We start from the raw sequence: 64,029 nt of genomic DNA, 5'->3' as shown, positions 1-64,029 counted from the left end.
TTCTTTGTGTGTGTGCTACCGTGGTTGTTTTGACTATTTTGATTATAATAAAACTGTTTATAAGAGTAGATAGTACTTCCTGTCCCCCTACCTCCAACATTCAGAGAATAAAACAATATAGCTTCAATGGAGGTATAAATAGTATCAACAGAAACACTTTACAACCTAGGACTAGATATCTTTCAAATTCATTTTTTATTTTTTTGAGATAGAGTGCCACTCTGTCACCCAGGCTGGAGTCCAGTGGCACAATCTCAGCTCACTGCAACTGCTGCCTTCTGGGCTCAGGTGATCCTCCTGCCCCAGCCTCCCAAGTAGCTGGAATTACAGGTGTCCGCTACCATACCCAGCTAATTTTTTGTATTTTAACAAAAACTTTTGATTTTCGGTATTTTGGTATATTTGGTAGAGATGGAGTTTTACCATCTTGGCTAGGCTGGTCTTGAACTCCTATCCTGAAGTAAGCTGCCCACCTTGGCCTCCCAGAGTGCTGAGATTACAGGCATGAGCCACCTTGCCCAGCTATCTTTTAAACTTTTACAGAACTTATACCAATTCTTCTCAAACTGTTCCGAGAATTGAAGGGAAGGGAATTCTTCCTGATTCTCAGAACCAAGCACTGTCCTGATACCAAAACCAGACAAGGACACACAAAAAAACTACAGGCCAGTATCCCTCATGAACATAGATGCAAAAATCTTTGACAAAATTCTAGCTAACCAAATCTAAGAACACATCAAAAAGATTGTTCCCCATGATCAAGTGGGATTCATCTCAGGGCTGCAAGGATGGTTCATCAGCAGAATGAAGGACAAAAACCACATGATCATCAAGACATGTAGAGAGGCCGGGCACGGTGGCTCAAGCCTGTCATCCCAGCACTTTGGGAGGCCGAGGCGGGCAGATCACGAGGTCAGGAGATCGAGACCATCCTGGCTAACACGGTGAAACCCCATCTCTACTAAAAATACAAAAACTAGCCGGGCGAGGTGGCAGCTCCTGTAGTCCCAGCTACTCAGGAGGCTGAGGCAGGAGAATGGCGTGAACCCGGGAGGCGGAGCTTGCAGTGAGCTAAGATCTGGCCACTGCACTCCAGTCTGGGCGACAGAGCGACACTCCGCCTCAAAAAAAAAAAAAAAAAAAAAAAAGACATGCAGAGAAAGCATTTGATAAAATTCAGTGTTTACAAGAAAAAAAATTTACAAGAAAAAACCCCATCAAAAAGTGAGTGAAGGATATGAACAGACACTTCTCAAAAGAAGACATTTATGCAGCCAACAGGCATGTGAAAAAATGCTCATCATCACTGGCCATCAGAGAAATGCAAATCAAAACCACAATGAGATACCATCTCACGCCAGTTAGAATGGTGATCATTTAAGAAGTCAGGAAACAACAGGTGCTGGAGAGGCTGTGGAGAAATAGAAACACTTTTGCACTGTTGGTGGGACTATAAACTAGGTCAACCATTGTGGAAGACAGTGTGGCGATTCCTCAAGGATCTAGAACTAGAAATACCATTTGAGCTAGCAATCCCGTTACTGGGTATATACCCAAAGGATTATAAATCATTCTACTATAAAGACACGTGCACACGTATGTTTACTGCCGTACTATTCATAATAGCAAAGACTTGGAACCAACCCAAATGTCCATCAATGATAGACTGGATTAAGAAAATGTGGCACATAGACACCATGGAATACTATGCAGCCATAAAAAAAGATGAGTTAATGTCCTTTGTAGGGATATGGATGAAGCTGGAAACCATCATTCTGAGCAAACTATCACAAGGACAGAAAACCAAACACTGCATGTTCTCACTCATAGGTGGGAATTCAACAATGAGAACACTTGGACACAGGAAGGGGAACATCACACACTGGGGCCTATTGTGGGGAGCGGGGAGGCAGGAGGGATAGCATTAGGAGATATACCTAATGTAAATGATGAGTTAATGGGTGCAGCACACCAACATGGCACATGTATACATATGTAACAAACCTGCACGTTGCACACATGTACCCTAGAACTTAAAGTATATATAAAAAAGTGAACAAAGAAAAAAAATTCAACATCCCTTTATGATAAAATGCATAAGAAACATAACTCAGAACAATAAAGGCCATATATGACAAACCTGCAGCTAGCATTATACTGAACGTGGAAAAGAAGAAAGCTTTTTCTCTAAGAACTGGCACACAGGGTGCCTACTTCCACCACTCCTATTTAACACAGTACTGGAAGTGCTAGCCAGAGCAATTAGGGAAGAAAAAGAAAGGGCATCAAAATTGGAGAAGTCGTCAAATTGTTCTTGTTTGCAGGCAATATAATCTTACATTTAGAAAATCCTACAGACTCCACCAAAAGACCGAGAACTGATAAATGAATTCAGTAAAGTTACAGAATCAACATACAAAAAATGTTGATTTTTGGATAATTTTTTCAGTATGATGCAAGTTTTTGCATAATAAATGAAATCAGTATGATGCAAAAAATCAACATAAAAAACTAGCATTTCTACACAGCAATAATGAACTAGCTGGAAAAGAAAGCATTGTCCTTTATAATAGCTGCAAAAAAGTACCTACAAATAAATTTAACTAAGCAGGTAAGCAGTATCTATAGTAAAAACCACAATACTGAAAATAATTGAAGAGTATACATAAAAATGGAGACATCTAATGCTCATGGATTAGAAAAATGTTGTTAAAATGACCCTCCTACCCAAAGCAATCTACAGATTCAACGCAATCCCTATTAAAACATCAATGACATTCTTCACAGAAATAAACAATCCTAAGATTTGTATAGAACCACAAAAGATCCCAAATAGCCCAATTTTGAGCAAAAAGAACAAAGCTGGAGGTGTATTACCTGACTTCAAAGATATACTACACAAAGCTATAGTAACCAAAACATGGCACTGTCATGAAAACAGACATAGACCAACGGAACAGAGAACTCAGAAATCCATATATTTACAGCCAACTCATTTCTTTTTTAATGTATTGTTCAGAACTTGTTAGAATATTTTAATATTTAAAGTTTTTTTTATACTTTAAGTTCTAGGGTCATGTGCACAACATGCAGGTTTGTTACATATGTATACATGTGCCGTGTTGCTTTGCTGCACCCATTAACTCACCATTTGCATTAGGTATTTCTCCTAATACTATCCCTCCCCCATCTCCCTACCCTACGACAGGCCCCAGTGTGTGATGTTCCCCGCCATGTGTCCAAGTGTTGTCGTTGTTCAATTCCCACCTGTGAGTGAGAACATGCGGTGTTTGGTTTTCTGTCCTTGCGATAGTTTGCTCAGAATGATGGTTTCCAGCTTCATCCATGTCCCTACAAAGGACATCAACTTGTCCAACTCATTTTCAAAGGCACCAAGATTAGGGAAAGCACACTCTGTTCATTAAGTGGTACTGGGAAAACTGGATAACTGTATGCAGAATGAAACTAGACCCCTGTCTCTCACCTTATTTGAAAATCAACTCAAGACAGATTAAGCACTTAAACATAAGACTTGAAACAATAAAACTAGCAGGAGAAAACACAGGGAAAGCTCTTCTGAATACTAGTGGAGGGGAATATTTTGTGGCTAAGACTTCAAAAGGACAGGCAACAAAAGCAAAAATAGACCAATGGGACTACACCCAACTAAAGAGCTTCTGTATAGCAAAGGAAATAGTCCAAGAGTCAAGAGACAACCTGGCCGGGCACGGTGGCTCACACCTGTAACCCCAGCACTTTAGGACGCTGAGGCAGGTGGATCATGAGGTCAGGAGATCGAGACCATCTTGGCCAACATGGTGAAACCCCAACTCTACTGAAAATACAAAAATTAGCTGGGTGTGGTGGTGCGTGCCTGAAATTCCAGCTACTGGGGAGGCTGAGGCAAGAGAATCGCTTGAACTAGGGAGTCAGAGGTTGCAGTGGGCCAAGACTGCGCCACTGCCCTACAGCCTGGGTGAGAGCAAGACTCTGTCCACCCCCCACCAAAAAAAGAAAAAACCTGCAGAATGGGAGAAAATATTTGCACAATAATCATCTGGCAAGGGACTAATACCCAGAATATACGAGGAACTCAAACAACTGTATAGCAAAACTCCAAGTAATCCATTAAAAATGTGGGTCAAAACCTGAACAGACATCTCTCAAAAGACCAACAGACGAAAAAAGATTCAGCATTGCTCATCATCACAATCTCACTGTGGTTTTGATTTGTATTTCCCTCTAGTTAGAATGGCTATTATCAAAAAAGACCAAAAATAAATGCTGGCAAGGATGCAGAGAAAGCAACTCCTTTCCACTGTTGGTGGAAATGTCAATTAGCACAGCCTTTATGGAAAACAGTTGTCTCAAAAACCTGAAAATACATTAATACCATATGATCCGGTGATCTGGTGATTTACCCCAAGTGTATCAAAAGCCTCTCTGCACTCCCACGTTTACCACCCCACTATTCACAATAGCTAAGATACGAAATCTACCGTCAACAGACAAATCGATCAAGAGAACGTGGTACACACATAAGGGAACACGATTCAGCCTTCAAAAAATCCCGCCATTTGTGAAAATATGGATGAGTCTATAGTTCATTATGTGAAGCAAAATAAATCAGGCACGGAAAATTAAATACTGCATATATTTTACTCATATGTGGAAGTTAAACTGAGCAAATGGGACCACGGAAGTAGGGGATATATTTGTGTGTATTAAGGCTGGGAAGGGGAAGAGCAGGGGAGGAGCAGGGGAGGAGCAGGGGAGGAGCAGGGGAGGAGCAGGGGAGGAGCAGGGGAGGAGCAGGGGAGGAGCAGGGGAGGAGCAGGGGAGGAGCAGGGGAGGAGCAGGGGAGAGGATGGCTCATGGGTGCTAAGATTACAGGTAGATGGGAGAAATGGGTCCAGGTGTTCTGCAGCACCGCAGGTGAATATGGTGAACCATAACTTATTGTCTATTCTCAAGAAGCTAGAAGGGAGGATTGAGTGTTCACAACACAAATGTTTGGGGTGATGAATATGCTAAGTCCCCTGATTTGATCATGACACATTGTATACAGGTATCAAAATATCACTCTTGGGCCGGGAGTGGTGGCTCATGTGTGTAATCCCAGTACTTTGGGAGGCCGAGGCGGGTGGATCAACTGAGGTCTGGAGTTCGACACTAGCCTGATCAACACGGAGAAACCCCCCCTCTACTAAAAATACAAAATTAGCCAAGCATGGTGGCAGGCACCTGTAATTCCAGTTACTCTGGAGGCTGAGGCAGGAGAATCGCTTGAACCTGGGAGGCAGAAGTTGTGGTGAGCCGAGATTGCGCCGCTGCACTCCAGCCTGGGCAACAAGAGTGAAAATCCATCTCCAAAAAAAAAAAAAAAATTTCCTCCCATAAATATGTACAGCTATATGTCAACTAAAATAAAGGAAAAACTGCAGCAAATATACATATTTTTGACAAAGATCAGGGGTCAGCAAATCTCCCGAAATGAGCCAGGCATCTTAGGCTTTGGGGGCCATTTGCTCTCTGCCACCACTGCTTAGCTGCTCCTGTGGTATGAAAGTAGTTGTAGACAATTTGTCAACAAAGGAGAAAAGCTATGTTGCAATAAATCTATATTGGCAAAGGACTGGATTTGACACACAAGCCCTACAGAGAAACCCATAAGAATGTTAGCTGTCATTATCAAAAAGTCAAAAAACAGATGCTGCTGAGGTGGCGGGAAAAAAGGGAATGCTTACACAGTGTTGATGGGAGTGTCAACCAGTTCAGCCACTGTGGAAAGCAGTGTGGAGATTCCTCAAAGAGCTAAAAGCAGGAGTAGCATTGGACCCAGCAATCCCATTACTGGGTATATATACTAAGAGGAATATAAAACATTCTATCATCAAGACACAGGCGTGCGAATGTTCGCTGCAGCACTGTTCACAATAGCGAAGACATGGAGTCAACCTAAATGCCCATCAAGGGCAGAGTGGATAAAGATAACGTGGTACAGGTACACCATGGAATACTATGCAGCCATAAAAAAGAATGAGATGTCTTTTGCGGGAACATGGAGGAACTGGAGGCCATCATGCAGCGCAAACTAAGACAGGAACAGAAAACCAAATACTGTATGTCCTCACTTACAAGTGGGAGCTCAGTGAGAACATGTGGACACAAAGAGAGGAACAACAGATAATGGAGTCTACTTGAGGGTGGAGGGTGGGAGAAGGGTGAGCAGTAGAAAAAAAATAACTATTGGACCTGAGAGAAACAAGAAATGGGGAAAGGATTCCCTATTTAATAAATGGTGCTGGGAAAATTGGCTAGCCATAAGTAGAAAGCTGAAACTGGATCCTTTCCTTACCCCTTATACGAAAATTAATTCAAGATGGATTAGAGACTTAAATGTTAGACCTAATACCATAAAAACCCTAGAAGAAAATCTAGGTAGTACCATTCAGGACATAGGCATGGGCAAGGACTTCATGTCTAAAACACCAAAAGCAACAGCAGCAAAAGCCAAATTGACACATGGGATCTAATTAAACTAAAGAGCTTTTGCACAGCTAAAGAAACTACCATCAGAGTGAACAGACAACCTACAGAATGGGAGAAAATTTTTGCAACCTACTCATCTGACAAAGGGCTAATATCCAGAATCTACAAAGAACTCAAACAAATATACAAGAAAAAAACAAACAACCCCATCAAAAAGTGGGGAAAGGATATGAACAGACATTTCTCAAAAGAAGACATCCATACAGCCAACAGACACATGAAAAAATGCTCATCATCACTCGCCAGAGAAATGCAAATCAAAACCACAATGAGATACCATCTCACACCAGTTAGAATGGCAATCATTAAGAAGTCAGGAAACAACAGGTGTTGGAGAGGATGTGGAGAAATAGGAACACTTTTACACTGTTGGTGGGATTGTAAACTAGTTCAACCATTATGGAAAACAGTATGGCGATTCCTCAAGGATCTAGAACTAGATGTACCATATGACCCAGCCATCCCACTACTGGGTATATACCCAAAGGATTATAAATTACTCTACTACAAAGACACATGCACACGTATGTTTATTGCGGCACTATTCACAATAGCAAAGACTTGGAATCAACCCAAATGTCCATCTGTGACAGACTGGATTAAGAAAATGTGGCACATATACACCATGGAATACTATGCAGCCATCAAAAAGGATGAGTTTGCGTCCTTTGTAGGGACATGGATGCAGCTGGAAACCATCATTCTTAGCAAACTATCACAAGAAGAGAAAACCAAACACCGCATGTTCTCACTCATAGGTGAGAACTGAACAATGAGATCACTTGGACTCGGGAAGGGGAACATCACACACTGGGGCCTATCATGGGGAGGGGGGAGGAGGGAGGGATTGCTTTGGGGAGTTATACATGATATAAACGTCATGCACATGTACCCTAGAACTTAAAGTATAATAATAAAAAAAATAACTATTGGGTCCTGGGCTTAATACCTGGGTGATCAAACAGTCTACACAACAAACCCCCATTACACAAGTTTACCTGTGTAACAAACAAGTGTACATGTAACAAACCTTCACATGTACCCCCAAAACTAAAAGGTAAAAAAAAAGTTAGCTGTCAGCACTTCTGTTCAGTTTTGTACTCTCCACTATTCTTTATATTTGATATTCCACTATTATTTATATTTACCTAATTTACATTTGCTAGGAAAACAATCTGATAAAGAAGAGGTATAGAAGTGGAACAAAGGTGAAAATTAACATTGGTATGTATGCCTCATAAATTACTTGAACAATTTAAAATTATATGCAGTTATTAAATTGGGCTGGTAACAAATATAACTATAAAAACCTCACACAAAATCTAATAACCAGTTAAGCATGAAGAGATCAAATGAACAGCAACTATAGAGGTAAAAAATGTGCATAATTTAGAAAAGTGGCGTATCTGTTTTGAGGGCTTTAAAATACTGCTGCTAGATGAAAGGCTTGATGTGGTGAGGCAGATTCCCAGCACATCAACGATCCTTCATCAGCATAATATCATCCAAGAAGTCCTGCTATTTTTGTCAGGACAGGAAACTCTGTTGAAACTCTATGAAAAGCCAAAACTAGACAAGAGAACTCTAAAAAGAATGTTATTCACTCTGTTGATGTCCAGGCTGGACTTCAACATCTACGATAGAAGGTCACCGTTTGCTGGGGCTGCACACAGATGTGCTAAAGTTTGAAATATTTGTGTTCATGAATTCCTGCTTTACATTTAGCCCCCAAATAATGAGCAAATGGAATAGGTCTCAATCGAATGGTATAGAAGAGACAAGATGACAGATTAATTCAATACAGTACCCTCCTCACTCCAGAAAAAGAAATCTTTCAAGTCCCCTTGAAAAAACTGCTGCAAATAAATTTGAGACTATGACAAAGAATGCATTATGTAAACAGCTCCTCCAACCCATAATAATGATGAATAGCTCAGTATATTAAAAGAATTTTTCTTTTTTTTTTTTGAGATGGACTTTTGCTTTTGTTGCCCAGGCTAGAGTACAGTGGTGTGATCTCAGCTCACTGCAACCTCCGCCTCCTAGGTTCAAGTGATTCTCCTGCCTCAGCCTCCCCAGTAGCTGGGATTACAGACAGCCACAACCACGCCCAGCTAATTTGTATATTTTTAGTAGATGAGGGGTTTCGCCATGTTGATCAGGTTGGTCTTGAACCCCTGACCTCAGATGATCCACCTGCCTCGGCCTCCCAAAGTGCTGGGATTATAGGCATGAGCCACTGTGCCCAGCCTATTATAAGGATTTTGAAGAGTTAAAAACTCGCATATGACTTTTGCAATCCCAGCCTGACCAACATGGTGAAACCCCGTCTCTACTAAAAATACAAAAATTAGCTGGGTGTGGTGGCACATGCCTGTAATCCTAGCTACTAGGAAGGCTGAGGCAGGAGAATTGCTTGAACCCGGGAGGCAGAGGTTGCAGTGAGCCAAGATTGTGCCACTGCACTCCAGCCTGGACATAGAGTAAGACACTGTCAAAAAAGAGAAAAAAAAAAAGAGAAAGAAAAAACTGCATATGACTCTTAAATGTACTTTAAAAAAACAATGTTATTACTGATAAAATAGCCAAAATGATGTACCACGTTTGACATGTGAGGTTGACAATGTCCACGATGCATGACTGGACCCTTTGTGATGGGTGAAGGAAAACGTGCTCCTACATCAATGGAAGTGTAAATGTGTGCCATCTTTTTGGACGGTACTTTGGCAATCTTTACCCATTTTAAATACAAATATTAGACCCAGCCTTGTGTAAAACAGCAAGACTGAAGACCATTTAGGAGTCGGTTAATAGCAGGTGGATTAATTTAAGCACCAAAGTACCCTGCGTCCTTAAAAATGCACAAGGATCAGCACAGAAAGATGCCCCACCTGTAAAGCTCTCAACACCACACACATGCGCACAACGCCTTTGGGTGAGGAACAGAAAATAGGGAGGAGACACTAAGAGGGGCAGGGAAGGACACACTTCACACTACACCTTCTCGTATTGCTTTCAAATTAATATTGAAAAAGGCTGGGCGCAGTGGCTCACGCTTCTCATCCCAGAACTTTGGGAGCCTGAAGTGGGTGGATCACCTGGGTTAGGAGTTCGAGACCAGCCCAGCCAACGTGGTGATACCCCATCTCTACTAAAAATATAAAAATTAGCCAGGCTTGGTTGCGGGCGCCTGTAATCCCAGCAACTCAGGAGGCTGAGGCAGGAGCATCGCTTGAATCCAGGAGGTGGAGGTTGCAGTGAGCGGAGATTGTGCAACTGTACTCCAGCCTGGGTGACAGATGAGACTCCATCTTAAAACACACACACACACAAAACCCAAATCACCAAATTAATACTAAAAAGTACCTCCCATTAAAAAATCATTTTAGTAGAAGCTAAGTAGACATAAATGAATTTCACCAAAACAATAGAGGTATTCTTACCATGACCCATCCATGGAAGACCAAACACCTAGGTACACGTGAACACTGATAGAACATTGAAGTTTATGTGCTGTGTTGCTCAAAATAGAACCATAGCAAGAAAAAAAGCTTTTCTACACATTCCTATAAATATTTAGGGACAATATTCGTCATTGGTAAATGGAAAAATACTTATTTCTGAGCACCTGTTTAAAAGCTTACATCCTAACCACAGAACAATGAACATTTTCCAGGTTTTTCCTCCCCCTTCGAAGTTAACAAAAAGCACCTGGATACATGGAAATTGAAAGCAAAACACAGAAGACAAAGACTCTCAACGTAGGCAATGAAATTAAGAGGGGAAAGTTATTTAAGAGAATCAATTTCGGATTGTCATATGTAAACACTTCTATATATACATAATTTGAATTAAACATTTGCCTTACTGCACTGCACAATCCTTTGAAGGGGCTGGAGGACCAAGACGTGAACCAGGGCTGTAAAAATCAACAAAAACCTCAGGGGTGGGTAAGGAAATGAGTGTGGTCTAGGGACAGTGATTTTATTTTTAGGATGAGGTGACTGAGCAAGTTCATACATTCAGAGCTGAGAATAAAGGTAGAAGCAGCAAGAAGATGACAAAGACTCTTGTCTATATCTTGCCTTAGGTGACTCAAAGCATTTAAACTTTATGTAGCATAGATATAGTTTTTCTTCTTGACATGGAGTCTTGCTCTGTCGCCCAGGCTGAAGTGCAGTGGCATGATCTCAGCTCACTGCAACCTCCGCCTCCCAGGTTCAAGCAATTCTCCTGCCTCAGCCTCCCGAGAAACTGGGATTACAGGTGTCCACCACACTGGCTAATTTTTTTTTTTTTTTTTTTTTTTTTAAAGTAGAGGCAGGGTTTCACCATGTTGGCCAGGCAGGTCTTAAGTAGAGGCAGGTCCTGACCTCAGGTAATCTGCCCGCCTCTACCTCCCACAGTGCTGGGTCACAGGGGTGAGCCACCGCGCCTGGCCTTACATGGCATATTAATATACAAAGGACATCACCATCCTCACGCCAGAGTTCGAAGCTGAGGTTCTGTGATGTTGACTGGGTTGCTCTGTTTTAGGGGAAAGTGCATTAATGCATATGGGATTATAATGCCCGGTATTTCCCTTGAACTGATTAATCAAGCCCCAGAGACAGATGACTGGATGGTGTAGGGATTAATTTGGGTTAAGCACGGTCACTTTCTCCTGAGTGAAGTCAGGTGGGTGAGGAGTTGGGGAGAAGTTATTCAAGTCCAGGCAAGATTACAGCTGGAGGGAGGTAAAGGAAGGCTGCTGGTTGAGGTTACTTTCTGAGGATGAGTGACTTCCCTAAGCTTGCACTTTGTTGCTATGCTTTTTCTACAGACCGTACCTCTCCCGCCACGCTTTTCTACGCAGGTGTCCTGAATGATTAGAAAGAAGCAGTTAAGATGACAGGGCTCGAAGTCTCCGGCCCAGTTTTGAATATCGATTTGCCGCTTTCTACCCCAGGCAAGCCATTTCACTTCTTTGGGGCTCAGCTTCCCCCCTTGGTAAACAGGACAAACTACACTGTCAGAATTATATGGCACTTCAGTAACTAAGTTACAGTTAACATATTATTAGCACAATTAGCACCGTAACACCCCCCACCCCCCGCCCCAGACTCCTACTAAATGCGCACATTTGCTAACCCTGACATTCAAGTCGCAGTACCCCCCCCGCCCCGTGTTCTATTTTATTTATTTTTGAGATGAAGTCTCACTGTCACCCAGTCTAGAGTGTAGTGGCGTTTCCCTGGCTCACTGCAACCTCTGCCTCCTGGGTTCAAGCAATTCTCCTTCCTCAGCCTCCCTAGAAGGTGGGCTTATAGGCGCCTGCCACCACGCCTGACTCATTTTTGTATTTTTATTAGAGACAAGGATTTCACCATGTTGGCCAAGGTGGTCTTGAACTCCTGACCTCAGATGATCCACCTGCCTCGGCCTCCCTAAGTGCTGGGTTTACAGGCATGAGCCCCTGTGCCCAGCCCTCTGTACTGTATTTTAGACAGAATGTTGGGAAAGGACGAGAGACTTACCTAAATATCCCAAGTAAAGATGAGGTTTTAGAGGAAGATCTTTACAGCAAAATGGGGTAACTGGACTTTGTTCTTTCGAGGAACCCTTTGGTCCCAGGCTTTGAGCAGCCAAAAGGGAGAGGGTGGGGGCCCCTAGTAAGCTCAATATGCAGGTTCTAATCAGCAGTGGAGAACGAAAGCGGGAAGGACAGGGAGCAAGACAGGAGGAATACTCACCAACTTCACACCTCGCCTCCAAGAGCAGGTCCTGCGCTGGGCCAACTAGCAATCACAGAGAAAAGGCGGCCACGCCCAGCTCCGTGCCCACCAGGCGATAATCCTTGGGGAGCGCTGAGCCCGTGATGTTGCTGCTGCCTATTGGCTGCAACCGGCTCTGAACGACCAGCCCAGGGAACAGGCACTTTTCTGCACCTGTGTGCACCATTGACAGGTGCTGCTCCTGCCAAGAGGCTGCCTTGACCCCACACACCTGCGCTCAGGGCGCCCGGATGCTAACAGCCTTCAGCTGGCTGTCCCGGAGCAATTGGTGTATGTGTGTGTGTGGGTGAGAGAGAAACAGATACGTGTGTGTGAGAGAGAGTGTGTGAGAAAGAATGTGCAACACAGAGACAGTGTGTGTGCATGTGAGAGTGTGTGTGAGACAGTGTGTGCATGTGAGAGTGTGAGACAGAGTGTGTGAGAGACTGTGTGAGTGTGTGTGTGAGAGACTGTGTGTGAGAGAGAATGTGTGTGTGAGAAAGAATGTGCAACACAGAGACAGTGTGTGTGCATGTGAGAGTGTGTGAGACAGAGTGTGTGAGAGACTGTGTGAGTGTGTGAGTGTGTGAGAGAGACTGTGTGTGAGAGAGAATGTGTGTGTGAGAAAGAATGTGCAACACAGAGACAGTGTGTGTGCATGTGAGAGTGTGTGAGACAGTGTGTGTGCGTGTGAGAGTGTGAGACAGAGTGTGTGAGAGATTGTGTGAGTGTGTGAGTGTGTGAGAGAGACTGTGTGTGAGAGAGAATGTGTGTGTGAGAAAGAATGTGCAACACAGAGACAGTGTGTGTGCATGTGAGAGTGTGTGTGAGACAGTGTGTGTGCATGTGAGTGTGTGTGAGACAGTGTGTGCACGTGAGAGTGTGAGACAGAGTGTGTGAGAGACTGTGTGAGTGTGTGAGAGAGAATGTGTGTGAGAGAGAATGTGTGTGAGACTGTGTGAGAGAGACAGAGTGTGTGAGAGTGTGTATGAGAGTGTGTGAAAGAGACTGTGTGTGTGTGTGTTGGGTGCCCTTATTTTACATAATCCGGAAGTTGCACTTTGCTTTTTTTATTTTTTGTGTATTGACAACTTATAATTGTATATTCTCGTGGGGTCCAGTGTGATCTTCTGTGTACACAATCATTAAATCAAATGATTAAATCAAGCTAACAAACACATCCGTTGCCTTGAATACTTATTTTTGTGTGTGTGGTGAGAACACTTGAAATGTACTCCCTTAGCCATCTTGAAACAGAAGTTTATACTTTTGATAAAGTCCAGTGTATTCAGTTTTAGTTTGTTTTGATGTGGACTCTTGCTCTGTGACTCAGGCTGGAGTGCTCAGTGCAAACTCCGCCTCCCGGGTTCAAAGGATTCTCCTGCCTCAGCCTCCTGAGTAGCTGGGACTACAGGTGTGCACCACCACGCCCGGCTAATTTTTGAATTTTTAGTAGAGAGGGGGTTTCACTATGTTGGCCAAACTGATCTCGAACTCCTGACGACAGGAGATCCACCAGCCTCGGCCTCCCAAAGCGCTGGGATTACAGGCATGAAATACTGTGCCTGGCCAAATGTGTTTGAAAATTCAATTTGAAGAATTTATGGTGAACACATATTAAATTTATGGTCTCTCCTTAGGTCATGAATGTCTTCTGATTAGTTCACTATTAGAAAGTATAGCATCTTTCCTTTCACATTTAGATTTATACTATACTTGGAATTAATTTTGTATATGGTATGAGGTAGGAATTCAGATTTTTTTCTTCTATGTGTGACCAATCAATTTAGCACCATTTGTTAAAATACTACCCTTTCCCTAGTCTTTTGGAGTGTCGGTTTGTCAGAAGTCATGTGATCATGTTTGTGACCTTCTGTTCTGGACTCTGTTCTGTTTCCCAAGTATATTTCTCCAATCTCTAATTAAATGCATGGAAAATACCATACTGTGCTAGCTATCCTGAACTCTTTGCATTTCTTTTTTTTCTTTTTCTATTTGTTTTTTTAAGACGGAGTCTTGCACTGTTGCCCAGGCTGGAGTGCAATGGCATGATCTCAGCTCACTGCAACCTCCGCTTCCCCTGTTCAAGTGATTCTCCTGCCTAAACCTCCCGAGTAGCTGGGATTACAGGCACCTGCCACAACGTCTGGCTAATTTTTTGTATCTTTAGCAGAGATGGGGTTTTGCCTTGTTGGCCAGGCTGGTCTCGAACTCCTGACCTTGTGATCCACCCACCTGGGCCTCCCAAAGTGCTGGGATTACAGGCATGAGCCACCGTGCTTGGCCACTTTTCTTCATATACTTTAGAATTTGCCTGTACACTTCCACTAGAGTACTTTGGGAATTTTATGGTCACTGCAATAACTTTGTGAATACAGCCGAGGAAAACTGTCATCTTTGAAAGACAGTGTTCCTATTCATGAAGTTTGTATATTTCTCTATTTATTAGGTATTCTTTATTTTTTTCTTTTGAGACAGGGCCTCACTCTGTTGCCCAGGCTGGAGTGCAGTGGTGCAAACATGGTTTACTGCAGCCTCGACCTCCTGGGCTCAAGTGATCCTCCCACTTGGCCTCCCAAAGGGGTGGGATTACAGGCGTGAGCCACTGGGCCTGGTCATGGCACAACTTTTTACTTTTTTTTCTTTTCTTTTTTTTTTGAGACAGAGTTTTGTTCTTATTGCCCAGGCTGGAGTACAATGGCGCGATCTCGGCTCAATGAACCCCCACCTCCTGGGCTTAAGGGATTCTCCTGCCTCAGCCTCAGGAGTAGCTGGGACCACAGGTGTGCACCACCAAGCCCGGCTAATTTTGTATTTTTAGTAGAGATGGGGTTTCTCCAAGTTGGCCAGGCTGGTGTCAAATTCCTGACGTCAGGTGATCCGCCTGCCTCGGCCTCCCAAAGTGCTGGGATTATAAGCGTGAGCCACCGCACCCGGCCACAACTTTTATTAAGTTTATTCCTATTTGAGATTATTGATACCAGTATAAAAGAAATTTTGCTATGCTTTTAAAAACTGCTTAATAGTACATAGGAATACATTTTTATTTTCATATATCAAGTTTTTGTGTGTAGGATCTTATTAAATCACTTTTTGTTATTTTTTTTTTTTTTTTTTTTTGAGACGGAGTCTCGCTCTGTCGCCCAGGCTGGAGTGCTGTGGCTGGATCTCAGCTCACTGCAAGCTCCGCCTCCCGGGTTTACGCCATTCTCCTGCTCAGCCTCCCGAGTAGCTGGGACTACAGGTGCCCGCCACCTCACCGGCTAATTTTTTGTATTTTAGTAGAGACGGGGTTTCACCGTGTTAGCCAGGATGGTCTCGATCTCCTGACCTCGTGATCCGCCCGTCTCGGCCACTTTTTGTTATTTTTTAATCCCCTGGGTTTACCCGGCTTATCAGTTCTTGTTCTACATATGTAATCATGTTGTTTGTGAAAAATGACAGCTTTATTTCCATCTTTATAATGTTGTATTTATTATTCCTCTTATTGCCTTGTTCCACTGACTAGAACGTCCAGTACAAAGTTAAATAAAAGCTGTGACAGTGGCTAGTTCCTTTTCTTTCTGTCTCATTTTTATCTTAGGGAAAGAATTTTCACTACTCTCCAATAAACATGTTAGCAGTAATTTTTTAGAAGCCCTTCCTCAAATTAAATAAGTCACCATCGGTTCCAAGTTTGCTAAGTGTTGTTTAAAAATCATAAGTTGATGTTGAATTTTATCAACTTTTTTTTTTTTTTTGCATCTACTAGGTTGGTCTTCCTGAATCTGAAATAGTTCCTGCCGACTTTGTGTTCTTGTTCTTTCATGTCACTGAGGCCCTGTCATTTTACCTCAGCACGTTCTATCCGCAGGCACATGATATGCATTTGTCTTCTTATTGGTGATGTTAACTTTGAGCACTTGGCTAAGGCACCATCTGCCCTGTTTTCCCACTACTCTTACTTTGTAATTCACATGTAGTTTCTGGGGAGAACCTTAAAGACTCGTGAGTACACTGAGTCTCCATCTACCGGTTTCAGCACCTCCTGATGGTTTCTCTAATGCCACATTTCTTCCCTCCCTTCCTTCCTTCCTTCCTTCCTTCCTTCCTTCCTTCCTTCCTTCCTTCCTTCCTTCCTTCCTCCTTCCTTTCCTTTCTCTCTCTCTCCCTCTCTTTCTCTCTCCCTCTCTCCCTCTCTCTCTCTTTCTTTCTCTTTCTGATGAGGTCTCACTATCTTGCCCAGGCTGGAGTGCAGTGATACAATCCTGGCTCACTGCATCCTCCACCTCCCGGGTTCAAGTGATTCTCCTGCCTCAGCCTCCAGAGTAGCTGGGATTACAGGCATGCGCCACCACGCCCGGCTACTTTTTGTATTTTTAGTGAAGACAGAGTTTCATCGTGTTGGCCAGGCTGGTCTCGAACATCTGACCTCAGGTGATCCACCTGCCTCAGCCTCCCAAAGTGCTGGGATTACAGGCATGAACTGCTGCGCCTGGCCTACTTTCAAAATATTCTTTTTCCTTTGCAATGAATTGCCCTATGCTGCACCTCCTTTGCTGTGTGTCTATTGTTTAAATTCTTTTAAACGAAGACAAGAACCGAGGTCTCATAACTGCCACTCACATTTCTACCATTATTTAGTTTGATGATTAAATTATTCCAGATTTGGGCCGGGCACGGTGGCTCAAGCCTGTAATCCCAGCACTTTGGGAGGCCCTGACGGGCGGATCACGCGGTCAGGAGATCGAGCCCATCCTGGCTAACACGGTGAAACCCCGTCTCTACTAAAAAAAAATACAAAAAACTAGCTGGGCGAGGTGGTGGGCGCCTGTAGTCCCAGCTACTCGGGAGGCTGAGCCAGGAGAATGGCGTAAACCCGGGAGGCGGAGCTTGCAGTGAGCTGAGATCTAGCCACTGCACTCCAGCCTGGGCGACAGAGCGAGACTCCATCTCAAAAAAATAAATAAATGAATAAATAATTCCAGATTTGGCCAGTGAGAACTCGTTCAATCAGGCTCCTTGTCCCTATTGCTATGTCCCCATTATTATTATTATTATTTTTCAGAGACAGGTCTCTCTCCGTTGCCCAGGCTAGAGTGCAGTGATGCATCATGGCCCATTGCAGCCTTGAACCTCTGGGCTCAAGTGATCGTCCCACGTCAGCCTCCCAAATACCTGGGACCACAGGCATGCACCATCATGCCCAGCTGATTTGTAAAACATTTTTAACGTAGATGGGGTCTCCCTATGTTGCCCAGGCTGGTCGCTAACTCTTGGGCTCAAGCAGCTCTTCACCTTAACCTCCTACAGTGCTGAGAACACAGGTGCGAACCACTGGCCTGGCCCCCATTGTTCTCTGAGCATTGTCTTACTTCTGGCACAAGATGTTCCAGACCCATTCTGCACATTCCCAGCACCAACTGTGGAGTCAGCTCTTTCTCTGAAGATTCTTGGTTCCTTCAATGAGGAACGGTACTTAGAAAACAATACCTGAGGACCAATGTGCTGTTTCTATGACACCATTGTTTCTACACTTAGGTTTCTTCTTCATGGCTGAATAGTACTCCATTGTGTACAAGTACCACGTTTTCTTTGTCCATTGATCTGTTGATGGACTCTTAGGTTGCTTTGAAACCTTGGCTATTGTGAACAGGGCTGCAATAAATATGGAACTGCAGATATCTCTCTGATTTACTGATTTATTCGGGGTATACACCTAGCAGTGGGATTGCTAGGGTTGGGGTTGAGGACCCCAACTCCTCTGGCTTTTGAAATAAATTTCTTCAGAATTAAGAAACCAACCTGGGCCTGGCGCAGTGGCTCACGCCTGTAATCCCAGCACTTTGGGAGGCCAAGGAGGGGCGGATCACGAGGTCAAGAAATCAAGACCATTCTGACCAACATGCTGAAACCCCGTCTCTACTAAAAATACAAAAAAATTAGCTAGGTGTGGCAGCGCACGCCTGTAGGCCCAGCTACTCAGGAGGCTGAGGCAGGAGAATCGCTTGAACCCAGGAAATGGAGGTTGCAGTGAGCTGAGATCGTGCCACTGCACTCCAGCCTGGCCACAGAGTGAGACTGTCTCAATAAATAAATAAATAAATAAATAAATAAATAAATAAATAAAAAATAAATAAAATAAAGAAACCACCTGAATGATACCTGATCGTTACATTGTAAAAAGACGGCTGTTTCAGAAGGGGGAAAAAAAAAACACTGTGATTGCTTTCTAGATCTTTGAGTTCTAAATGCTGCCATAACTAATTTAAGAGTGTAGTAGTTAGTTAGGACCTTAAAAAGTTAAGAGTTACACTTCGGCCGGGCGTGGTGGCTCAAGCCTGTAATCCCAGTACTTTGGGAGGCTGAGGCGGGTGGATCACGAGGTCAGGAGATTGAGACCATCCTGGCTAACACGGTGAAACCCCGTCTCTACTAAAAAATACAAAAAGCTACCCGGGCAAGGTGGCGGGCGCCTGTAGTCCCAGCTACTCGGGAGACTGAGGCAGGAGAATGGCGGGAACCTGGGAGGCGGAGCTTGCAGTGAGCTGAAATCCGGCCACTGCACCCCAGCCTGGGCGACAGAGCGAGACTCCGTCTCAAAAAAAAAAAAAGAGTTACACTTCATTTTTAGAGCTCCTTTAACACCAGGTGGTTTCCTGTTTCCAGTACTTGCTACATTTATTATCTTCCTTAGAAGTTCCTTGTGCACACTTTCCCCAGACACATTAAGGAACAGGTTTCTTCCTTACCAGTTGACGGACCAGTCTACCGGTAAATAAATCACACTCTAAAAAATTTCCAGTTGCATTCATGCATATTTTTAATTACATTTTTCTAATACCCTTGAAGATATGAAGACATATCTCCAAGAGGAGATGTTTACATGACATATTCAAAGACGTTTTGGTAGCCAGGAGTAGATGTGGGTGGAACTCGCCTTACCCTGATGCCCCAGTGCAGTGACTAATCTATGTGTTAACACACGACACTCTGTAACATTGATGGGGTTATTTGGAGGTCATGCCCTACACCAGTTCCCAGAACGAATGGAGCCATTCCAGACTCAGGACGGCCCACAAAATAGGCAACTGTTTCCCAATTTCTCATTAGGAAAAAAATACCCAGAGGGCCACAGATCAGTCGCCAGAGGGTCCCGGTTGATTCATCCCTGTTGCTTCACCACAGCGCTAAGAATTCCAGTCGTGTATTATCTTCAGGATGTCTCTTTCCACTGCAGGGCCCTCCAGTCTTGCCAGCATATCTGCTTCATTACTGTCTTTCTTCTCCCTGGGAAGGATAAAAACAAGGTTTTGTTTTCTTACATTTGGTTTTCTTTTGCAGCCCTGAAACAAGGAGGCAAAACCTCTAGACCAGAAATTTACCACCTAGGAGACCACCCTGGCCCCATGCAGTGGGTCAACATGAATAGGGGTGCTCTCGGGAGCTCAGGAATGAATTTGAAGTGCCTTGGGGTTCAACCAAGACATTTTCAACGATCCCTCCTCCTGTAAATCACACCCTTGGATGGCTCCCTGTCTCACTGGACCAGGGCTAGACTGTAAGGCCAACAGAACAAGGCAGATGTGATGGGATGTCCCTTTCAAGATTAAGTAATAAAAGACTGTGGCTCTGTTTTGGGCTGTCAGTCATCTCTCTGTGCCACCGTCTCCCTCTGCCTCTGCCTCTCTCAGCCTCTCGTTCTGGAGGAAGCCAGCTGCAATGTCATGAGCAACTCCCTGGAGAACAACTGAGCCCCCACCCCCCCAGCCCACAGCCACACAAGTGAGCCTGGAAGCAGATTCAACAGCCGTCATCAAACCCCAGCCAGTGGCTCCACTGAGACCTCGGGAGATACCACGAGCTAGAACCACCCAGTCATATCGCTGTCGTATTTCCGACCCTCAGAAATTGTGTAAGACAATATGCCTTTATACTGTTTTAAGTTACTAAGCATTGAGGTAACTCATTGCATAGCAACAGATGACTAATACACCAAAAATTGTATCCTTCACCCGAAACCCACCACGGATTGAAAACATGTGTTAGGCACTGTGCAAAGTGCCATGTGTGTGACTTTTCTTTCAGTCATCATTAAATCTCCATGGGGGAATACACCATCCCAGTTTTATGGATGAGCAAATTAAGGCTCAGAAAGATTGACTTGTTTACTGCTACGTAGCTGGTAAGTGGTAACATCAAACTCAGTTGTTCAGGAAGAAAAGGTGAAGAAATGAAGAAAAGAGAAGACTAAGACAAGATATCAGACAGGTGAATCCCAGTTAACAGTTCCTTTAGGTAAAAGGGGGAGTTGGGGGTTTGAACAGCTACACGGAGGGAACTATAAATCCCCAGAAAACAAAAGCAGAATGGTAGCAACACCAGAAACAATCGCATCCCAGGTCCACCATCTCACTTTCTATTTTTAGAGTCAGGGTCTCACTCTGTTGCCCAGGCTGGAGTGCAGTGGTGTGATCATGGCTCACTGCAGTCTCAACCTCCTGGGCCTAAGTGACCCTCTCACCTCAGCCTCCTGAGTAGCTAGGACTACAGGCATGCACCACCATGCCTAGCTAATTTTTGTATTTTTTAGTAGAAGATAGGGTTTTGCCATGTTGCCCAGGCTGGTCTGAACTCCAGACTCAAGCGATCCGCCTGTCTCAGTCTCCCAGAGTGCTGGGATTAGAGGCATGCACCACCACACCCAGCCCAGCATCTCATTTTTTACAAGGAGCTTCTCTTGGGTGATTGGTTTTGCACAGGGAATCCAGTGGAGACTTACAAAATGACCTCCTTCCTCTTCTTTTGACTTGAGAGGGCCTCACGTAAGGTCAGAATACCATCAACTTCGATCACATTCTTGCTCAAGTCCAGATGTCTCAGATGTTGGTTTTTACAGAGCATGGAAGCCATGGCCTGGCAGCAGATGGAGGTGAACAGGCAGTTTTCCAGCCTGTGACACAGAAACAGACAGCAGAGAAGTCATCATGACTCATCTGAGAGCTCAGCTGGTGTGACAGCTTACAGCCGAGAAATCACACTAACAGGAATGCGTAATGTTGTTTCAACCATGTCTCAAAGAGGTGCCGTGTGTCATCAATACAATGCCGGCCCATGAGAGTCCTTGAACAAAGAGTAAAATTCATGGATTATTAGATTAATGGGTTAATGGGTTATTACGGGAGTGGGATGGGTGGCTTTATAAAGAGGGAAAGAGATCTAAGCCTGCATACAGCATGCCCAGTGACTCACTAGTGACCCTGCAGAGAGTCTGCACCAGCACTAAGGCTCTCACCAGATGCAGCCCCTCCACCTTGGACTTCTCAGCCTCCATATCCCTTTCTTTATAAGTCATGCAGTTTCAGGTATTCTGTTAAAGCAACAGAAAACAGACTAAGACGGATAGGGTCCATGAATTTTATACTGAGCCAAGTTACTGCTCGTGGCCGAAACTAGATTAAAAAAATAATCTCATACAAGCAAAGACTTAGAAAATACTGCATAAACACTTTCAAGTATAGAAAGTTCTTTTCTACCTGAAAATATATTTCACTCAATCTAAGAGATAAATGAACATTTAAAACCCAAACTAGATTCGAGGAGTCAAAGAATCATGACTGGCAGTGAATTCATACTGAATTTAATTTGAGAAGCAAATCATCAACAAAAATGAACACCATTATCCAAACTAATCCTAGAAATGAAAGATGTACTACAAGACAATAATTTAAATGAGCTAGATTAAATACCAAGATTATATTAACGGCGAGCAAAAAATTTGGATCGAAAGAGGCAAAATTAGTTTCATTTTCTGATCATGAGAGATGTTTACAAATCTTTTGCAAATACTAAAGGTAACCAAAGAATTAAAAAGAGAATGAATGCTTTTATATTACTGGCTGGTATACATGTTAGCAAAGAGACCATAAAAAACAGGGAAATATATACATTATATATTTTCATATATAATATATTAATGTAATTAATATAAATATTTTAAATATATAAATATATAATATATATTTATATAATATAAATTATGTATATATAAATATATAACATATAATATATAAGTATATAATACATGAGAGAGGTTCCAAGATGGCTGAATAGGAATAGGTCCAGTCTGCAGCTCCCAGCGTGAGCGATGCAGAAGACGGGTGATTTCAGGATTTCCAACTGAGGTGCCGGGTTCATCTCACTAAGGCTTGTCAGACAGTGGGTGTAGCCCACGGAGCAGGGTGGGGCATTGCCTCACCTGGGAAGCACAAGGGGTCAGGGAATTCCCTTTCCTAGCAAAGGGAAGCCGTAACAGACGGTACCTGGAAAATCAGAACACTCCCACCCTAATACTGCACTTTTCCAGTGGTCTTAGCAAATGGCACACCAGGAGATTATATCCCGTGCCTGGCTTGGAGGGTCCCATGCCCATGGAGCCTCACTCATTCCTAGCACAGCAGTCTGAGATCGAACTGCAAGGCAGCAGTGAGGCTGAGGGAGGGGCGCCCACCATTGCTGAGGCTTGAGTAGGCAAACAAAGCAGCTGGGAAGCTCAAACTGGGTGGAGCCCACTGCAGCTCAAGGAGGCCTGCCTGCCTCTGTAGACTCCACCTCTGGGGGCAGGGCATAGTCGAACAAAAGGCAGCAGAAACTCCTTCAGACTTAAATGTCCCTGTCTGACAGCTCTGAAGAGAGTTGTGGTTCTCCCAGCACGGAGTTTGAGATCTGAGAATGGACAGACTGCCTCTTCAAGTGGGTCCCTGACCCCCAAGTAGCCTAACTGGGAGACACCTCCCAGTAGGGGCCAACTGACACCTCATACAGCCAGGTGCTCCTCTGAGACAAAGCTTCCAGAGGAAGGATCAGGTAGCAACATCTGCTGTTCTGCAATATTTGCTGTTCTGCAGCCTCCGCTGGTGATACCCAGGTAAACAGGGTCTTCAGTGGACCTCCAGCAAACTCCAACAGACCTGCAGCTGAGGGTCCTGATTGTTAGAAGGAAAACTAACAAATGGAAAGGACATCCACACCAAAACCCCATCTGTACATCACCATTATCAAAGACCAAAGGTAGATAAAACCACAAAGATGGGGAGAAACCAAAGCAGAAAAGCTGAAAATTTTAAAAATCAGAGCATTTCTTTTCCTCCGAAGGAACGCAGCTTCTCACCAGCAATGGAACAAAGCTGGACAGAAAATGACGTTGATGAGTTGAGAGAAGAAGGCTTCAGACAATTGGTAATAACAAACTTCTCTGAGCTAAAGGAGGATGTTCAAACCCATCACAAAGCAGCTAAAAACCTTGAGAAAAGATTAGACGAATGACTAACTAGAATAAACAGTGTAGAGAAGTCCTTAAATGACCTGATGGAGCTGGAAACAATGGCACAAGAATTACGTGACGCATGCACAAGCTTCAGTAGCCGAGTTGATCAAGTGGAAGAAAGGTATCAGTGATTGAAGATCAAATGAATGAAATGAAGGGAGATGAGAAGTTTAGAGAAAAAAGAGTAAAAAGAAATGAACAAAGCCTCCAAGAAATATGGGACTATGTAAAAAGACCAAATCTACGTCTGATTGGTGTACCTGAAAGTGACGGGGAGAATGGAACCAAGCTGGAAAACACTTCTCAGGATAACATCCAGGAGAACTTCCCCAACCTAGTGAGGCAGGCCAACATTCCAATTCAGGAAATACAGGAACGCCACAAAGATACTCCTCAAGAAGAGCAACTCCAAGACACAAAATTGTCAGATTCACCAAAGTTGAAATGAAGGAGAAAATGTTAAGGGCAGCCAGAGAGAAAGATTGGGTTACCTGTAAAGGAAATCCCATCAGACTAACAGCAGATCTCTTGGCAGAAACTCTACAAGCCAGAAGGGAGTGGGGGCCAATATTCAACATTCTTAAAGAAAAGAATTTTCAACCCAGAATTTCATATCCAGCCAAACTAAGCTTGATAAGTGAAGGAGAAATAAAATCCTTTACAGACGAACAAATGCTGAGAGATTTTGTCACCACCAAGCCTGCCTTACAAGAGCTCCTGAAGGAAGCACTAAACATGGAAAGGAACAACCAATACCAGCCACTGCAAAAACATGCCAAATTGTAAAGACCATCCATGCTAGGAAGAAACTGCATCAACTAATGAGCAAAATAACCAGCCAATATCATAATGACAGGATCAAATTCACACATAACAATATCAACTTTAAATGTAAATGGGCTAAATGCTCCAATTAAAAGACACAGACTGGCAAAGTGGATAAAGAGTCAAGACTCATCAGTGTACTGTATTCAGGAGACCTGTCTCATGTGCAGAGACACACATAGGCTCAAAATAAAGGGATGGAGGAAGATCAACCAAGCAAATGGAAAACAAAAAAGGCAGGAATTGCAATCCTAGTCTCTGATAGAACAGACTTTAAACCAACAAAGATCAAAAGAGACAAAGAAGGCCATTACATAATGGTAAAGGGAACAATTCAACAAGAAGAGCTAACTATCCTAAATATATATGCGCCCAATACAGGAGCACCCAGATTCATAAAGAAAGTCCTTAGAGACCTACAAAGAGACTTAGACTTCCACAAAATAGTAATGGGAGATTTTAACACCCCACTGTCAACATTAGACAGATCAACGAGACAGAAAGTTAACAAGGATATCCAGGAATTAAACTCAGCTCTGCACCAAGTGGATCTAATAGACATCTACAGAACTCTCCAACCCAAATCAACAGAATATACATTCTTTTCAGCACCACATCACACTTATTCCAAAATTGACCACATAGTTGGAAGTAAAGCACTCCTCAGCAAATGTGGAAGAACAGAAATTATAACAAACTGTCTCTCAGACCACAGTGCAATCAAACTAGAACTCAGTATTAAGAAACTCACTCAAAACTGCTCAACTACATGGAAACTGAACAACCTGCTCCTGAATGACTACTGGGTGCATAACAAAATGAAGGCAGAAATAAAGATGTTCTTTGAAACCAATGAGAATGAAGACACAGCATACCAGAATCTCGGGGACACTTTTAAAGCTGTGTGTAGAGGGAAATTTATAGCACTAAATGCCCACAAGAGAAAGCAGGAAAGATCTAAAATTGACACCCTAACATCATAATTAAAAGAACTAGGGAAGCAAGAGCAAACACATTCAAAAGCTAGCAGGAGGCAAGAAATAACTAAGATCAGAGCAGAACTGAAGGAGATAGACACACACACACACACAAACCCTTTAAAAAATCAATGAATCCAGGAGCCGATTTTTGGAAAAGATCAACAAAATTGATAGACTGCTAGCAAGACTAATAAAGAAGAAAAGGGAGAAGAATCAAATAGACGCAATGAAAAACAATAAAGGGGATATCACCACTGATCCCACAGAAATACAAACTACCATCAAAGAATACTATAAACACCTCTACACAAATAAACTAGAAAATCTAGAAGAAATGGATAAATTCCTGGACATATACACTCTCCCAAGACTAAACCAGAAAGAAGTTGAATTCCTGAATAGACCAAAAACAGGTTCTGAAATTGAGGCAATAATTAATAGCCTACCAACAAAAAGAAGTCCAGGACCAGAGGGATTCACAGCCAAATTCTACCAGAGGTACAAAGAGGAGTTGGTACCATTCCTTCTGAAACTATTCTAATCAATAGAAAAAGAGGGAATTCTCTCTACCTCCCTAATTCATTTTATGAGGCCAACAGCATCCTGATACCAAAGCCTGGCAGAGACACAACAAAAAAAAGATAATTATAGACCAATATATCTGATGAATATTGATGCAAAAATCCTCAATAAAATACTGGCAAACCAAATCCAGCAGCACATCAAAAAGCTTATCCACCACAATCAAGTTGACCTCATCCCTGGGATGCAAGGCTGGTTCAACATACTCAAATCAATAAACGTAATCCAGCATATAAACAGAACCAAAGACAAAAACCACATGATTATCTCATTAGATGGAGAAAAGACTTTCAACAAAATTCAACAGCCCTTCATGCTAAAAACTCTCAATAAACTAGGTATTGATGGGATGTATCTCAAAATAATAAGAACTATTTATGACAAACCCACAGCCAATATCATACTGAATGGGCAAAAACTGGAAGCATTCCCTTTGAAAACTGGCACAAGACAGGGATGCCCTCTCTCACCACTCCTATTCAACATAGTGTTGCAAGTTCTGGCCAGGGCAATCAGGCAGGAGAAAGAAATAAAGGGTATTCAAGTAGGAAAAGAGGAAGTCAAATTGCCCCTGTTTGCAGATGACATGATTGTATATTTAGAAAACCCCATTGTCTCAGCCCCAAATCTCCTTATGCTGATAAGCAACTTCAGCAAAGTCTCAGGATACAAAATCAATGTGCAAAAATCACAAGCATTCTTATACACCAATAACACACAAACAGAGAGCCAAATCATCAATGAACTCCCATTCACAATTGCTTCAAAGAGAATAAAATACCTAGGAATCCAACTTACAAGGGATGTGAAGGACCTCTTCAAGGAGAACTACAAACCACTGCTCAACGAAATAAAAGAGGACACAAACAAATGGAAGAACATACCATGGTCATGGATAGGAAGAATCAATATCATGAAAATGGCCATACTGCCCAAGGTAATTTATAGATTCAATACCATCCCCATCAAGCTACCAATGACTTTCTTCACAGAATTGGAAAAAACTACTTTAAAGTTCATAGGGAACCAAAAAAGAGCCTGCATTGCCAAGACATCTTAAGCCAAAAGAACAAAGCCGGAGGTATCATGTTACCTGACTTCAAACTATACGAGGCTACAGTAACCCAAACAGCATGGTACTGATCCCAAAACGGAGATATAGACCAATGGAACAGAACAGAGCCCTCAGAAATAATACCACACGTCTACAGCCATCTGATCTTTGACAAACCTGACAAAAACAAGAAATGGGGAAAGGATTCCCTCTTTAATAAATGGTGCTGGGAAAACTGGCTAGTCATATGTAGAAAGCTGAAACTGGATCCCTTCCTTACACTTTATACACAAATTAATTCAAGATGGATTAAAGACTTAAATGTGAGACCTAAAACCATAAAAACCCTAGAAGAAAACCTAGGCAATACCATTCAGGCCATAGGCATGGGCAAAGACTTCATGACTAAAACTCCAAAAGCATAGGCAACAAAAGCCAAAATTGACAAATGGGATCTAATTAAACTAAAGAGCTTCTGCACAGCAAAAGAAACTACCATCAGAGTGAACAGGCAACCTACAGAATGGGAAAAAATGTTTACAATCTACCCATCTGACAAAGGGCTAATATCCAGAATCTACAAAGAACTTAACAAATTTACAAGAAAAAATCAAACCACCCCATCAAAAAGTGGGCAAAGGACATGAACAGACACTTCTCAAAAGAAGACATTTATGCAACCAACAGACACATGAAAAAATGCTCATCATCACTGGCCATCAGAGAATGCAAATCAAAACCACAATGAGATACCATCTCACACCAGTTAGAATGGCGATCATTAAAAAGTCAGGAAACAACAGGTGCTGGAGAGGATGTGGAGAAATAGGAACACTTTTACACTGTTGGTGGGAGTGTAAACTAGGTCAACCATTGTGGTAGACAGTGTGGCGATTCCTCAAGGATCTAGAACTAGAAATACCATTTGACCCAGCCGTCCCATTACTGAGTATATACCCAAAGGATTATAAATCATACTGCTATAAAGACACATGCACACGTATGTTTATTGTGGCACTATTCACAATAGCTAAGACTTGGAACCAACTCAAATGTCCATCAATGATAGACTGGATTAAGAAAATGTGGCACATATACACCATGGGATACTATGCAGCCATAAAAAAGGATGAGTTCTTGTCCTTTTTAGGGACATGGATGAAGCTGGAAACCATCATTCTTAGCAAACTACTGCAAGGACAGAAAACCAAACACTGCATGTTCTTACTCACAGGTGGGAATTGAACAATGAGAACACTTGGACACAGGGTGGGGAACATCACACACCAGGGCCTATTGTGGGGTAGGGGTAGGGGGGAGGGATAGCATTAGGAGATATACCTAATGTAAATGACGAGTTAATAGGTGCAGCACACCAACATGGCATATGTATACATATGTAACAAACCTGAATGTTGTGCACATGTACCCTAGAACTTAAAGCATAATAATAAAAAAAGAATAAAAAAGTATATAATATATAACATACTGTGTATTTACATATTTTATATGTATTTTAATATATTTATTATATATACTTACATATACTTATATATAATATATAAAATAAGTATATACATATAAATATCTATAAAATAAGTATCTATGTGTCTGTACATATATGTGTATAGATATGCATACATGTATCTTTATATACGTATATACGTATATGTGTATATGCATATCTTTATATATGTAGATACATATATGTGTATATGCGTATCTTTACGTAGGTACGTATATGTGTATATGCATATCTTTATATATGTATATGTGTATATCTGTATCTTTATATACATATGTGTGTATATATATCTCCTAAGTATAAAATTCAATTTCAGAAGACCAGTCATATCAGGTATCAGTCTAAAACTGACAAACTCTGTTATCTTTTATTCAACTAGAAGAATATTTTCTAAAACAATTGTTAACACAGATTGCTGCATCCCACCCTCAGAGTTTCTGATTTCTTAGATCCGAAGTGGGGCCCCAAAATTTGTATTTGTTCTGCCCAGGCAAAACTGCTGCTGATCCACACTTTGAGAACCACTGCTCAGAAGCTTCCCAGTTCTCCAATTCAATGGAGGGAATGATCCAGAAACTTAAAAAGACAGCACTTTCCTGTTATATATTCCACCCTGAGAGATGCTTATATACAATTTCTGCTGATCTCATAGGAGGAGATGAGGGGCCACTTACTCCAGAATCTGTAATGTACAGTCAGGGTTCTTCAGGGCCTCACACAGCAGGATCACTCCATCATCCTTCAGGCTATTAAAACTCAGGTCAAGACTTTTCAGGGTTTTATTTTTACAGAGCGCAGAGATCATATTCTGAGAGCAATTAACGGTCAAGTCACACTTTCTCAGCCTGCAAAGAAACACAGGTTAAAAAAAAAAAATGAAAACACCCTTAGGTTTTACTTCTTTGTTTTTGGGTTCTGTTTTTATTTGTTTGTTGTTTGTTTTCTGTTTTTGCATAACGGCATAACCAAGATGCAATTAATATACCACACAATTCACCCATTTAAAGTGTACCAAACATTGGTTTTCAGTCTATGTATAAAGTTGTATGATCATCACCACAATTTTAGAATATTTATGTAAATTCAGTTTAGAATATTTTTGTCGCCCCTCAAGGAAAGCCCTGGACACTTTAGAAGCCACTTCTCCCTTCTTCCCTCAACCTACTCGTACCCTAACACCACTAATTTGCTTTCTTTTTCTAGATTTGCCTATTTTTGGCAAGTTATTTAAATGGAATCATACAATATGTGACCTTTTGCATTTAGCTTCTTTCATCTACCACCATATTTTGAAGATTTGTCCATGTTGTAGCATGAATCAGTATTTCATTTAACAAATAACCTTCCATCACATGAATATACCACACTTTCTTTATGTCTTCATCAGGGCACAGACACAGGTTGTTTCCAGGTCTTGGGTATTATGAGTATTATGAATAATGCTGCTGTGAACTGTGTGCAGGTTTTCATGTGGAGGTGGGTTTTTATTTCTTTTGTGGATATACCTACAAGTGGGACTGATGGCTCACAGATTAAGTCTGTATTTCACCTTTTGAGGAACCACCACAGCTGCTTTCCAAAGCAGTGGCACCCTTCCCTGCTTCTTTTCGGGAGGCTAAAAGTATCGATGTTTCAGGGCTGTTTTGCACCACCTCATGCCTCTCACAATCGTTTGCTGAGATTTACTATGCTTTGGGTGTTGAATTAGAGGATGGGAATTAAAGGCAGGAATTAGGGCCCCTGCCTTTTAGCAGCTTTTATTCTTATGTGAGACAAGAAATAAAGAGGCAGATTCAATGGTTATGGTTCAGTGATGTCCTAGTAAACCAGCTCTCTAGAGCAAACAAACAAAAGCCCTAGTGTGTAGTGACTGCCAGTTTCCAAGGTGCAAGAACTTCTGCTATGGCTGATTTCAAGCTATGAAAATGAACTGCCTTGTGACAGAGCAGGAACATCGTCATCTTGGACAGACACTGCCACTTTAAGTTCCAGCTCCCTTTGTAGCCTCATGCATTTCAAGGAAATCACTTATCTCCTAATTACAAGTGGCTAGAAAGAGCAGACAGTAAAACACAGATAAGACAGCTTGGGCACAGAGGGAGGTTGAGGGGGGAAGTCTCTCAGGTAACTGCCAAACTCCACCCTCATACCATGAGCCCCAGTAAAACAGCACATCCCAGTAAAATAGCACATTCCTTTCCCTTCAGGTGCACTAAGACAGGGAAGCTAAAAGCAGACTCAGTGGATATACCTGCAGCTGCAGGAAGATGTATGGGAACAGACACACAACTTTCTCTCCCAGATAAGCACAACCAAGAGTCACAGAAGCAGTCCAAGTCTCTGATAAACTCTCCCACCCTGAATCCTTAAAAACTCTTAGTCTATAAGAGAGTGTAGCTGTAACCTAACTCGGCCAGAAGCCCCTCTTAGGTTTGTTTTCTCTAAAATAAACCTGTCCTTAATTGTCAAGCCACTTTTTGCATTTCTTTCCTCTTTCTTCAATTCTTACACCTTGAGGTAGTCGTTCTTACAGTGATGAACAGATAGATGTCAATATTCCTTAAATTTAAAATACCCTGCCATCTCTCTGAGTTCACTCCTGGGTATCTTGGTACACAGTTTGAGAACTCTGCCTCTAGATCATTTGCCTCTGAATCAGAAATAATAACCCTCCTCTCTATTATGCTTTTCCCCTCAGTACCAGCACCATGCCTAACATGCAGTAGGCACCTAATAAATATGTGACATAAATGAACATATAACAGATTCTCTTCATCACCCTGTTCTGCTCCAGGGAGTTCCAAGAAGAAAACATTCTGGGACTTACACCAGCCTCTGCAGAGGACATCTCAGGTATGACAGGGCATTCCAAATATGCTTGGCCCCTTCATCTTTCAAGGCATTTTCCGCCAAGCTCAGGTGGGTCAGCGTCTTACTCTCCCCGACACAGAAGGCAAGGCTTTCACAAGAAAGTTGTGTGATGCTGCAGTTCTCTATCCTATGGGAGAGAAGAACACAGATGACTAAATGGAGAAGGGTCTTGGTCTCACACAGAAGGGTGATCATCTCAGTCAGGGCTCTCCCTCTGAATGCAGAAGCATCCTCATACCTCTGTCATCACCACTTAGGACTTCCAAGCTTTAAAGGAAAGGACAGCAGCTTTGATATGGGAATGGTGGGGTGAAGAAATCGGGGATCAATAAAATCGTTAGACTGAAAAGCTTCTGCACAGCAAAAGAAATAATCAGCAGAGCTAACAGACAGCCCACAGGATCAGGGGAAACCAGTCCCTGATATTTCAACGTAGGTTCTTTTCTAGTTTTGCTAAGTGTCAGCTGGTCTGAGAAATAAAGGGAAAGAGTACAAAAGAGAGAAATTTTAAAGCTGGGTGACCAGGGGAGAGACATCACATGTCAGCAGGTTCCGTGATGCTCCCTGAACCGTAAAACCAGCAAGTTTTTATTAGCAATTTTCAAAGGGGAGGGAGTGTACGAATAGGGTGTGGGTCACATAGATCACATGCTTCAAGGACAACAAAAGATCACAAGGTCAGGGCAAGATCACAAGGTCAGGGTGAAACTAGAATTACTAATGAACTTCCATGTCCCATGTGCACACATTGTCATTGATAAACATCTCAACAGGGTTCAAGAGCAGAGAATCAGTCTGACTAGAATTCACTAGGGTGGAATTTCCTAATCCTAGCAAACCTGGTGAGCGCTGCAGGAGGTCAGGATGTGTTTCATCCCTTATCTGCAACTGCATAAGGCAGACACCCCCAGACCGGCCATTTTAGAGGCCCCCCTTCCCACCTCCCTGGGAATGCATTCCTTTCCCAGGGCTGTTAATTATTAATATTCCTTACCAGGGAAAGAATTCAAAGATATTTCTCTTACCCATTTTCAGTAATAAGAGAAATATGGCTCCATCCTGCCCAGCCTACAGGCAGCGAGACTTTAAGGTTATCTCCCTTGTTCCCTGAAAATTTCTGTTATCCTGTTCTTAAGGTGCCCAGATTTCATATTGTTCAAACACACATGCTTTACGAACAATTTCTGCAGTTAACGCAATCATCACAGATCCTGAAGTGACATACATCCTCAGCTTACAAAGATGACAGGATTAAGAGATTAAAGTTGGCCGGGCGCGGTGGCTCAAGCCTGTAATCCCAGCACTTTGGGAGGCCGAGACGGGCAGATCACGAGGTCAGGAGATCGAGACCATCCTGGCTAATACTGTGAAACCCCGTCTCTACTAAAAATACAAAAAACTAGCCAGGCGAGGTGGCGGCGCCTGTAATCCCAGCTACTTGGGAGGCTGAGGCAGGAGAATGGCATAAACCCGGGAGGCGGAGCTTACAGTGAGCTGAGATCTGGCCACTGCACTCCAGCCTGGGTGACAGAGCGAGGCTCCGTCTCAAAAAAAAAAAAAAAAAAAAAAAAAAAAGAGATTAAAGTAAAGACAGGTATAGGAAATTATAAGAGTATTGATTGGGGAAGTGATAAATGTCCATGAAATCTTCACAATTTATGTTCTTCTGTCATGGCTGCATCAGGTCCCTCCATTCGGGATCCCTGACTTCCCACAATACCACAGAGTGGGAGAAAATCTTCACAATCTATACATCTGACAAAGGACTCATATTCAGAATCTACAAAGAACATATCAGCAAGAAAAAAAAAATCCCATCAGAAAGTGGGCTAAGGACATATATAGACAATTCCTAAAAGAAGATATGCAAATGTCCAAAAAGCAAATGGAAAAATGCTTGACATGACTAACTATCAGGGAAATGCAAATCAAAACCTCAATGAGATACCACCTCACTGCTGCAAGAACGGCTATAATAAAACAATTAAAAAGATAGGTGTTGGTGAAAAGGTAACACTTTTACACTGTTGATGGAAATGTAAACTGGTACAGCCACCATGGAAAACAGTGTGGAGATTCCTTAAAGAACTAAAAGTAGAACTACCATTTGATGCAGCAATCCCACTACTGGGTATCTACCCTGAGGAAAAGAAGTCATTATATGAAAAAGATACTTGCACACACATGTTTATATCAGCACAATTTGCAATTGTAAAAATATGGAACCAGCCCAAATGCCCACAAATCAACGAGTGGATAAAGAAAATGTGATACACACACACACACACACACCATGGAATACTACTCAGCCATAAAAAAGGAACAAAATAATGGCATTTGCAGTAACCTGGGTGAATTGGAGACTAGTTTTCTTTTTTTTCTTTTGAGACAGAGTCTTGCTCTGTTGCCCAGGCTGGAGTGCAGTGGTGTGATCTCGGCTCACTGCAAGCTCCACCTCCTGGTTTCATGCCAGTCTCCTGCCTCAGCCTCCCAAGTAGCTGGGACTACAGGTGCCCACCACCGCACCTGGCTAATTTTTTGTATTTTTAGTAGAGACGGGGTTTCACCATGGTCTCAATCTTCTGACCTTGTGATTCGCCGCCTCGGCCTCCCAAAGTGCTGGGATTACAGGTGTGAGCTACTGCGCCTGGTGGGAGACTATTTTTCTAAGTGAAGTAGCTCAGGAATGGAAACCAAACATAGTATGTTCTCACTCATATGTGGGAGCTAAGCTATGAGTACACAAAGGCATAAGAATGATACACAGGACTTTGGGGACTTGGGGGAAATGGTGGGGGGTGGCAAGGGACAAAAGGCTATACATTGGGTACAGTGTACACTGCTCGGGTGTTGGGTACACCAAAATCCCAGAAATCACCACTAAAAAGCTTATGTAACCAAACACCACCTGTTCCCCTAAAACTTATTGAAATAAAAATTAAAACCTGAAAAAAAAAAAAAAGACTAGGTGCGGTGGCTCACATCTGTAATCCCAGCACTTTGGGGGCCAAGGCAGGTGGATCACCTGAGGACAGGAGTTCAAGACCAGTCTGGCCAACATGGCAAAATCCCATGTCTACTAAAAATACAAAAAGTAGCTGGGCATGGTGGCAGGAACCTGTAATCCCAGCTACCCAGCTACTCAGGAGGCTGAGGCAGGACAATCACTTGAACCCAGGAGGCAGAGCTTGCAGTGAGCTGAGATCACGCCACTGCACTCCAACCTGGGCAACAGACCAAGATTCTGTCTCAAAAAAATAAAAAAATTAAAACATAGAAAATAAATATATGGGATTAAGAGGGAAGAGAAAGAGACCACCAATAATCAAAGAACAAATAGCAGACATGGAGATGGCCTGAGAAGAGACATAATTTCCAAAGTTATAATAAAGGAGAGACACATTAAATACACGGGAAGACATGCAAATTAGAGAAACTAAGATGAACAGTCAGATGATAAAAAAAATAGTCACTAGTAATCAAGGAAATGCAAATTAAAACCGTAAGGTACCATTTCCTGCCCAACAGATTGTCAACAACAGTAACAAAAACACTGATAATAACAAGACTTGGAGAAGAATTTGGAGTTAGGGGCACTTTCATACCCATTGCTCTGGCCAATTGGTACACGCTGGAAACAAACTCAGAAAAACTGAAGATGAATACTTACCATGGCCCAGCAATTCTGTTCTTAGAATGTTCATCACAACGTGTGTGCATGTGTGTGTGTGTGTGTGTGTGTGTCTATGTGTAGCCAACAATTGGAAGCAGCTCAAACCTCAACTGTGAGTAGAATGAATAACTTCTTGGATATTCATATCAATAGCATTCTGTAGTGAAGAGGAATTAACATAGAAGCAACTCAACAGATGAACACTAAGATATAGATCAGGAAAAAAAACACATCGCAGGTGATGCTTTTATGTAAAATCCTTTTTTTTTTTTGAAACGGAGTCTCACTCTGTCATTCAGCCTGAAGTACAGTGGTGAGATACCAGCTCACTGCAACATCTGCCTCCGGGTTCAAGCGATTCTCCTACTTCAGCCTCCTGAGTAGCTGGGATTACAGGTGCACACCACCATGTCTGGCTAATTTTTGTATTTTTAGTAGAGACGGGGTTCCACCATGTTGGCCAGGCTGGTCTCAAACTCCTGACCTCAGGTGATCCGCCCACCTTGGCCTCCCAAAGTGTTGGGATTACAGGCGTGAGTCACTGCAGTTGGCCCTTTTATGTAAAATTCAAAGCAACGCAAAATGATGTGATGCCTGTTTAAGGATACATGGGTAGTAATATTAATACTATACATAAATTAAGGAGCCTGATCAGCCTGATTAAATATGTAATCATAGTGGGGTCGGGGGCAGGGTTAATAAAACCAGTGAGGACAGGGCAAAACAGAACTGATGACTTCTATTTCATAAACGAGATGATGGATACATAGGACTCATTATGCTTGATATATTACAGCGTATTAGGTATAAATCCATACTTTTATGTAGATATGTTATTTCTCTTTCATTCTTGGCTGGACCCTTATTGACCTATCTATATAATTACATTGATCACAAGACTTACTTTTGCTCCTACACATGTACCTTCCCTATGACTGCTTTTCTCACAGAAGCACTAAATCCACCAAACCTCCACCACCACCACCACAACCACAGCCACCAGACAGACTTACGACAGCCTCTCCATCTGGGCCATGGACGGGTAATACGCCCCACAGTTCTCCAGGGAGATTTTTGTTAGTATGAGAGTCTTTAGATGTCTGTTAACTTGAAGATTACTGCCAAGATCCATCCAAATTCTAGGGGTGGCCAAGCAGTCTTCCAACCTGTAGAAGCCAGACACAAATACTGAGCTGTGGCTCTGGGAAAAATGGTACCCATAGAGCCTCCTGGATCCCACTGTCTCACATCTCGGTCTTCACAGCAGAGACTCAGGGGATTATTTCCAACTTTCCAGCCAGTGCACCTGCACCAAGCTCAGGAACTTCCTACCATGTCATCAGCAGAAAACAACCCACTCTTGGAGTTGTCATCAACTGGAATACAATAACGACTGAGCTCTAACTCTCTCCATTCAGCTCCTTGAAACACAAATTTCAAAACAAGTTGGCTGGAAAATGATCATGGTGTATATTTATGGGGTCCAATATTTTCATTTATGTGTACATTATAGAAAGAGTCAATCAAGCTAATTAACATATCCATCATCTCACCAACTTAATTTTTTTGGCAGTGAGAATGTTAAAAATCTACTCCTTTAGCAACTTTGTTTTTTTTTTTTTTTTTTTTTGAGACGGAGTCTCGCTCTGTCGCCCAGGCTGGAGTGCAGTGGCCGGATCTCAGCTCACTGCAAGCTCCGCCTCCCGGGTTCACGCCATTCTCCTGCCTCAGCCTCCCGAGTAGCTGGGACTACAGGCGCCCGCCACCTCGCCTGGCTAGTTTTTTTTTTCTTTTTTTTTTTGTATTTTTTAGTAGAGATGGGGTTTCACCGTGTTAGCCAGGATGGTCTCGATCTCCTGACCTCGTGATCCGCCCGTCTCGGCCTCCCAAAGTGCTGGGATTACAGGCTTGAGCCACCGCGCCCAGCCAGCAACTCTGAAATATCACATTATTATTATTTAGAGTCACCCTGCTGTGCAGTAGACCTCAATGCTTACTTCTCCTGTCTCATACTTTGTGCATTTATTTGCCAGTCATCATCAAGGTGAATAACTTAAATTCAGTGACATCAGGGATTTTTTCCTGAGTCTCACGGCCGCTGTCTTCTCAGGCGGGATTTCGGCCGCAAGGTGGGCTGTTTATACAAAGACATTCAGTGACGCATTGTGCTTATCACCCTCCAGGTTCCAGCCACCTGAGCTTTCCGTTCTGTGCAAGAAAGGTAATGAAATGCAGAGATTATCCAAGCTACATCCAGCTCTGTTGGATGTAAAGGAGCAACGCTGGCAGATGAATACAAAACAAGAGGTCATACAAATTCTGTTGAGAGAAGGTTCACACATGGAAAGGCTGGAAAGTGGGGTCTGGACTAAAAGTGGAGCTACCATTCGATCTTTGGGCAACTACACAAAGGAAAAGAAGTCTTTATGTGAAAAAGACACTTTCACACGCATGTTTATAGCAACACAATTCACAATTGCAAAGATATGGAACCCACTTGGGTACCAAAGAGTGGATAAGGAAAATGTGGTATATACACACCACGGAATACTACTCAGTCATGAAAAAGGAATGAAATGATGTCTTTTGCAGCAACTTGGATGGAGCTGGAGGCCATTATTCTAAGTAACTCAGGGATAGAAAACCAAACATTGTATGTTCTCATTTACAGATGGGAGCTAAGCTATGATGATGCAAAGGCATAAGAATGATATAATAGACTCAGGGGACTTGTGGTTGGGGTGAAGGTTGGAAGGAGGTGAGGGATAAAAGACTACCCAAGGGGGACAGAGTACACGACTCGGGTAACAAGTGCACTAAATTCTTAGAAATCACCACTAAAGAACTTATCCATGTAACCAAAAACCTCCTGTACCCTAAAAACTATGAATATAAACAAACCAAAAAAGGAGAGTCTGAGTAGGGGCATGGCAGTACATGTTTAACTACTGCTCTTCTGGAGAAGGGAGTCCTGATGTGCAGTGTTTGCCAGTGCCTGTAGTGTAAATGCCTCTGCCATGGCTGCTTTTTAGCTCACCGTGGGAGGTCACTTAGTGAGGAGCTGGGAGGAGGTGCAGAGCAGTGCCCCATAACATCCTGTTTCCACCAAATGGGTACGGTAGACGGCGGCAGCAGCCCCAGGGCAGTGGTCAGGAGCTGGCAAGCAGTGGCTCGTGGGCCTCCTCCGGAGTGCCACTTGGTTTTCTTTTTTTTTTTTTTTTTTTTTTTTTGAGGCGGAGTCTCGCTCTGTTGCCCGGACTGGAGTGCAGTGGCCGGATCTCTCAGCTCACTGCAAGCTCCGCCTCCCGGGTTCTCGCCATTCTCCTGCCTAAGCCTCCCGAGGAGCCAGGACTACAGGCGCCGCCACCTCGCCCGGCTAGTTTTTTTGTATTTTTTTAGTAGAGACGGGGTTTCACCATGTTAGCCAGGATGGTCTCGATCTCCTGACCTCGTGATCCGCCCGTCTCGGCCTCCCAAAGTGCTGGGATTACAGGCTTGAGCCACCGCGCCCGGCCTATTTTTTTGTATTTTTTAGTAGAGACGGGGTTTCAGCGTGTTAGCCAGGATGGTCTCGATCTCCTGACCTCATGATCCGCCCGTCTTGGCCTCCCAAAGTGCTGGGATTACAGGCTTGAGCCACCGCGCCCGGCCAATGCCACTTGGTTTTCTACAGCATTATCAACTAAGAATGTTTTCAAATAAAACATTATTTTATTTATTATTATTATTTTTTGAGACAGATTTCTGCTCTTGTTGCCCAGGCTGGAGTGCAATGGCACAATCTCGGCTCACCACATCCTCCACTTCCTGGATTCAAGTGATTCTCCTGCCTTAGCCTCCTGAGTATCTGGGATTGCAGGCGTGTGCTACCACAACTGGCTAATTCTGTATTTTTAGTAGAGGCGGGATTTCACCATGTTGGTCAGGCTGGTCTCAAACTCCTGACCTCAGGTGATCCACCCACCTCGACCTCCCAAAGTGCTGGGATTACAGGCGTGAGTCACTGTGCCTGGCCTATTTTATTTTATTTTTTTTGAGATGGAGTTTTTGCTCTGTCACCCAGGTTGGAGTGCAATGGAGCAATCTTGGCTCACTGCAACCTCTGCCTCCCGGATTCAAGCATTTCTCCTGCCTCAGCCTCCCAAGTAGCTAGGATTACAGTTGTGCACCACCACACCCGGCTAATTTTTGTATTTTCAGTATAGAAGGGGTTTCGCCATGTTGCCCAGGCTGGTCTTGAACTCTCAACTTCAGGTGATGCACCTGCCTCAGCCTCCCAAAGGGCTAGGATTATAGGCGTGAGCCACCGTCTCCAGCCCCCACAAAAATTTTTAAATGGTTAAAAAATTATTAAAAGAAGAATATTTTGTGACATATGAAAATTATATTAAATTCACGTTTCAGTGTACATAAAGTTTTATTGGAACATAGCTATATCCATTTGTTTACCTACGAACTCTGGCAGCCTTGGTACTGCAATGGCAGAGTGGAGCCATCAGGACAGAGACGGCATGGCCCCAGAGGCCAAAAGTGTTTTTTATCTGGCTTGTCATAGAAAAAGTTTGCTGAACCCTAGCAGGGATAATAATGAACCATAAAATAATTAGGAAACAATGCATTTTGATAATCTATGACTTTTGTTGTTTAATATATTTGTAAGCCTATGATTTCATTTTTAAAAACGTTGTTTAACAACTGGCTCATGAAATTCCTGAATGATGAAAAATCAGCTCTTGCAGGCTGCCATGTGATCCAGTCATCCCCTGTTGGTATACACCCCAAGAAAAGGAAATCAGTCCATCAAAGAGATGTCTGTACTACCATGATTGTTGCAGCTCTGTTCTCAGTAGTTAAGATTCAGAAACAACCTAAGTATCCATCAGACAAATGGATAAAGAAAATGTGGTACATATACACAATGGAGCACCATTCACCCATGACAGAGAGTAAGATTCAGTCATTTGCAATGACATGGATGGAACTGGAGATCATTCTGTTAAGTGAAATAAGCCAGGCACACAAAGAGAAACCATGTGTTCTCACTTATTTGTGGGGTCTCAAAATCAAAACAATTGAACTCATGGACATAGAGAGTAGGAGGATGGTTACCAGGGGCTGGGAAGGGTAGTGGGAGGGTGGAGAGCAGGGGAAGGTCAGGACTGTTAAAACCATTTATGCCTAGTGTTCCATTATTGGAACACTAAGCATGTGGGAGTCATTTATATCTCACTGCTCAAGGTCATCGCCAAGGTCTGACTGAAAAAATTCAAAACATTGCAGCCTTAGGCATAAATGGGTTAACAGGTTAAAAAAGAATAAGACCTAGTATTCACGAGCACAACAGAGGAACTATAGTTAATAATAAATTGTACATTCCAAAATAACTAAAGTATAAATCAATTGTTTGTAAAACAAAGGATAAATGTTTGAAGGGCTAGATCTCCCATTCTCCAAGATGTGATTATTTCACACTGCATGCTTGAACCAAAACATCTTATGTACACCACAAATAAATATACCTATGTATTCACAAAACTTAAAATAAAAAGTTAGAAAATATCCAGCTTTCACAATCCAATAGGAGGTGCTCCAGTTCACCACTGGGGCTCAGGTTTCCTGGTATCAGATGGATCTAGAACATGGTCAAATAGTACTTTTTTTTTTTTTCTTCAGACTGAGTCTCGCTCTGTCACCCAGGCTGGAGTGCAGTGGTGCGATCTTGGCTCGCTGCAACCTCCACCTCCCAGGTTCAAGCGATTATCCTGCCTCAGCCTCCCGAGTACCTGAGATTACAGCCCATAATTACAGTAGCTGAGATTAGCCTGCCCACCACACCAGTTAATTTTTTGTATTTTTAGTAGAGATGGGGTTTCACCATGTTGGCCAGGCTGGTCTCTTGACCTCGTGATCCTCCCGCCTTGGCCTCCCAAAGTGCTGGGATTACAGGCATGAGCCACCGTGCCTGGCCCAAATTGTACGTTTAAAGTTGAACAAAGCCAACAGCAGATCAATGAAAAGAGAGAGGAAAACTGAGCCTCTCAACACCACCCCTGAAAAGACCATCCCGGTACCCCGATTCCCGCTCTACCCGCCGTCTCAAATCTCACCTGAGACATTGCAGACAGCACCGGGGGGATCTCAGTGCTCTGCATAGAAGCTTCACGGTGTTGGAGTCCACTTCCACACGCTGTATTTCCAAGTATCTCAGATGCTGGTTCCCCGTCAAAACACCGATTAAGTCCTGGTTCAGCACAGTGCTATTCACACGCCTTAAGCTGGAGAGGGAAGAGCGTCTCCTTGGAATAGGGTCCTGTCCACATTCGTAGAATTCTGTGGCCTCACAAAGGAGGCTCCCGGAAGCTACAGCTGCACGTGGGACAGGTGCGGTCCCACCCTCAGGGGCTTTACAACTGAATTCAGGACGCAGACATTAAAGAGTGATACAAACGTGTGATTATTCAGGTCCTATCCTGGGAAAACTGTAAGTCAGAATTAATGGCTATATTTTCTTTATCCGGTCTATCACTAATGGGCATTTGGATTGGAACCATCATTCTCAGCAAACTAACACAAGAACAGAAAACCAAACGCCGCACGTTCACACGTATAAGTGGGAGTTCAACAAGAGAACACAAGGATGCAGGGAGGGGAACATCACACACCCGGGCCTGTCGGAGGCTGGGGAGCAAGGCGAGGGAGAGTATTAGGATAAACACCTAACCTAGATGATGGGTTGATGGGTGCAGCAAACCACCATGGCACATGCATACCTATGTAACAAACCTGCACTTTCTGTATATGTACCCCAGAACTTAAAGTATAATTAAAAAAATTTTTTTAAATGAATGACTTAGCTGGGCGCAGTGGCTCACACCTGTAATCCCAGCACTTTGGGAAGCTGAGGCGGGCGGATCAGGAGATCGAGACCATCCTGGCAAACACGGTGAAACCCCGTCTCTATTAAAAATACAAAAAAATTAGCCAGGCGTGGTGGCGGGCGCCTGTAGTCCCAGCTACTCGGAAGGCTGAGGCAGGAGAACGGTGTGAACCCGGGAGGCGGAGCTTGCAGTGAGCCGAGATTGTGCCACTGCTCTCCAGCCTGGGTGACAGAGTGAGAGTCCGTCTCAAAAAAAAAAAAAAGAATGACTCATAGGATCAGAATTCGATTAGGCTAAGGTCTGTGAAGGCTTTCCTAAAGCAAAGGGAATGTCACCCTATTCCTGAAGGATTCAGAGGACTGTTTTTCCCCACACTCTCCTAAAATCATGCTTTTTGTTTTAAATTTTTTATTTATATTTCTTTATTTTAATAACAAAGCTCAGCTATTTTTTTTCCCCTTGTGAGACAGAGTCTCACTCTGTTGCCCAGGCTGGAGTGCAGTGGCGCGATCTCAGCTCACTGCAACCTCTGCCTCCCGGATTCAAGTGATTCTCCTGCCTCAGCCTCCCAAGTAGCTGGGACTATAGGCACCCACTACCACGGCTGGCTAATTTTTGTATTTTTAGCAGAGACAGGGTTTTATTATGTTGGCCAGGCTGGTCTTGAACTCCTGACCTCAAGTCATCCATCTGCTTTGGCTTCCCAAAGTGCTGGGATTACAGGCATGAGTTACCACACCCGGCCTACAAAGCTCAACTTTCTGATCTACTTTCTTTTTTGAAAAAGTTTTGTAGATACGGGGTCTCACTATGTTGTCCAGGCTGCTCTTCCACTGGTAGCCTCAAGTGATCCTACTGCCTCAGCCTCCCAAAATGTTGGGATTACAGTCATGAGCTACCACTGCTTGCCATCATGCTCCTTTTCTAAAACTAGGGACACAGATTTGCTCTGCACCTCTAATGCTTATGTTCAATGCTGAATCTCTTTCTAATTAGTTGTTTAAAAACAGTTTGCTTGAGGTATAATTGATATACAAAATCCTGCATATATTTAATATATACAATTTGATGAGTTTGGATTATGCAGATATTCGTGATGCCATCATCACAATGGAGGTGGTTAACTCGTTCTTTTTTTTCCCTTTTCTTTTTTTTTTTTTTTTTTGAGACAGTCGTGCTCTGTGACCCAGGCTGGAGTGCAGTGGCACAATCTTGGCTCACTGCAACCTCTGCCTCCCAGGTTCAAGCAATTCTCCTGCCGCAGCCTCCCACATAACTGGGATTACAGACGCATGCCACCACACCCAGCTAATTTTTTTTTATATTTTTAGTAGAGACAGGGTTTCACCGGGTTGCCCAGGCTGGTCGCAAACTCCTGAGCTCAGGCAATCTGTCTGCCTTGGCCTCCCAAAGTGCTGGGATGACAGGCGTGAGCCACCACGCCTGGCCAACTAACTAGTTCTTCTGCATTCAATCAGTCCATGAGGAGGGGCCTCTTCTGTGCAACATGGAGTTCAGAACTGAGTTCTCAGCTCAGTTCAACAGCCCTAGTCGCACCACCTTTCACACGTCACGTAACCTCCCTAAAGTTCAGCTTCAGGTCTAGGAGGGAGAGCATACGACGTGTTCTCCTTAGGATGGCTGTGACAATTCATGCCGTGAAATTCTCAGCCCGGTGTTTATCACACAGTAGGCACCCAGTAAGCAGGAGCGAATAATAACCATTATAGTAACAGGAGAGAACATATCTCTGATAATGGCCAGGAGCCATGTGGATGCCTGGTAGCTTATTTCAAGGAAGGGGCCAGTGGTTCACATGGTGAATTATTGGGTTTTTGGATCTTAAAAACTCTAGAGAGACAGCATATGGAGTAGTGGCTAAGAGAACTGATTCTGGAGCCGAATTTGACTGCTTAGTAATGATGTAACCTCATGCCTCAGTTTCTTCATCTGTGAAGCAGGGACACCTACTGCTTGGGGTGAGTTTTAAGAGCATTCACGTGCAAAGAACCTAAGATAGCCTAGCAGATGGTGGGCAATGCATACACATTCACTCTTACATTGTTAAAAATAGTGGCTGGGCGCGGTGGCTCACACTTATAATCCCAGCACTTTGGGAGGCTGAGACGGGTGGATCACTTAAGATAAAAAGTTTGAGCCGGGTGCGGTGGCTCAAGCCTGTAATCCCAGCACTTTAGGAGGCCAAGACAGGCGGATCATGAGGTCAGGAGATCAAGACCATCCTGGCTAACATGGTGAAACTCCGTCTCTACTAAAAAATACAAAAAACTAGCCGGGTGAGTTGGCGGGCTCCTGTAGTCCCAGCTACTCGGGAGGCTGAGGCAGGACAATGGCGTAAACCTGGGAGGCGGAGCTTGCAGTGAGCTGAGATCCAGCCACTGCACTCCAGCCTAGGCGACAGAGCGAGACTCCGTCTCAAAAAAAAAAAAAAAAAGATCAAAAGTTTGAAACCAGCTTGGGCAACATAGGGAGATCTTGTCTCTAAAAAAAATTTAAAAAAAAATTAGCTGGGCAATGGTGGGATATGTCTGTGGCCCCAACTACACGAGAGGCTGAGGTGGGAAGATTGCTTGAGCCCAGGTCAAGGTTGCAGTGAGCCACGATCATGCCACTGTACTCCAGCCTGGGCAAGAGAGCAAGATCCCACTTGGGGGTTCAAACATGCCCTCTTTGGTGAGGCTTACCCTACACAGGCACCTGCTAATGGTGGTGAGTTAGAGAAGCACAGTGTTGGTGAAGATGAGCTTTGGGCTGTCTGCGGTGGAGTGCTTTACCTAAGGCTTGTCAGCTGCAGGATCTTAGACAAATCACTTAACCTCTCCAGTTCTCACTTTGCTAAAAGAAAAAAAAGGGGGGGGGGGGCTGGGCGTGGCAGCTCACGTCTGTAATCCGAGCACCTTGGGAGGCTGAGGAGGGCAGATCACTTGAGGTCAGGAGTTCCAGACCAGTCTGACCAACATGGTGAAACCCCATCTCTACTAAAAATACAAAAACTAGCCGGGCGTGGTGGTGCACGCCTGTAGTCCCAGCTACTCGGAAGGCTGAGGCAGGAGAATCACTTGAACCTGGGATGAGGAGGTTGCAGTGAGCTGAGATCCCCCCACTGCACTCTAGCCTGGACAACAGAGCGAGACTCCATTTTTTAAAAGAAGGGGGAATAATAGTACATATTAATACTTTAAAGGAATGCAGCAGTGAACCATACTCAGTGCTCAGGTCACACGTGGCTTCCATAAGGCAGTGTACCTCCACAGAGTAACCACCACACCCTGGGTCACGCAGTGCTGGTTCCACTTCAGGGACAGTCCTACGGGCTTCGCAAGAAGGACTGCATTTAATCTCTCCGTCATGATCATTTAATTTTATTTATTTCTTGTTTGTTTTGAGACAGGGCCTCACTCTGTCACCCAGGCTGGAGTGCAGTGGCCAGTTCATGACTCACCATCACTGCAACCTCTGCCTCCTGGGCTCGGGTGATCCTCCCACCTCAGCCTCCCAAGTAGCGAGGACTGGTCTCAAACACCTGAGCTGAAGTGAATAGGCATGAACCACAGCACCGGGCTGATCATTTTATGGACGGACACGTTGACACACATCAGGGAGATGTCAGGAATTCCACGACCCGCTGTATACGCCATTCACTTAAGGACACAGAGCTATTAGGTTGGTGCAAATGTCACTAATGGCAAAAACTGCAATGGCATTTGCACCAATCTAAGAGTGACTAGAGACAGGTCGAGCCGGCAGCCTGGCTCCAGTTTGTGGTTTCCCTCACCACGTACCCCATGACTCACTCCTCCCATGCCTCTGTCCAAGGCTGGACATGGGTGCCTTCGGGAAGTCTAGTGTGATTGGAAAGGGAATGAAGAAAGTAGATGGGAAACAGACCATCTCCATAGAATTCCTTCCAGTGGGATTTGTGTTATACTCACAGTAACTTTTGCAGTTTACACTGAGGGTGCTTCAGTGCAGCAGCAAGAGCCTTCCAAAAAGGAGGCTCCAAAACACTGTTGGTCACAGTAAGGACTTCCAGCTTATCATTTGTTGCAAACACAGAGCATAAGTCTTGCCACCAGCCATGGAGTGCTTTGCTCTCTGGTGCTCTGCATGGAAGGGAGAAGAGAGAAAACACCTTTTCGTTAAACTGGAGAAAACCTACTTGGAAGCCCAGGGCTGGTGTTCCCTATTCAGGTTAGGGCCATAGGCCTCTGGTGACTCTAAGATGTCCTCATTTAAATAAAGCACTCAGAAAAACCATCATGAGATTTCTCATTTCATTCCTGGAAGACTCATGGCCTCAAATAAGAGTCCTGTCTGTTGCCATGACTTGGAAAAAAGGAAGTTGCTTTTATTTTGTATTTATTTTTTTGAGACAGGGTGTCACTCTGTCGTGCAGGCTGGAGTGTAGTGGTCTGAACACAGCTCACTGCAGCCTCTAACTCCCGGGCTCAGGCGGTCCACTCCAGCTTCCTGAGGAGCTGGGGTTACAGGCACACGCCACGACACCTAACTCATTTTTGTATTTTTTGTTGAAGCAGGGATTCTCCATGTTACCCAGGCTGGTCTTGAATTCCTGGGCTCAAGCGATCCTCCTAGCTTGGTCTCTCAAAGTACTAGGGTTACAGGCTGAATCAGCGTGCCTAGACAGGAATTGCTTTTTTAATTACATGGGATTTATGTAGGGGGCAGAGATTGAATTATATTCTGTACCTCCATTCTTACCCTGTGTATATACAATTCTTATTCTTTAAAAAAACCATATAGGATCAGAATAAAGGAAAAATTAATCTTTTTGACACAGTGAGTATAAGAAAGAAAAATCCAGAGCTAGTGCCATGTAGTTTGGCTGTAGAAGGACCTGCTGACTTTCTCTTTCATTCTTCCCCATACAGTCCTTTCAGGGAGGCTGACCAAGACACACATGTGAAGACTGCTGTTGGTTGCATTAAAGAAATAGTTGAAAGTGGCCAGGCACGGTGGCTCACATTGTAATCCCAGCACTATGGGAGGCCAAGGCAGGCAGATCACAAGGCCAGGAGTTCGAGCCCAGCCTGGCCAATATAGTGAAACCCTGTCTCTACTAAAAATACAAAAAAGATTAGCCGGGCGTGGTGATGGACACCTGTAATCCCAGCTACTTGGGAGGCTGAGGCAAAGAGAATTGCTTGAACCTAGGAGGCGGAGGTTGCCGTGAGCCAAGATCGTGCCATTGCACTCCAGCCTGGGCAACGGAGAAAGATTCCATATCAAAAAAAAAAAAAAAGAAAGAAAGAAATAGTTGAAAGCAACCCAAAAGTCTATCAAGGGGGAAATAGTTTAATCATCTCTAGCACACCTATTTTTCAAAGAACACTTCATTGAAAAGGTGTGCATAGACATTGCCAAGACACAAAGATGAAAAAAGCAATTTTTAGAATATTTACACTAGCATGTAGTTTTTGCATAAAATTTAAATCCCATGAAATGGATTCATCCATTTTTGCATCCACCAAATACATAGAAATGCAAATAAGTAGGAATGATATCAACTCCCTCCGGGAACCCACACAAAAATGATCAGTGGACTAATCAACGTGAAAGAAATGTGTCATGTCTTAAGATTTCTGCGGATGTCAGGGCTTAAGACTATGCAGCGTCATAGAAAGACATTGTGATTCACTGTGACTAGATTCTTGAGGTCTTAGTCGGGTGACTGACAGTTATCACCAAGTTGAACATCGAGCTCTGGTATTTATTCCGGAACCTCCCTAATAACAGGTCCTCGGGGACTGGATGGCTCCTTGAATGTGATTTTGTGGCGTGCGTTGGAATTGCCCACATAAGTTGGGAGTAGACATAAGAAAAACATGGTTTGGTGTAGCCATTCAATATTGGAGTGAATAGAATTCATTCTACCTGTGGCACGCCTGGTCTCACGAGCAGCTGAACAGGTAGGCCTCCGTCACAACTGTTTTGGCACTGACTGGGTGGATAAGTTAAATCTTAAAAGCTGACAGAGCCAGAGCCCTCATAGGAAGGCTGAAATGTAACAAAAGCCCACCAAGAGTTTTGCCCAGGCTTTTCCTGGGCCTTGAGGTATGACAAGATAATGAAGAAACTCTCAACGGGACCCATTCAGAATTAAACAAGTTTTTGTTGGGGGTCTGAAGGAACTCCCCAGACCTTCACAAACAAATTTTATTGGGGTCTGAAGGAACTCCCCAAGCCTCCATGATTTAGTGGGAGACAAGATAAGGATAATCACCCCAGCACCTGGACTTATCTAGTTAAGTATATTTACTGAGGTTCCAGAGGGAGGTCTACAGGACTCAGACCTTAGTTATAGATTAAAAGAAGTTAATCACTTATGTCTTTAGAGGAATACACACTTACATGTAAACATATAGCTTAGAAGGCATATAAGCTCTGGAAAGCTTTATAATTTTTAGTTGGTCTGGTGATATTTCTTGGCCTTCGCCCTGTAACCAGTTATAGAAATAAACTCTCTTCTTTTGCAGTTAATCTGTGTCTCGTTATTGGGCTGTGAGAATAAGCAGCCCGACCCCCAGTTTGGGTCAGGGACATACCCAAGAAATACGAAGTTTCCCTGGAAAGTAGCTTAGTGATATTCATGCTGATAAAGTTATAGATGTGATGTGTACATATCTTGTGATGCAGCAATTCCTTTAAAAAATATATATACCCTGGTGACGGGGCACAGTGGCTCACACCTGTAATCCCAGCACTTTGGGAGGCCAAGGCAGGCAGATCATGAGATCAGGAGATCGAGACCACCCTGGCTAACATGGTGAAACCCCGTCTCTACTAAAAATACAAAAAATTAGCCGGGCGTGGTGGTGAGCACCTGTAGTCCCAGCTACTCGGGAGGCTGAGGCAGGAGAATGGTGTGAACCCAGGAGGCGGAGCTTGCAGTGAACCAAGATCGCGCCACTGCACTCCAGCCTGGGCGACAGAGCAAGACTCCATCTCAAAAAAAAAAAAACAAAACGAAAAACAAAAAATAATCCCTGGCTGGGCGTGGTGGCTCATGCCTGTAATCCCAGCACTTTGGCAGGCAGAGGCAAGAGGACTGCATGAGCCCAGGCATTCAAGACCAGGCTGGGTAACAAAGTGAGCCCCTCATCTCTACAAAAAATAATACCATAAATAAAAATATATGCTAGAGCAGGGGTTGGGAAACTTTTCCTGTAATTGACCGGGTAGCAAATATATTCAGCTTTTCTGGCAGTGAATTTCCCGGCAATGACTCGGTCCTGCCACGGCAGTGGGGTAGCAGTCACAGACAATATGTCACAAGCACGGCCAGGCTCCAATCAAACTGTATTTACCTAAACAAGCAGAAAAAGCTGGGTTTGGCCTCCTGGGTGTAGCTTGCTTACCTCTGCCCTGGAGGAACTCAGCCATGGCTGAGGAGACCTGCACACTGCCCGTCATGGTAAAGAACGGAACAGAACTTAAATTACTTAAAATTTAAATATCTCATCACATAAGGAGAGACCAACTTTTATCCACACACTAGACCAGTATATGTCTAGGATGAACATTAGCGCTACATATCCGTATGCTGAAGACTTAGGCAGTCTTTCATGGAAAGACAGGAATCTGGAAGAGATTGTGGTTCCTTTTTGCAGAGCAGTTAAGGAACAAGAAGGCATTTCCCTTATGCAGCAGGACAATGTGCCCCCTCTCACCAGGAGTCAGTCTAAATTGCCTCTCTCTTCTCATCATAGCCATTGGGGTCAAATTTTAGTTCGTCTTAGCTTCGACCAGACATGTGACCCAGGACAAGTGCTTCGTACACCTTCAGTGCATCATGGAGTTGGAGACAGAAATAATTCACATCAAGTAAGTGTTTGACATTGTGTCTGCCATATGGCAAATGCCAAATAAATATCAACTGATACGAAGAAATGAGTAGTGAGCGCTTTTTTCCACTTCTTAAGAAAAAGAAATCCATTCTATTTGCCAAAATAGAGATCTGCCAGAAGAGTTTTGGTCGAGTGGAGGGGATGAGGAATTACTTGAATAGTAACAGTTTGTATCTACTTAGCACTAAATGAAGGACTGGACTTATTCAGTGTGTTTTAGATTTTAACATGTTTAACAACCTTCTGAGATACATACTTTTTTTTTTTTTCTAAGATAGTGGCGTGATCTCGGCTCACGGCAGCCTCCGCCTCCTGAGTTCGAGTGATTCTCCTGCCTCAGCCTCCCGAGTAGCTGGGATTACAGGTGCCCACCATCATGCCTGGCTAATTTTTATATTTTTGTTTTTTTTTTTTTTTTTGAGACGGAGTCTTGCTCTGTCACCCAGGCTGGAGTGCAGTGGCGCGATCTCAGCTCACTGCAAGCTCCGCCTCCCAGGTTCATGTCATTCTCCTGCCTCAGCCTCCTGAGTAGCTGGGACTGTAAGTGCCTGCCACCACGCCTGGCTAATTTTTTTGTGTTTTTAGTAGAAATGGGGTTTCACCATGTTGGCCAGCCTGGTCTCGAACTCCTGGCCTCAAGTGATCCACCTGCCTTGGCCTCCCAAAGCGCTGGGATTATAGGCACGAGCCACGGCACCCAGCCTGTTTCTTTTAATTCAAGATGGACAAGATATTTTTACACAGAACGAAAGACCGGGTGTACTGTCTGATATGGTAGCTACTAGCTGCATGTCACTATCTACACTTACATTCACTAAAGTTAAATAAAATGTAGATGTTCATTCACTCGGTCACACCAGCCACATTCCAAGAGCTCAGAGGTCGCATGTGGCTAGTGGGTCCCGTATTGGATAAGACAGATTCAGGATGTCTCCATCATCACCTTAAGTTCCACTGGGCAGCACTTTCCTTGAAACAAAAAGTTTCTGATACACAAAAGTAGGAGTGAGGCTGGGCTCAGTGACTCGTGCCTGTAATTCCAGTGCTTTAGGAGGCCAAAGTGGGAAGATTGCTTGAGGCCAGGAGTTGGAGATTAGCCTGGGTGACACGGAGAAACCTCATCTCTCCAAAAAATAAAATAATTAGCCAAGCATGGTGGTACATGTCTGCAATTCCAGATACCTGGGAGGCTGAGGTGGGAGAATCGTGTGAGCCCAGGAGGTTGAGACTGCAGTGAGCCACGATCGTAGCATTGCACTCCTGGGCAACAGAGAGACGCTGTCTCAAAAAAAGAAGTAGGAGTGATAGATGAAGCAAAGTCCCACCTTTATGGGCACGCAGCACAGAGGGAAGGAGGGTGCACAACATATCTTTTTGCCCAGGATTCTCCCAGGTTTAGCACGGAAAGTCCTATATCCCAGGAACACCTTCAGTCCTGGCAGTAAAACCAAAGCTCTGGGTCCCAGAAATCTCCTTAATCCTAAACAAACTGGGACAGTTTGTAAAACAAACGTGTACCACCCTAGATACATGTTTATCTTAAAACAGAAGTAACTGGCCGGGCGCGGTGGCTCACGCCTGTAATCCCAGCAATTTGGGAGGCTGAAGGGGGAGGATCACCTGAGGTCAGGAGTTCAAGACCAGCCTGGCCAACATGGTGAAACCCCGTCTCTACTAAGAATGCCAAAATTAGCCAGGTGCAGTGGCAGGCATCTGTAATCCCAGCTACTCAGGAGGCTGAGGCAGGAGAATCACTTGAACCTAGGAGGGGAGGTTGCAGTGAGCCGAGATCGCACCACTGTACTCTAGCCTGGGCAACAGAGTGAGACTCTGCCTCAAAAAACAAAACAACAGAAGTACTGTGCAAACTAGGCCAGGGAAGCGATCAGAAAGGTTTGCAGATTGACCCCTAAACACCCAGGAGATTGTAGTCAAGGGCCCTGGGTAGGATGGGCTCCCCAAGGACAGAAGCACTTACTCAGAGCCAGGATGGGAGCCGGAGCTGAGCTTCCACACGTTCTTGAAGTTCAGGGTGACAGTCAGTTCCACCTCCTGCAAATGTTCACAGCGCTTCAGGCAAAAAGCAGACACCTGAACGTCTTTATTGTTGCCAATTTTCAAGACAACTTTACGGTAACCATTTAGGGCTTGGCTTACAAAGGCTTCCTCCTGGATTTCACGCAGACAGTAGAATAACTGCGGGACCCCATAGCACGGAGAAGGCGGCTCACATTTCTGCAACCGAGGTATGACTTTCAGCAGTTTCCTCTTATTATTGAAAGACACCTTGCATCCAAATGACTGTTCCACGGCCGAAGCGCAGGTCCCGTTTAGAAAGCCGAATAAGAAAAGTCCCATGTGAGAGAGAGAGCTCTTGCTTCCTCTGGGACTCGCTATCAGGCGCTGGATATTCACGTGGCTCAACACATGAAAATTTTTGAGTCTTTGTGGGAAACAGAGAACATAAAACAAGGCCGCAAAAAATTCCTGAAAAATCAGGAGGGTAAAGGCGTAGCGGTCTTTCTCACCCGCAATTCTTCGAAGAACACTCATGCTGAGGAAGGCGGCGACTGCCGTCTGATCCAACTTGGCTTCCTCAAGGTCTTTTTTACCAAACACCCATTTCCTGTGCCACATGCTGTCTGCGGCCAAGTGACACAGACCCTCCAGTTGCGCTTGGTGGATCTTTCTGGAAAAGTTCTCAGCTCTGGTGGGAAACAAGCTAGAAATATACCGGACGAACACAGAGGTGGCATTTGGACATGCCTGTGTGAGATTATTTCCTCTCTCCATTTGCTGTTTCAGACCAGAACAGACCATCCAGCAAACCACAGGGACCTGGCACATGGAAAAGAGAATGGTGTTTTCCATGGCGAAACTCAAGACTCGATCTCTCTCTCTGTGTCCAAAATACATCTGGAAATACTTGATTTTTTCCATCGTGTTAAACCCCGGAAGGGTGACGAGAGAGGGACATTTCAGCAAGGGCTTGCATGTCAGCCAAGAGGTACATCTTATCATGATCAGTAGCGTGGCCTCCGGAAGCATCCTTTTGCTCAGCAAACTGCTCAGTAGGACAGACCCAGGCAATTTCTGCCTCCAGTCTTCACTCAGGTCCTCTGGTCTGTTGATGAGGGTAGATGTGAGCTCCTCAAAACCATCCAACAGCAGCAGAAGTTGGTCTGGTTTGGACATAATCTTTGCCACAAGGTCCTGAGATCCAGGCCACTTGTGCTCTATCAGCTCAGAGAAGCTATGCTCTGTTGTCTGGTTCATCTCTTGGCAATGGAAGTAGAAAGCACACCAGAGCTTGTGGGTGTAGAACCTGTTACTGGCCCACTCCAACATCACCCTCTTAGCCAGGGTTGTTTTTCCAATCCCAGGAACTCCCTGTATGACCACGGTCTTGGGCTGTCTACCCTGGGGTCTTTTGGGTAGAAGCAGACATGGTAAGTACTCCGTGTGCCTGTGTACATCTTGGTAAAAGAAGTCCCTCTGGTTTCCAGGCCAAGTCATAAAGTCCCATGTGGGGAAACACTTGTCTATCACATTCAATTTGTACTGCCGTATTTTACCTAGATTTGTGAGATGGGAGAAATAAAAGGTATGGCATTAGAGCTAATCATGAGAACTCATAGAGCAATAAGAAAACCAGTCTCTATATCTACTTGAAGCCCTGTGATGCCCTGGCATAAATGAAATAACCTTTCCTGATACTGTTGCATCAATTAGGAAGCAGCAATGAACAGAAAACTCAACTTGAAGTGGCTTAAACAAAACAAGGACTGCTTTCTACACGAGAAGTATGACGGGTGTAAAGCTGTTGAAATTACATTCAGTGGCGCCATAGTTTCAGGTCCAGCAGCATCACGATTCTCTCAGCCCTTTCTTTGTATTTCTTGCCTCACAGATGTAAGATAGCTGCTGTAGTGTTAGCTGTGTTATCTGCATTCAAATCAGAAATACTTGGGAGGGCTGGGTGCGGCGGCTCATACCTGTAATCCCAGCACTTTGGGAGGCTGAAGAGGGTGGATCACTTGGGGTCAGGACTTCAAGACCAACCTGGCTAACATGGTGAAACCATGTTTCTACTAAAAATACAAAAATTAGTTAGGTGTGGTGGTGCACACCTGTAATCCCAGCTACTCAGGAGGTGGAGGCAGGAGAATTGCTTGAATCCAGGAGGCAGAGGTTGCAGTGAACCAAGATTGCGCCACTGCACTCCAGCACAGGTGACAGAGTGAGACTGTGTCTAAAAAAAAAAAAAAAAAAACAGGCCAGGCGCGGTGGCTCCTGCCTGTAATCCCAGCACTTTGGGAGGCCAAGGCGGGCAGATCATAATCACTTGAACCTGGGAGTTAGAAGGTTGCAGTGAGCTGAGATCATGCCACTGTACTCCAGCCTGGGCGACAGAGCGAGACTCTGTCTAAAGAAAGAAAGAAAGAAGGGAGGGAGGGAGGAAGGAAGGGAAGGAAGGAAAGGAAGGAAGGATTGTATGTGTGTGTGTGTGTATGTGTGTGTGTTTTGTTTTGTTTTGTTTTTTTGAGATGGAGTCTCATTCTATCACCCAGGAGTACAGTGGCACGATCTCACCTCACTGCAACCCTCCGCCTCCCAGATTAAGCAATTCTCCTGACTCAGCCTCCCGAGTAGCTGGGATTACAGGTGCCCACCACCACGCCTGGCTAGTTTCTGTGTTTTTTTTTTTTTTTTTGACACGGAGTCTTGCTCTGCCACCCAGGCTGGAGTACAGTGGCTGGATCTCAGCTCACTGCAAGCTCCGCCTCCCGGGTTTTTTACGCCATTCTCCTGCCTCAGCCTCCCGAGTAGCTGGGACTACAGGCGCCCGCCTCGTCGCCCGGCTAGTTTGTTTTTTTTTTTTTTTTTGTATTTTTAAGTAGAGACAGGGTTTCACCGTATTAGCCAGGATGGTCTCGATCTCCTGACATCGTGATCCGCCCGTCTCGGCCTCCCAAAGTGCTGGGATTACAGGCTTGAGCCACCGCGCCGGCCGTATTTTTTTTTTTTTTTTTTTTTTTAGTAGAGACGGGGTTTCACCATGTTAGCCAGGATGGTCTCGATCTCCTGACCTCGTGATCCACCCGTCTCGGCCTCCCAAAGTGCTGGGATTACAGACTTGAGCCACTGCGCCCGGCCTAGTTTCTGTGTTTTTAGTAGAGATGGGGTTTCACCATGTTGGCCAGGCTGGTCTCAAACTCCTGACCTCAAGTGATCCACCCCCACTCAGCCTCCCAAATTGCTAGGATTACAAGCGTGAGCCACTGCCTAGCCTGGTCTGGTTTGTGTCTGTTTTGTTTTTTCTTCAAGGTGGAGTCTCCCTCTGTCGCCCAGGCTGGAGTGCGGTGGCACTATCTTGGCTCACTGCAACCTCCGCCTTCCAGGTTCAAGCCATTCTTCCACCTCAGCCTCCCAAGAAGCTGGGATTATAGGCGCCTGCCAGCACACCTGGCTAATATTTTTATTTTTAGTAGAGATAGGATTTCCCCATGTTGGTCAGGCTGGTCTCAAACTCCTGACCTCAGGCGATCTGCCCTCCTCGGCCTCCCAAAGTGCTGGGATTACAGGCGCCAGCCACCTCGCCCCGTCTCTTTTTGCTTAAGTTCTGATTGCAGAAGAGACACTGGATATGGTAACTTACAATCTGCCTTGCTTTAGGCACTAAGTGGCTCATCCCAATCCATAGCCCATGTTTTCACCAGGGTCTGCTATGATGCAGGCACATACCAGATTCTCCTTCCTCCAGATTCACCTGTGTTTCTCCCACATTCAAGTCCTCTGGTTCCAAGGTATGTAGAATGCCTGGAACAGAAAAAAGGAGCCTGTTCCATGGTAATCATAAGATCTTGGTAGCAGGGAAACAGCATGGAGCCAATGGCCTTTTTAGGACAGAGGTGGCCACACGCCTTAAGAGTCTCACCCTCTCACCACCTCCGTTCAGGGAGAAGAAAAATCACCTAGATCTATCTCTATCACAGGAATTTTAGGAAATGCAAAAAGGTGTTGTTCTGTGATGCACTAAGTAAGGTATTCAATAACACATTATAAATGGATAGCACAGCCAGACACTGAGGGAGAAATACACACATACTCATACACACATATGAGTCTATAAAATATATGCACAGTTTAATATCTACGTAGGTGTGTATCTATGCATCCAGTCGGCCCTTCGTATCCATGGGTTCTACATCTGTGGAATCAACCAACTGAGGATAGAAAATAAATTAAAAACCCAATAAAAATACAACAATAAAATAATACAATTAAAAAACCAATACAAGACTGGGCACTGTGGCTCACGCCTGTAATCCCAGCACTTTGGGAGGCTGAGGCAGGAAGACTGCTTGAGCCAAGGAGTTTGAGACCAGCTTGAGCAACATAGCAAGACCTCAACTCTACTAAAAAAACAAAAAATAATTAGCCGGGCGTGGTGGCACACCTGTAGTCCTAGCTACTTGGGAGGCTGAGGCAGGAGGATCACTTGAGCCAAGGACTTTGAGACCAGCTTGGGCGACATAGCAAGATCTCAACTCTAATAAAAAAATAAAAAATAATTAGCTGGGCACGGTGGCATGCCTATAGTCCTAGCCATTCGGGAGGCTGAGGCAGGAGGATCACTTGAGCTCAGGAGGTGGAGGCTCAAGTGAGCCACGATCATACCACTCCACTCCAACCTGGGAAATGGAGTAAGACCTTGTCTCAAAAATAAAAATAACCAATACAGGATAACAACTATTTACATAGAATTTACATTGTGTTAGGTATTATAAATAATTTAGAGTGATTTTAAGTCTGCGGGAGGATGTGTACAGGTTCTATGCAAATACAATGCCATTTTATATGAAGGAGTTAAACACCCATGAATTTGTTCGGTACCCTTGAGGGACAGCCTGGAACCAATCCCCCATGGATACCAAGGAACTTCTAGTTTAATATCTATGTATGTGTACACATACATGTACACATGTTTATCTATATATACACATACACATATAGTCATTGATTCTTGTTACGCCTGGTAGTTCTCGTCTATAAAATTCTTGTGAACACCGAATTCGCTAATACTGAACCATTGTTCCCCGGAAAATGCAGGGTTTGTTTCCTGCTTGCCTCTGGTTACAATATTTTCATCGACTGATCAATATAAAAACTTGTTTTACATGTGTTTTTGTTTAAAGACACCTCAGTTAGTATGTATTGTTGATTATTAACACTGAGCTCATGGCCAAGCACACTGATAAATCCTGCCTAAAGGAAACTCAGCTAACACATGTATTTTCTCCCTAAGGCACAGCACAGCCTTCTTGCCCTGAGGAAGACAGAAAAGCACATCAGCACTAGTTTGGGTACCATTTTTTTTTTTTTTTTTTTGAGACGAAGTCTCACTCTGTGGCCCAGGCTGGAGTGCAGTGGTGTGATCTCAGCTCACTGCAACCTCTGCCTCCTGGATTCAAGCGATTCTTCTGCCTCAGCCTCCCAAGTAGCTGGGACTACAGGCGTGCGCCACCATGCTAGGCTAATTTTTGTATTTTTTAGTAGAGACGGGGTTTCACCATGTTAGCCAGCCTGGTTCCGAACTCCTGACCTCATGATCCTCCCGCCTCAGCCTCCCAAAGTGCTGGGATTATAGGCATGAGCCATCGTGCCCGGGCTGGGTAGTATTTTAAACAGCAAAACCACCAACTCAAAGCACAGAAGTGTGGCACCAAATAGACGTGGAAATGACGCTGGCTTACAGGGTGAGAGCTGAAGCCAGAAGGCAGAGCATCACTTTGTTTGACCTTGGCTGGGAGGTCAGCTTGATGTTTCTCCTGCGTTGCTGTCTGGGAATGATCTTGAAAGCACTGTAAGTATTGATTTGGGGGTTACAAATACATTTTAATGAGTAGGTACATTCATGAATACAGAATCCATGAAAAATGAGGATCAACTGTCTGTGTTTGTGTCTCTGTGTGTGTGTGTGTGTGTGTGTGTGTGTGTGTCTTGAGATGGAGTTCTGCTTTTGTCACCCAGGCTGGAGTGCAGTGGCGTGATCTTAGCTCACTGCAACCTCCACCTCCAGGGTTCAAGCAATTCTCTTGCCTTAGCCTCCCGAGTAGCTGGGATTACAGGTGCCCGCCACTATGCCCAGCTAATTTTTTTTTTTTTTGTACTTTTAGTAGAGACCGGGTTTCACCATGTTGGCCAGGCTGGTCTCGAACTCCTGACCTTAGGTGATCTGCCCACCTCTGCCTCCCAAAGTGCTGGGATTACAGGCGTGAGCCACCTTGCCCGGCCTCTCTGTGTGTTTTCATGAGGTTTTAGTAAATATTAACATTTTTCTGTTTAACACTAAGATTTTCTCTACCACTGGGCAATGGAGTTTCCATCCCCTCTGATTTTCTTTTCCATTGACTCTCTCTCCTTTCCTCATGATGAGCTATGTTCTCCCGTGTTAGGTCCCAACCTTAGCGTCACTTCCTCAAAGAGGACTTCCTGGGCTGCCTTATCAAAACAAAGTTCCTTTTCACAATCAATTACTCTCTAGCCATCTAATATTCGAGCAACTATAACATGCTAGATGCTGAGCCAGCTGCTGGGGTGCCAGTGGCTAAGGAGTCATTGGGCACCCAGTCTCCTGTTGTTTATGCTTCAAATTGTGGAGCTGATGTCTTCTCCATTCTTACTGATGAGACTGACTACTTGTAACATCGGCTATTGGGAGAGGCAGGTTCACAGCTCCTATCATGTTTCTGGATTGGTGTCTTTTTCCTTTAATACAGTAGTCCCCCCTTCTCTGCAGGGTCTATGTTCCAAGATTCGCAGTGGATATCTGAAACTGTGGATAGTACTGAACCATGTAGATACTGATTTTTAAAAATACATACCTAGGCTGGGTGTGCTGTCTCATGACTGTAATCCCAGCACTTTGGGAGGCCGAGGCAGGCAAATCACCTAAGGTCAGGAGTTTGAGACCAGCCCGGCCAACGTGGTGAAACCCCATCTCTACTAAACATACAAAAATTAGCCGGGCGTGGTGGTGCACACCTGTAATCCCAGCTACTAGGGAGGCTGAGGCATGAGAATTGCTTGAACCTAGGAGGTGGAGGTTGCAGTGAGCTGAGATCGCACCACTGCACTCCAGCCTGGGTGACAGAATGAAGACTCCGTTTCAAAATAGAAAAAAGAATACATACCTAGTTATGATAAAAGTTTAAATTATAAATTAGGTACAGTAAGAGATTAATAATAATAATGAAATAGAACAATTATAATACTCTACTATCATAAACGGTATGTAAATGTGGTCTCTCTGAGATATTCTCTCAGAATATCTCACTCTACTGTACTCATCTATTTTTGGCCATGATCGGCCACGGGTAACAAACTTCAAAAAGAAAAACGCTGGATAAGGGGATGACTGTAGTCCAGCTCTGCTTTATACATACGGAAGATGAGCTTTTGGATTACAGCATCCGCCAGTGAGACTGACCCTTTGTTGCTGCAAAACAGCCTTTTAAAATCTTTAACCTTCTTGCTTTAAATATAGCACTGCTGACATCACCATAGCCATACCAGCTTTCTTCTGTTTACTGTTTCCACAGCATACGCTTTTGCACTATTTTACTCCCTACTTCTCCATGTCTTCATTTGACCTTCACCGCATATAAGCAGTATTCAGTTAGGGTTTTAAAAAATATGCCCTTATGGGCTGGGCACAGTGGCTCACACCTGCAATCCCAGCACTTTGGGGGACCAAGGCAGGCGGATTACCTGAAGTCAGGAGTTCGAGACCATCCTGGCCAACATAGTGAAACCCCATCTCTACTAAATATACAAAAACAATTAGCCGGGTGTGGTGGTGGGCGCCTGTAATCCCAGCTACTCAGGAGGCTGAGGCAGGAGAATCACCTGTATCTGGGAGGTGGAGGTTGCCATGAGCCGGGATTTTGCCATTGCACTTCAGCCTGGGTAAGAAGAGCGAAACTCTATCTCAAAAAAAAAAAAAAAAAATTGTAAGAAATGCCCGTATGACAGTCTTCACCTTTGGGTTAGATCTATTATCTTCCTCCACTATTTGCATTTTGCTCAGATGGCCAATAAATGATAGGGGTGGCAAGTAGAGTATTTAGCTGCCCAGTAGCCAAGCTCACCCCGAGTTTATTCACCAGATCAACACTCACCATTTATCTCTCTGCGTACTACAGCACACAGGTTTTCACGGTTCATCATGGCAAAGATGTTTGAAGTCACATCCCAAGCTCGTCGTCCAGGGAAACGCTCTATCAAGAGATGAACCATCTCTGCCCAACTGGCTGTCTTGACCTGGTCCCAGGTGATGGGCATGATGCCAGTTCTGAATTCAGTCAGTAATATCTGCTTGAACCATAGTAGCTCCTCGTTGCTCACATATTTCATGTACAGCATGACCCCATTTTCACAGGGGGAGCCGGGGTAGCAAGAGAATGTCCAGGGTGGATTACAAGAACTGTGAGTGCAGGAGGATGAAAAGGGAACGGGGGAGTCAGAGGGTGGATTCACATCACTCATCTTTAGTCAAGGCAGAGAACACCTCCGTGTCCACGATAAACACAACTGATCAGAAGAGAGAAACACGAGACCTGCAGAAACATAAAACAATAAAATAAGATGAAAACACCACCAAAGAAGACAGATTAATGTAACGCTTACTTGGCAGAGTATTCTGCATGCTGCGTACTCCCTTTACCTCCTTTCCTCAAAGATTCTCTGCCCTGTGGAAAAACTGAAGATGCACTGAATGTTTGGGATTAGTCCATTAGACTGATGGATTGTTTGTAGTTTTTATTCTCTATGCCTCCTTTTGGGAAAGAGGCAAGTAAAATATCAAAACCTTCACAAAAGGTTTAGCAAAAAGAAAAATGAGAAGCAGGTAAAATAATTCAGTGAAGCTAAAATCTAGAAAATATATGGTTGGTTAGAAGGCTCTATTAGATTAAAAGTGATCTCAAATTCAACAAAGTTTTTATTCTTAAAAAATGGATCATGAATTAGAGAAATGCAAATCAAAACCACAATGAGATGTCATCTCACACCAGTCAGAATAGTGATTATTAAAAAGTCAAGCAATAACAGATGCTGGTGAAGTCGCAGAGAAGAAGGAACACTTATACACTGTGTGTGGGAGTGCAAATTAGTTCAACTACTATGAATGACAGTGTGGCAACTCCTCAAAGACCTAAAAAGAGAACTACCACTCAACTCAGCAATCCCATTACTGGATATATATCCAAAGGAATATAAATCATTCTATTATAAAGACACATGCCTGCATATGTTCACTGCAGCACTATTCACAATAGCAAAGACATGGAATCAACCTAAATGCCCATCAGTGATAAACGGGATAAAAAATGTGGTACATAAACCCCATGGAATACTATGCAGCCATAAAAAAGAGTGAGATCATGTCCTTTGCAGGAACACAGATGGAGTCGGAGACCATTATTCCTTAGCAAAACTAACACAGGAACAGGAAACCAAATACCACATGTTCTCATTTGTAAGTGGTAGCTAAATGATGATAACCCATGGGCACATAGAGGGAACACCACACACTGGAGTCTGTTAGAGGCTGGAGGGTGGGAGGAGGGAGAAGATTAGGAAAAATAATGAATGGGTACTGGGATTAATACCTGGGTGATGAGATAACCTGTATAACAAACCCACCCTCATAACACATTGGCCTATATAACAAACCTGCACATGTACCCCTGTATCTAAAGGAAACGTAAAAAAGAAATTAAAAAAAAAAAAGACCATGGGTGTATTTTTGTCCCCCCTGCCCCAACTTCCAATAATAGTTTACTTATTATTTATTTATTTACTATTTATTTACTTAGAGATGGAGTTGCACTCTGTTGCCCAGGCTGGAGTGCAGTGGTGCGATCTCAGCTCACTGCAACCTCCACTTCCTGGGTTCATGCCATTCTCCTGTCTCAGCCTCCTGAGTACCCGGGACTACAGGCGCCCGCCACCGTGCCCAGCTAATTTTTTTGTGTTTTTAGTATAGACGGGGTTTCACCATGTTGGCCAGGCTGGTCTCAAACTCCTGACCTCAAGTGATCCACCTGGCTCAGCTTCCCAAAGTGCTGGGATTACAGGCGTGAGCCACTGTACCTGGCCAATAGCTTCTTATTCAACACTTCTCCCTCTTACAACTTATGTGACAACCAAACCTCTGGATAAACTTGTTTAATTGACTCAGTCGTCCCTTGGGTCCAGAGTAGCTGGGTTTGGTCCCAGGACAAACGTGATGTGCTCCTGGGTGACTGACTCTTGCTAGTGCTCCTCCCGTCCAGTGGGTGGCGCTGCACGGAGGAGCCTAACACAGTCACACATTTTCTACCTCTACTTATTCCATGACCATTGCTGACCACGTTCCAGTCACAGTGAGCAGAAGTTTTAAGAAATTTGCAGGACTGGCTGAGTGCGGTGGCTCACGCCTGTAATCCCAGCACTTTGGGAGGCCAAGGCAGGCAGATCACCTGAAGTCAGGAGTTCCAGACTAGCCTGGCCAACATGGTGAAACCCTGCCTCTACTAAAAACACAAAAATTAGCTGGGCATGGTGATGGGTACCTGTAATCCTAGCTACTCAGGAGGCTGAGGCAGGAGAATTGCTTGAACCCAGGAGGCAGAGGTTGTTGTGAGTGGAGATTGCATCACTGCACTCCAGCCGGGGTAACAGAGCAAGACCCTGTCTCAAAAAAAAAAAAAAAAGAAAGAAAAGAAAAGAAATTTGCAGGGCAAGGGAGGGTGTTGACAATTACATCATTGTTTTGCTTTACTTTCATTCACTGCTGAAGGGAAGATAAGCAGGGGGAACCTCTCTGAAAGGCCTTTTCACAATATGTAGCAATCATGTGTGCACTGCTATGGAACCCAGTGGTTCTACTTCTAAAACTGCAACCTAAGGCTGGGTGCGGTGGCTCATGCCTGTAATTTCAGCAGTTTGGAAGGCCGAGTGGGGAGGATCACGAGGTCAAGAGATCGAGACCATCCTGGCCAACATGGTGAAACCCCATCTCTACTAAAAAAAAAAAATACAAATATTAGCTGGGCATGGTGGCATGCACCTGTAGTCCCAGCTACTTGGGAGGCTGAGGCAGGCAAATCATTTGAACCCAGGAGGGGGAGGTTGCAGTGAGTGGGCTGAGATCCCACCATTGTGCTCCAGCCGGGTGAGAGAGCGAGATTCTGTCTCAAAACAAAAACACAAAAGGCAGGCGTGGTGGCTCACGCCTGTAATCCCAGCACCTTGGGAGGCTGAGGTGGGCAGATCATGAGGTGAGGAGATTGAGACCATCCTGGCTAACATGGTGAAAACCCCACCTCTACTAAAAATACAAAAAATTAGCTAGACTTGGTGGCAGGCGCCTATAGTCCCAGCTACTCGGGAGGCTGAGGCAGGAGAATGACGTGAACCTGGGAGACGGAGCTTGCCGTGAGCCGAGATCGCACCACTGCACTCCAGCCTGGGTGACAGAGTAAGACTGTCTCAAAAAACAAAACAAAACCAAAAACTACACCTCACAGATGCACTTGCACATGTGAGATGGTATCTGCACAGGCCAGCCTGTCTTAGGCTGTCTGGACTACCGTAACAAATACCATACACTGAGTGGCTTAGTAACAACAGACATCAATTTCTCTCAGCTCTGGGGGCTGGAAATACAAGATCCAGGTGCTGGCAGATTTCATGTCTGGCGAGGACGGCTTCCTGGTTCATAGACAGCACCTTCTTGCTGTGTCCTCCTCACATGGAGGAAGGGGTGAGGGAGCTTGCTAGAGTCTCTTTCATAAGGGCTAGAATCCCAATCATGAGGGCTCTGGCCCCATGACTTAATCACCTCCCAAAGGCCCTGCCTTCTTCTACCATTACCTTGGTGGTTAGAGTTTCAGCCTGTGGATTTTGGGGGGGACGCAGACATTCAGTTCATAACACAGTCCTTTTGGATTCACTCACTGAAATATCCCAGTGTCAAATATGCTCTCTACTTTTGGCACTGGGGATATGTTGGTGAGCAAAAGACACACAAAAATTTGCCTCATGCAGCTAACATTTCAGTGGATGAAAAAGTGTAGGGGAGGAAAAACTTTT

At 44.1% G+C, this 64,029-nt stretch overlaps 1 protein-coding gene across 1 annotated transcript; it reads right to left on the bottom strand.

Annotated features, from left to right (window-relative positions):
• Nucleotides 1-11,256: 11,256 nt before the first annotated feature.
• On the bottom strand, nucleotides 11,257-60,512 carry NLRP8 (NLR family pyrin domain containing 8). The gene is made up of 10 exons (XM_033224531.1): nucleotides 60,072-60,512; nucleotides 55,633-55,707; nucleotides 51,866-53,462; nucleotides 45,952-46,122; nucleotides 41,228-41,395; nucleotides 36,134-36,286; nucleotides 31,404-31,574; nucleotides 29,251-29,421; nucleotides 21,067-21,237; nucleotides 11,257-11,278 (listed from the first exon to the last, which is right to left on the bottom strand). Exons 1-10 carry the CDS (start codon nucleotides 60,436-60,438, stop codon nucleotides 11,257-11,259), a joined length of 3,066 nt encoding a protein of 1,021 aa, XP_033080422.1. The 5' UTR covers nucleotides 60,439-60,512.
• Nucleotides 60,513-64,029: the final 3,517 nt, after the last annotated feature.

Source organism: Trachypithecus francoisi, unplaced genomic scaffold (genome assembly GCF_009764315.1).
Source record: "Trachypithecus francoisi isolate TF-2019V2 unplaced genomic scaffold, Tfra_2.0 Lachesis_group12, whole genome shotgun sequence".
NCBI classification, from domain to species: domain Eukaryota; kingdom Metazoa; phylum Chordata; class Mammalia; order Primates; family Cercopithecidae; genus Trachypithecus; species Trachypithecus francoisi.
The sequence above is the reverse complement of the archived record's forward strand: the minus strand, read 5'-3'. Positions and strand labels throughout refer to the sequence as shown.

Bases quoted from the DNA above. Each gene is read 5' to 3' on its own strand.
- NLRP8 (XM_033224531.1), bottom strand. From the start codon at position 60,438: ATGAGTGATGTGAATCCACCCTCTGACTCCCCCGTTCCCTTTTCATCC. The intron at 46,123-51,865 runs GTAAGTGCTTCT...CCTTCCATGCAG, and splicing joins GGCTCCCATCCTGGCTCTGA to AGCACCAGAGAGCAAAGCAC. The intron at 29,422-31,403 runs GTAAGTCCCAGA...GTTTCTTTGCAG, and splicing joins TGTCCTCTGCAGAGGCTGGT to GCTGAGAAAGTGTGACTTGA.